Source organism: Homalodisca vitripennis, chromosome 8 (genome assembly GCF_021130785.1).
Source record: "Homalodisca vitripennis isolate AUS2020 chromosome 8, UT_GWSS_2.1, whole genome shotgun sequence".
NCBI classification, from domain to species: Eukaryota; Metazoa; Arthropoda; class Insecta; order Hemiptera; family Cicadellidae; genus Homalodisca; species Homalodisca vitripennis.
The window spans coordinates 77,263,637-77,332,879 of NC_060214.1; the positions used below are offsets into that span (position 1 = coordinate 77,263,637).

Below are 69,243 nucleotides of genomic sequence, written 5' to 3' on the forward strand. Positions count from 1 at the left end.
CTAATTTAAGACGTTGTCACGTCAAAATCTTTACATTGATCTTACGCGTACACACGATGGCACTGAGAAGATTTTAGAAAAAGTAAAATTGTAAACAAACTTTGGGTACAATCATGTGGGATTTTGTAATCGTAGTGATGTACTGCTTCACCTCCCGTAATAATAAACTTGTGACACAGGTGCTCAGACATTATACCGGGATCTACAAACACGATTGCACAATCTCACAGTCGTGTTAGGAGTACAACTACAAATATGTCAGTAATATTCTTCTTCATTTTCTTCTTTGACTCAAAGTATAAAAAAGTTAGCATGTCTTATCCATTCCATTCGATACTAGGGTACTTAAATAATTTGAGAAAAGCATTCAGGAAACAGGTACTATTCACGCAACAAATGTTCATTAAGAAATAATGTTTAATTCACTTTTGCTTCTTTTGAAAAAAGAAAGCTTAGGCAAAACATTGCTTAGGTTCTATTGTTTTTATTTAGTAACCTGTTTTGAGAAATGAAACTTATTGTAGAATTATGACAATAAAAGTATAATGTAAAAGGTACATAGTAAATTATAAAGACTAAAATTTATTAGTTAACAGGGTATTACAATGTGTTTTTATTCAAAATAATTGGTTTGGTGCTGGAGGGTACAAATTATTATCTTTAATTTTTTTGTCTGACCGCATGATATCTGGAAAATAAACCGAAATGGACATCTTAAGTTTTATCGATTTTAAAGTTTGTATACAACCTCATTTCTATTTATACAAGAGTGAGTTGTATGATAGTTCATATCCATCGATGGAAGATTGAGGGTCATTGAAGCTAATTATTTAGTAAATATTCTGTAATTTTGTCTATTTTGTCTGCGTGCGTGTCCGTCTGTCTGTCTCCTGGACATCTCATGAATGAAATTAGGTATATATTTAAAATCGTGCCTGAAGTGTCAATGATGCCTGTTACTAAACAAGTGGTGTGGTATGTTCCTACTCTTGCATTGTAAACGTCCTGTTGCTTTGTTGGATTCTAGCTAATGGTAATACATTGCTTGTTGATAAGAAAAATAGCTGAAATTATTTTATTCTTAATTAGTTTTAAAGACTGGTATATTTTAATACATTATTTATATGGTTGAGGAAGTACATGGGAATATATTCAACAATAACAATTTCGAACACTAACATATAACATGTAATGTTTCACAATACTTTAATTAAAGACTGACCTTTGTTAGCAATATATTGTCATTCTGTATACACTCTAACCAGTTGAGTTGGTTAAATATTGAGCTAGAATAGACATTACTAGAGCTGAAAAGTAGTCTTTTATTTAATATATGTAGCAGGGATTTAGTTCTACTAAAATTAAAATTCAACGGTAGGAATACTGAAGACTCTTGGAGCAATTGGAGAAGCTTATAAATACTACTAAACGTAAACAATACAACACTTTTCCAAATAATTTATTTTTTGGACGAGGCCTTTCGAAACCAAAGGTTTCATCATCAGGCGGCTCCTCAAATAAATATTTACAATTATTTTTAATACAATTAAAATACTATATGGTGTAAATATAAAAAGCTTAGAAATATTTTAGCCAGTATGAAAAATGAAATATGATTAAAGTATAACTTTAGAATAAATTGAGAAGAAAGAAGACTGGAATTTTCAATAGGGCCTTGTTCATTGTTTTGCTTTGTTTATGTTCACGTGTAGAGTTTCCCAAGCATTTCAGTCCATTGCTTCTGTCACTTATTTTATAAATTTTTGACTTTTAACTGATGTTCTTTACCCTGATTCGATGCAGTGCTTTAAACAGCTACAGCAGATTTTAAAACGCTTCCATACTTTGTGTTCGATAAATTCTATTTAAATCGACGTAAACCAATATAAATTTTGCCACAGTCATCGCATTAAATTTCATAAATTCAGGATTATTGTTTTTGATTTTCATTTGAAATTCTTTCATTAGACTTTCGCCAAATTTGGGATAGTTTGTTGCTTTTTCTGTGGGTGACAGTTTTATTTTTATCTTTCTTCATTATCTACTAATATTGAGCACACTAAATGTATGTTAGCTGGGAAACACTTTCTAAATAAAAGTCCAGAAAATTCAAAACCAAGCACTAACTTCATCGTTGCTCTCATTAAATTTATATTGCCTTGCAATTTGTTTTATATTTAAAAACATATTTTATATACAAAAGAAAGGAACAGCCAAGGGTACCCGAATGGCCCCACCACACGCAAATCTTTGTATGGCGAAATTTTAACAAGAGTTTCTAAATTATCAAACGTGTAAACCTTTTTTCTAGACTAGATACATAGACGACATTTTTATGTTATGGAAAGTGGGTAATGAAAAACCTTTACATTTCTTAAACGCATTAAAATAGTTCAAAAACAATTTAAAATAGTTTTAAGAAAATTTCAACAGAGAGTCAGTGACATTTTTGGATATTGACGTTTACATTAAGAAAGGTTTCTTGAAACAGAAAATCAATGTAAAACCTACTAAAACTTTTATATTCACTACAACAGGTTCCACCCTGTATATGGAAAAAGAGCAATACCCAAAAACCTGATTACACGAGCAAAAGAATTATGCAGCGTGTTTCTTCTTTGTTGGTTTATTTTATTCCGTTTTCGTACACCGAACAGTGTACTTTAAAAAGTTGCAATTACAACGAAATATTGTGCAGCAAATAATTTTTCTTTTCTTTTAAAAGTACTGTAAGTGAATATATAACTTATAAACAATAATTAGAGCTTGCTCAATTCATTAATAACGATAATGCTTTAAACACACGATGATAGTACTAAAAATATTTACAAGTAACCAATTTAGTTATTACAAAGTATTTAAGGTTAATTCAGTTCTAATGTACTTTATGGTTGAAATTCTAGGCAGGCTTTAACCTGAAATACTTCATAAATAATATATTATAAAATGGATGTTTAACATTTAAGTTTTCTCACGGTATATCACAGAGGGGATAGCTTCCTATGACGTCAACGGCTGTAAGTGATAGAGACACATGGCGTCATGCATGACAAATAGTCTCAACTAACAAGACGTCTGATATTGACTGATGGTCTCTTGTAAACCATATACTAGTGACAATCCCAATAGTTTAATGTGTTTAGAGCTTTAATTAAATATTTCAATCTACTTACATAATATTAAAATGATACATTCACTGATAATATGTTCTAGGAATATATTGAAATCCAACTTAAGAAAGAGATTGTACAAAATATTATTCAGAAATGCCAAATATACATAAAAACCCCTTAGAACATTACCTAAAGATTATGTCAACTTCATTTTCCCAAATTGTTTTATTAATAAATTGTAAATAGACTAAAATTTAAAAAATATACAGTATACGAGTCTTATAATGTTTTTTTTAGATGTCAAAGTCAGCTTAAGTAGTATTTAAATTAACCTGTGGTTTAAGTAGAAACATCTCAGTTTATAAAAATAATGTGAGGAGTATTAAGTAAAGATTTACAGCAAACTAATAAAAAAATACCTTAGCTCTAGTAACTAAAATTAGAGATGCAACTAGTCGTAATGTGATAAAAGTCATAGAATGGTTACGCCATCCTTGGTTAATGTATATTTTTAATACATTTATAAAATAATAATGAAAAATTTTAAGTTTTAGTAAGTAAAATGAAACATGTATTCAGTAATCATATGCTAAAAACTCCTAATATGTTTACCACATATGTTTTTATGTATTTTATAAATAAAGGTATAAAATTTAGACCAAATATTTATAATTTTTTATTTTATTTTAGTGTTAAATAAAGTACTACGAACAATAAAGTGATTTTAAAATTATTTTCTCTCAATATTACCGTGTATACAAGTGTCATTTATACCATAGTAACATCCATTCTAAAGTTCTTTGAACAATCTTAAAAAATTATCATTGGAAAATTGTTTCACTCACTCCTATTTTAGTCGGACTAATAATTATACATAATCAATTATTATGTATTCTAAAGAAGATAGTATTTAAGTTTTCATTATTTATACACTATATTTGTTATAACCAGTATACACCATGCATAATGGTTCGTGTATTTTGTATCATAGAAGTATTTTCTTTCATGTTTTCTTTTCTTTCTTAATTGGGGTAAAAAATTAAATTACTTATTTTATAAACTCTAGAAACACCATAAAACGGAATTAGACGCGTTGTAATCAAAGTAGGATTCTAAAACAAATATTTGTGTGTTTATCTTGGTCGGTGCAACCACGGATACTAGAAGTATCCGTGGGTGCAACCAACGAACTATACTACTGGAACGCACTCTGCCCATATGCCGCATATTGTGTTTTCTGGTCGCATATAACTGTGCGTTGTGGGTGTATCCATGGGTTCGCAGGCGCTTAAGGTGCGCAAGAACTCGGCGAAAACGGGATGATACGGCATCAGTTTTTTTCAAGTCGAAACACAAATCTTCGTTTAACGCGGAATTTTGTTTTGTTGGCTACTCTTCGTGTTTAGTGCTTTAAGATGTCTGTTGTGAGTAACTCAATTAGTTTTTTAAATGTTGTCTGCCTGGTTGTCAATATTGGTAATTTTTGTTACATCGTGATATGGTGAAGAGTTGCGCTACGTACAACTGCATGTCTTGATGGACTAAAGACAGCCAAACTATTTTCATAAGTAAGTACTTTTTTAAAATAAAAGTTCATAAATTTCACTATCACTGCTGATTAAAATGGTTATACTAAAACTGAGACAATTTGGCGTGAATTTTCAAAGTGACGGTACAAGCACTAACTAATCTCAGTGATTTAAAACGTTTAAGTTGTAAATTATCTGACAGGCCATTTTTTAAACTTGATACCATTAGTTATATTTGCGCTAATTTGGATCCCCCATACATTTTAAAACTTGCACGAAATGCTTTACCGGACATGAAAATTATGGAATCTGAGTCATGCAGGATTTTTAAAAGTATATATAAAGAACTTCACATGTTAAAGGAAACGTTTTATAAAAAACCGAAAAATGGATATGCAGGTTGGAGCACAGACTCTAAGCTCCAGCGTAGTGGACGCTTTATAATATTTGTGTGTAAAACTACAACCACAGTTCATAAACCGTATACCAACCGTTGAATTCGTAAGAATAATTGATAATGTTTTTGATTATTTAAATAGTAGGAAGCCATTCGGAAGAGATTAACAAGGAAAAAGATAATTAAATGTTAAATAGAGTTTAATAGAATAGAATTTTAGAATAGAATTTAGTTAATAGAATTTAAAATTTGGAAACTATCAGTGTTGGACCATGGAAGGAAAACGTTTGCTTAAGTGTTTTTATTTCATATCAAGATTACTTGTATTTTAAGATACATATTGTTAGTTTAGATGATTTGAACTATTTTTAGGCTATAATTTTAGTCAAAACCATTTAGAATAATTTTTTTCCTGTGATTAAAGTAGGGATGGAAATTTTAATATTCGAAATACTAAACAGTTCACTTGAACAGTTAGACAACAGATGTTCCGAAATATTTTTAGAGCTTCTGAGAGGGCAAACCACCTTTAACTTTATCCTAATTCACACCTTGGTATTCCTGAGTTAGGTCATGATAAGTTTGATTTGTATTTGTTTTTAGATGATAATAGTGAAATTGAGAGTGCCGTGTAAGTTATGGAAAAGTAAGAAACTTCTAATTACAAGGATTTTGTATTATGTTGTGACGTTATTGTAAGACGTATTGAAAAAGTATTAAATGTAACGACAGTAATTCTGTACTCCATGGCAATAATTCTGATCTTTGAATAAGTATTCACTGAATTAAAATCGAAGGATAAATTAAATAGATCAAGTGATGATATATTGTAAATTGAAAAATATTATTATTTCCTCAAATAATCTAAAAAAATGCGACCAATTCTGAATTGATAATAAGAGTTTGTAACCATTTTTTTGTTTTTTTTTTTAGAGAGAGAGAGGCAGGAAAAATTCAATTACGCACGCAGGTGGCCAGCCTGTAGTGTGGGACTCCCCTAAAAAAGGGGGTTACCCACTAAAAACCTCCTCTACTCTTTAGGATGATAACCTGGAATTGTTTATCACATTACTTCAGGCTAGGCCTTAAGGGGGGTCGGCATGTCCTATCTTCCCTATGTAAAATACCATATCTTTAGGTACACATATCTCAATAACTAATAAAGATATCCAGTTAATTCTTTTTTTGTTTGTGTTCCCCACACCTTAATCTTTAATTAGAGCGATTGGTTTTTTATTTCTCAAAATGTTTTCCCAAAAAAAATCTTTTTTTAATTAGTCATTAAATATTTGCGGATGTTATTTGTATATTTTTTTAATGACAAAATTTAAAAATAGGAATATCATAAAACCCATCGCTTAAAACAAAGATATAAGTGTGGGGAACACAACAAAAAAAGAATTAACTGGATATCTTTAGTAGTTTTTTGATATATGTTGTACCTAAATGTAAAAAAATCTACTTTTCGGAAAACGCCAAAAAACCAACTTTATTATGAAAAAACGGAAAAAACCTACCTTAGTGCATGCCTGCTCCATAGGAAGGGTTGTCAGGGTCTTCCATATCTTCATAAACATCTTCTAACCTCTTATTGGCAATGCTGAGCTGTTTACGGCACCGTTTTTCAATTTCTTGCATAGCTTTATCCGATTTTTTTTATCCGCACCTCGTCAAGCTCCTTCATGACACGGGATGCAGTTTGACCCAGGATTGATTCCAAGTTTGTGTAAAATTTTACACTTTATAATATTACCACGGTTGTAAGTAGCTATTGCTTCACACACTCCTAGTTCCAAGGTATTCTTCATTACAAAAACTGCTTTAGGAACCCGAGACCAGATGACACTGTTCAGGGATTCGCTAGGATTCTGCGTGCCCCCATGCAGACACTTACGCAGCAGATGCTCTTGAGAGAGATCCCTGAAAATAGGCTTTATTTCATCCATAACAATTGGAGGCAGATGGGTGTGGTCCTTATGATTGTATGGTTTTTCCTCAGCTATAGCTTTCTTGAATTTGCACCATGTATCAGGTCCATTGGGGCATAGTGCATGAGCAGGTTCAGCGTTAGATGAAACAAGAATGAAAGTAAGTCGCCCAGACTGCTGCTTTCATTTTCTGCAAACTATCTGTATTCCTCATAATTGCCAGACCATAATATGTCTGTATTTCATCTATAACAGAGTTAGTCAAGCGACCACGGCCTCCTATCTTTTTACCATCGGAAAGATCTTTTTCCCTATTTTAGTCTTTAGAGTTCGGAGCCTGGTGCCCATCGTTTTCTAACATGAGCTATACACTCTAACTTTTCTGTTACATACTCTGGGCCATAAGGGGGCTTCCTTTTGAATGGTTGGGGAATGCAGCACTGTCGCCGTCACCTAAGTAATATCTGTATTTGATACCCCTAGTAGCCTCTGATTTCCTGAACATGTCAACAACACCGGCCACCTCCATTCCACCACTTGTCCCGGCATAGTTAGCAGCACAATTACCTTCATGGTGTTGTTGATTTAGTCTGTTTTTGCACCTACAAAATCTGCTAAATACCCTAACATCTACTACTTTCCCGGTATTAGCGGCAATAGCAGTAATAATCACCGTTGTGTGAGACATGGCCGCGGCGCTGCCAGGTTCCGTCAAAAATTACCAGTTATATTCATATCGCCATCATTTTCAACCACAGCTTCTGTGGCTGCTTGTTTCATTTCTTCTTCACAAATTTTCTTTTGCTGTTGCTGCAAGGGTTTTTGTTGTATACCTTGAAAGAAGGAGGCTTTGGTAAGTTCATAACTGAAACAAAATGTCTTCGCTGCCTGCTCCCCCTTCCCAATACAGCGAAAAGCATAAACTGCTCGAACATTTACTTCTGATCTACGGTTTCCTAATTTTTCACTGTTACTAGATGATACAGAAAAATCCACACTCATTACACTTTATTTCAATTGTCACAGATAGGCCTACGCTGTTACTTGTTTGAAGTGAAAGTGAACCATTGCATTGAGAGCAAACCGCTATGTCTAAAAGCAACTTCTCAAAACTCAGCAAGTTTACAATATCATTACTACAATTGTTACTCATACATGTATTGCTCATACTCATCTAAACTACTAACTAACTTTTTCCCTGATGTGCTCTGTTTATTTAGATTACAATCATCACTTGGTCCAGGAGTAGGCGTAAGTTCAGTGACATTGGAGCTAACACTAGGCCTAGCAGAAGTATCACCACCACTTCCATTGTTTTTGTCTTCCAAGCTGGTACCCCACTGAATAAACTTTTACGTTTTTTAAATGTCTTACTAGTTACGCGAGGCATTTCGAATAAAAATATAAACTACAACCACTTTCAATAACTTTGGTAACTAAATTTCACCATTGAAGCATAAACAATCACTGTCACAACATTACAAACACAAACATAACCAACAAGGTCAGACAAACAATAAACAGAACATCTGACTGACACAACCAAAGTGTATCACTATAATAACAAAAAAAATCTTTCGTAACAGTTTTAGAATGAGTACTATATTTGAAGCCCAGTCGGCGTGGTGGAGCCACGAAAAAACTACGGTGCATACTGTAATAAAATGTCTCATAAAAAAATAAATATAATAATAATAACAGTAATTTTGGTATCAAATTAAAGCTAAAAAAGTAGAGGAATTTAGATAGCTAAAAATCTAAAAATCGATAATTTTGACGAAAATTCGTTCCGACCCCCCTAATTTTTGCTTAAGCCCGTGGGGCTCGCTCCTTATCCAGCCGCTCGGTCAAGGGAACTGGGCCACTTCGCGGTCCAGATCGGGTTTCTTTTCCAGGAGGATGCCCCGGACGAACTGTGACGAACAATCCCAGTTCCCCTCATCCTCCATAATCTTTTCGCAGACCGTGTCCACCGAAAAAAACACCGAGTTTTCTTGTGGCCTCCAGGCGGGGCCTTTCCTAACACGGACAGCGGAAGAAGGTGTGTTCCGCGTCGTCGGGAACGCCCGGGCAGTAGATGCATTCCGGTGAACCGGTCCTGCCCATCCTGTTCAGGTACGACTTGAAATAGCCGTGACCTTTCAGGAACTGCGTGAGGTAGTAGTCCACCATTTTACTGGTAGTGTCTTCAAGGCACATTTAAGTAATGACAAATTCACTGGAAGCTACGAGTTATTTTTATTAAACGGAAACAAAACTATTAAAAGAATAACCACACTGCAAAACAGACCATTTTGGAAATAACAAAATCCAACTTAGAAATAAGGCAACAGTAGACCAAAATAATTTTATTTCTCGCACGTAGATTTAGTATGTCTTGTTTGTACATTTTGTGTTGTTTACCTTGAAAGAAAATACAGTCAATAAAACGGTGTTTTTCATCTGGTACGTATTTTAATGCCACCAGTTTTCATTAACGACTTTATAAGAAGATCCAGTCAACGTCTCAGTTATTTTAATATTTCAAAAGTGTTCTGCTTTTTCAAATAAAAATAAAAAAATCCACGGTAAAATGCAGCTACTAACATTTGTAACAATAACATCAATTGTGAAAAATAAAAATATAATTAAGTCTAGAAGGCGTTTTAAAGTGCTGTTAGATCATTACTCTAATGCCTGCCTTATGGGCGGAGTGACTTCTTGCCCATTTTGAGCGGCTGCAGACACCGGACGCAACCGCTGATTCTTGCTCGTTTCTACGGCCCAGAGCGCGTTTCATTATTGTAATTCGTTGGGTGCAACAACATAAACTCAATTGTGCAATCGTACATGTATTAATGCGACAGTTAGCATATATATATATATATATATATATATACTCGTAGCCTATACACAAAACAGCGTAATTTAAATTATGAGTCAATATTGTACTGTATATTAGCAATAAAATAACTCCTAGTGTCATTTTCTAAACTCATTGACGAGTAATATTAAGAGGCAAATATAATAATCATAACACATTTAGTTAAGAAGTCGAAATCCCTCGAGCGATAAATTAATACGTTATAAGATGATTTCTTGCTATAGAGATTCAACTTGAATAATCTGGTTTACAAAATTACGTAAAACGGTCAGAAAAGTCGTAATTCAATACGCATTCAGCTTCTTCCTTGCTTAGCAAGTTTAGGTACGAGTGTTACTAGCCTATGCACTTTTAATTATAAATAATAATTCTTAAAAATAATGAAAATCTACCAAAAATAATTTTTGTTAATTATTATTGGCATTAGAAACAATAGTTTTTTTAGTACGTTTCAATTTGTCTTTGATTTAAGTTTCAACAGTTCAGAAGCTGGTCGTTATTGTTAAATGCGCTCTTTCTCTTTCTCTTCAGTGGTAAAAATATTGTTATCTAAAGCTTTAAAATTATCGTGTACGTGTTGTTTGTACTCACTACTTTAATCTATGCATAAATACTATAACACCAATTTAAATAAATTTGCCGGGCCTTTAAATTGTGTGAAAGAGACGAGTGTGATATAATAAGTGTCTGAATGGTGAATTGTCAGAACAAATGATTAGGTCAGGTAGGACGATTGTGATACAATGTGTGCATTGTCTGTTCGAAATAAAGTTTATTATTATTATTTGAATTGTATGACAAATAATCTTTACCATTTGATATACGTATCTTCAAGTTTTTAAAATGTATCTCTACTTACAACCGTCTCTGGTGTTAACCGAAATCAAGGATTAAAAATAATATCCTGGAATCATCAGAAGCTACGTATATAAAATATTTATCATAAATTATTACTTGAGGAATATCGAACAGGTACTATATTAATAATTACTGCCGTTAATAATGCCAGTTTAAAAACTATATTACACAGAACTTGTAAATAGTTATCACAGTTTTCTTTCTAGTCATGTAAGTTTTTTTTGGCTTTACCAAATGAACGACGGCAAAAGTCCGGAAAAATCCTTTTACCTTTACAATCCTTCCATCGTAAAAAATAAACTTTAAAAAAGGAGACGATAGTACAATATTATCTTCGGGCTAGGTGTACAACAAGAGTCATGATTATATATTTCCTAACTCCAAGCTCCAAGTCAGAATAAATGACTATATTTTTTATATTCCCTTTTGATATTACTTAAAGGCCCTCATCAAACCTGATGAAGTAAAAAATACCCTAGTGGGTACCACAAGCGAGCTACGTTCTCATAAATATCTTAGCAAACTAAGACCAATTCAGCATACGCTCATTGCTGTTGTGGTGAACTTTACCAATTATAAATTATACAGTTTCTAAATGCGAGGTTAGTTTTTATAGAAACTTTTAGCTTTTAAGAATTTGGTAGAACTTTAAAGCAAAAAAAAAGAATATATTTAAATTGTGTCGAAGTAATTTGTTTAAAACTGTCAGTATTGAATAATAAGTACCGTACTTACTTATATTATATACCAATGTAGCCTTTAAGATTGATATACCACTACAAGAATTAGATTATTACTAACTAAAAACGTATGTAATACGCATACAACAACACTAAAATTTAATAAATTATTTTATTCATATATTTATATTTTAAAAGTATATAATTGTTATAACAGTAAAAGTTTAATTTTTACTACAACTTAACATTATTTACTTCATGCATTGTAACCTTAAAAAAGTACCTTAATCAAGAAACATGTTAACAATTATCAGTCCCTTATTTTCCTACTAATTATTTCATATTTTTATTGTTATAAATAGTTCTACACATTAAATACAGTAGTTTATCTTCAACTAATAACAATGAAGTATCACGTCAATAGTAGTAAATGTGGTCTCTATTACATTTTAAAGCATTAATTTCATTGCCTTATTTTATAATGATATATGTTTAAGAGAAGTTTGTTAATTGTACTGTTGTTTAGTCACAACAGCGTTGAGTTTATAATTTATTAGCAAATTATAAATAAAAACTTCCATGCATTGTTTTACTTAGAGGTAACTCTAGTGGACTTGATTACTTATATCGCTATAAGTTATGAAATGTGAAAAAAATATTTATGAAACTCTTATGAAGCTATTAGTATGATTACTAAATATTGATCATATTGGAAAAACAGTATTAAAAGCGATATTATTAATAAAATTTTATAGCTACAAATCGTACGATGTTCATAACTATAGCAAAGATATAACTGGTTGCTTAAAAAAGTAAGAACCATTATCTTCAAAAGTTTATATCAGTTATACTTTAATAAAATCATACTTTTTATTTAACTTATACGTTATGTAAACATTAGACTCACTAATGATTGTATTCAACATAGACAATGGTATTTAAAAATACAAAAGTTTTATTGCTGACAGCCACATATTTGTTAAAAATCTGTCAAAACAGTTTTTAGTTATGGATAGCGTTACATGATATTACTTTTATATTGGTTTGGAAACTTCTGGTTGTTATAAACTTTCTTCGTGGACGTAATAAAGAAGAGCAAACAATGTTCTTACTTTTCGCTGACAGTTATCAATAGAGCGTTGTAAGATAAACTCACATAATTCCTAACTTTCTGTACTTTTAGTTGTTGCCGATAGAACTCTCAAAGTTTCAACTTTTCACACAGCTAATTTAGACATTGACTGAAACTCTTTTGGAACTCCGAGTTGGGAATTTTACAGTTTTTTTTTTTTTTTTTTTTTTTTTTTTTTTTTTTTTTTTTTTTTTTTTTTTTTTTTACTCTAAATTGTAGCCTATTGTATGCAATTAATGGCAGGGTTCACTTTAATAATGAAATTAAATGTATGTACATAATATATTAAGTAAAAGGTTTTTTATTATTTTTTTACCTTTCATTTACACATCCCGCAATTTTCACCTCCATCAAACTCTTTTTGAACTCTATGTTTAGAATTTCAGTGCAGTATTTTAACGTTACATTGTATTATATTCAACCGACATGTTCACTATATTAATAAAATGAATTATATGTACATATAATAATAATTTTAAAAAAAAATAAATTTTATAACCTTCCATTTACACCTTCCAAAAATTTTTCCTCCATCAAACCCAGCGTGGGCTATGTAATTTTAGAAAATTATTCTATCGAATTTAAGACATAAAATGTATGATTATTGTGTGGTTGACGTTTTTCACCAAGTAATGAGGGTTTCAGATGGATAAGTAATTTATTATCTGTTAACGATTAGTAAAGAAGGTGATTAGTAGGCTATACTCGTATTTTATATTAGAAGAGATTTTTATATTGGTAACTCATTATATTAATCCACTGAACACACTGTTTGTTTATGCAATTATAACCTATATAATGGTAGTTACACTAACAGTAAATAATATCCTCTATTACGTCTGTTTTGTCACGTACAGTGACAGGGCAATTGAATTCCATGCATTATTTCCAGTCACGCTGCTCAATATTTTGTTTTATTGAAGAGGTCTTATTAGAATTTCAAGTTTTAAAACAGGGAAAGGAAATAGATTTTCAAGTCCACAGATGAAAAACCTTTCTCAGCATACTAATATGACTGGTTTCCTATAAATAAAATATATGGTCTTTGTCAATAAATGCATTCATTGAATCATTTACTTTAACAAGCATTTACTTTCATAAGTTTAACCTCATACTAAACTAGAGGAAACAACGTTTTTAAGAGTACTTGAAGTATAAACACTGGGCGTTTTGCTATACACTGAAGGAAATAAATAAATATTCAGCTAACTTACTACTCGATAACTAACTAACACGCACATTCAGAAGCCTCTCAGACTCAACGCTAAAAATAAGAGATGTGATGGGCTTCATTACATGGGTTTTGCAACCCTAGCAATATTATGATCGATTTATATGCAAACAAAAGACAGGTTTCACCAAGGAACTTAACCAGGTATGTTCATTAAAGAGGCCATATTAGGCCGTTTTAAACTAATAATCTCACGGTTAACAAATACAATATGTACAAGAAATTGTAAATGTCCTGTTTTGAACTGTTGTAAATAATTTAGTGATTTTGAACTGAATATACCCAATATTCATTAATAAAATATGATATATAAAATTAATAAAATCATAGGTTAAGATTAATATTATTTTAAAGAATAACTTTCGTCTGATATGAATAATGAATAAAACATGTTTCTATGAAGATTTGGACATTTCTTATAAATTCATTTCAATATGTATAGTTTATTTAAAACTATACCCAACCAACAGTCGTTGCTTGCACTTTATTTAGTGAATGAAGTTCTAATTCACAAAAAATTAGGTTACATATATTTTTTTAGTCTAAAATCTATCGTTGAGAACCGTCACACATGATTTCACTCAAAGTATTTGCAAGTTAATAAAATGGTTTAGTTGATTAGTGAGATTTCCCTATGGGTTTGGTGAGACAAAATAAATATCATATCAGTATAGCTATGATGTAAGCAAGTGGCGATAGACTGGTAAGCTATTGAACCTGCAATATCAGTTAGTCAGTCACATGGGATATGTTACTTTGATCTGTGACATAAGTTTACGCATCACTGTATTAAAATGTAGACTTTTTATAATGACGTGTGGACATTTTAATGAATAAACGATGGCGTGAGGCCTTTTATAGGATCCAATTTGATTATCTATATTTATTTAAATTGTATTAGGCTATAGCGATGAATATAAATTATTTTAACTATAAAGGATTGAAGTAGGGACAATACACATTTTTCACGTTGTATTAAGTAAATAAGGAATCTTGGAAATCATAAATAATAAAAAAATATTTGTTTGTTACTTTTCAACCAAGCATGACACACAATTTTCAAAATTGAAGTTTTTTAAATACTTAGTAAAACCACTTATGATGTAATATTATGGAATACTCCGCCATTTTTAAAACGAAACGTAAGTAAACATACATCACACTCATATTCTTTAAGTGTTTATGGTTAAGAGTATCAAAATTTAAGCTAAATTGTATATAATTTTTGGCACCTATGGGATATTTTCTGGTAAAAATTAATTATAGGCCTATATAAGTGTCACTACTGAGTCTGCCTTATTACTTCCATCATAAACATATGAATACACGGGTCTTGGGAAGCGGCTAAGGTTACAAAGCGTTTTATTTTGGTCTTTATCATATATCTGCCGGTCTATGAAATATCCAGTACCATATTATAGATTGCCTTTCTGCTCCTATGAAGAAAGATAAAACCTATATAGAAAAAAAACTATACCGGTATAAATCTCTTGAAAATATACTTCGATACAAAAGCATCTACTTAAGACTTTTGTAATATTAAATTATTTGCAATGCCATTGATGAATTTCCATTGTTGTCCCGCTGAACAAATGTGCACATATGAGCATACTTGAGAACTATAAGCCTATTAGGATTTAAGGAAAATCCCATGTACTTCAAAAATAAGAGGGAAATTCCTTTTAAAAAAACGGAACTCAATAAGGTTTTGAAAATTATCATTAATAAGGTATTACGTTATAGAAGCTTTATTTTTACCTGGCTCATATCTAACTTTTTACACATTAGGGAGCATTTCTATTTCGGATTAGTTATACACTATTTCCGACGCTATAGCTGTGTTTGCCGTGTTACCCCGATCAAGAAAATACTAATATCTCAGAAAACTTTTTTTGGTTTTCAACTAAGTTTTGTCATATACTTTAAGTCTAAGAAACTTCAATAGCCATAGTTGGGTTTTCCTTCTTGTAGCGATGAATAAAACATAATACATGTATTTTATAAGAGGTTAAGATCCGAATGTGCTGGCGATAATTTTTATCTAACACGATAAAAGAATTGTTTCACAATTTTATGACCTTAATTTTAGTTGTAATATTGAATAAGATGTATCATTTAGACGATTAAGTTTAAACAAATAATTGGGCAATACAATGTTTACATATTAGAAAATGCACTTTGCGAGGAAAACTGTTTGGTTGCGTATTAGTTACTGAATTATTATTATGCTGATTAAGAAGAAATTTTTATTTATAAATACTTACTGGAGTTATAAGATATATCGTCTGATTTGTTTTCATATTTTCTTTGCAATTTCAAATATAAATAATGTTTTGTCACGGAATGCTCATTATAAATATTGTAATATAAAGTTCTATATGATAAAGAAGATTAATTATTTCCTGTTAGAGGAATATTCCCTTTTCAGGTAATAAATGAAAGCTTGCCATTCTGTGTAGCTCGTGTTCAATGTTAATCAACATACGTGGCTTAAACGGCTTTTAATGTAACACCAACACATTTAAATCCTACTGCGTGTAACTAGAATAATATTGTAACAAACCTTTGTACATAATGTCCCAATGGTCTCTTGTTATTTACTGATTTGTCTTTTATCTGTTATTTACTGTGGAAGTCTCAATTATGTGTAGATTATTATTTTTAGTCGTCCAGTTAAACTTGTAATTATTGTTGTGTATTTATGATAAATTACTTCACTAGGATTATCGTGAAAAGTTACAGAAAACGAAGAAGTGTTCTCTTATTAAGTGTATTATATAAATTTGTTTATTAACGTTATAGATCATAGAACCTTAGGAGTAATATATCACCTATTGATGGCAATATTGTATGTTTCACGATTTAAATTAGATTTGTAATACTTTATAATTATCTATGCTTACGTATAAAAGATTTTACCTTTTTTAAACGAAAATAATCAAATATACTTTTATGTATTTCATTTAGATCTCTAACGTAATTATGGCGTATTGCACTGATTCCAATAGCCTATAGCCTGCAGCAATTAAGCAACATTTAAAACAAATTGAATCACGTGTATAAATAAACGTTAAAAACTGTATTATATACTTCAATCAACAAATCATTATTTAGAGTGTAATTGGACCCTATACCAAAATGTAAAAATGCTATAAAGAAAATTTATATTCATTAGAGAGAATACCTCTCATAGGTTTTTTACATTTGTAAACCCAATTCTTTCAAACCTATATTGAACCTAAGATTAACAGTTCTCTCATGATTTCCAGAGAGAACGAATTATTAAATAGATGAACTGAAACACTCACGTGGCTCATATATTTACTCGGAATGGATAAGAGAGAGGGATGCGATCATCTCTTGGCAAAATCCCATGGCATAGGCACAAGGAGGAGAATTATTTCATACCATATCTAACACTTTGGAATAAGCTCTCTCGGCTTAATAAGTGACCGCAGACAGATAGTGCATCTCTATAATGTTTTGTCTACCTAAAACCATTATTATTACCATTACAAACATACACTCGTACGATCTCCTCCCATCTGAATCCTAAGTTACTCTATTATCACCAATATTTCGGAATTTTTAGTTAGTTGTAAACCGGTCCAGCAATTCATGGCGTAGTAGTAGAATTCTGTCCTCTAGCTGTTATAAGGAAACAAAAAGTGAACGTTTATGGGAAAACCACTGTGTAGCCAGCTGTAATATTACTGCAACAAGGAAAATTGAAATTGCTTTATTCAATGTTTATTGTTCCTTTATTTTAATCGCTTACTATGAGTAGTACAAATTAAAAGAATATTGACATTTTCTTTATGGGTTAGCATAAAAGGAGTAATTCGGAATAATTTAAATACTTTGTAAAATTTTCATTTATCTATTTACCGGTAAATAATACTAGAACTGTTATTTTACCCTCCGATGTCACGGCATGATGGCCAGACACTTGGTCGATCTGCGACACACCACGGACGTGAGAGGTGAGGCTTCTATGTAACAAGAGTAGAAAGCCAAAGATATTGACTGACAGATACAAAAATTCAAGAATAACTTCACATTTAAATTTTCAAATTGATATTTAAATTTGATATTCAGCCGTCTTTAAACTTTAAAAGCGATTCACGCACGAGACCATCACTTATTATGTTTTTTTCCGTAAGCAAGGCACACTATCCAATGAATTCTTGCTGCATTATTCCCTTTTTTCTTGCAGAAAAAGAATAAAACTCCTAATTCACATTTGTTGAGATAATTGTTAGAAACTAGTATTTTTAGCCTAGTTTACACGACGCCAGCCCTGCGCAAACTCACTATTTGAACTAGGCAGTGACCAATTTGTAACGGGGAAGATGCGTGAACGACCACTGCTCACACCGTGGACCTCTCACGTGTCTGGTAGCCATCAGAGGCAAAAAAGACCCTCGTTTAACACTATGTAGTCCTAATGTGATACACTTTCTAAAATGCCTTAGTCAACGCGATAAATATATACTGAGACCAAAATAATACATAGACTAATTCTATTTTTTATTTTTGCATTAAACGAACTAACTCACTGTGTGGTGTTTAATGTACTCATACTAAGAGATAAAAAGAGCAAATCTAGTTGCGTTGATTCTATTTAATTGTTGTGACTCTATATCAGGTGTTCAATAAATAAATCAAATACAAATGTGCCAGATAGACTCAATAGGCACTCATACAAGTAGTCACATTTAAAATCTATTGTAGAGGTAACCTTGTTTAACAAATTTCGATTATCGAATTATTTTAAATTTTTTCCGTTACATTCATGTAAAAGGTCTGTGAAAACAGGCCGAATATTATATATAAGTCTATAATCGTGATTAATTTGCTCTTCGGTCTATTGAAATATATAACGCTCTATATAACGCTGTTTCCTCTATCTCGTGTTATGCCTATTCAAAAAATTCATGTTAATAATGTTCCTGTATTCTAACTATTTATTCTCAAAATTGTTGCAAACCCTATATAATTTTACTATAAATTACGAAAAAATTTATCGAATTATCTGCGAACACAACATGTACTTACGTATTGCACTACGTATTGACACCTTTACTTTAAAATTACCTGAATAATTATATATATACATAAAATATATATTTATATACTTATTTGTTTTGTGCATGAAAAAGACATTCATAGTTTTTGTCAAACAAAAAGCTACTAGCTGTAAGAATTTAGTTTCATATTGTCATTTTTATAATCTCCACACTTTGGAAATCCGTCTGGAACTGGAGGAAACTCTTCATCTTTTCCAACTTTGAATACCACATTCATCCCCAATTCCATGTGAAAATCTATGTGACAGTGAAACAGCCAGTAACCTAAAAATTACAAAAACAGTTTAATGTTCTCTTAACTTTAAGATAAGAAATGTATTATTTTACAGCTTACAGTAATTTTAACTACTAAATCGATGCCATTTACAAATATGGTAAAACCAGTAGTACCAAGAATGTAATTGTAACATTTTCAGAAATAAGAGGTATTATGTTACTTTATTTCATCCACTTATTGCAATGATTGACTATTTTTATGATAAAACTCTCTGATTAGTCTTTTTAATATTTAATCATTAACAAGTTTTTGATTTACAATCCAAGTACTGCATTGGCTGGTCCGAATATTTCTTGGAAGATTTACTTTGTATCAGACTTTGATGTGATATAGACAGATGCAATCCATGGTAACCAGATGACAAATAGCTCTCGGTACGTTATGCTATCGGGTTTTTAGACAATGGAGCACATTTTCAATGACTGTCCTTGGGCCTTTTTAAAAAAGGTTTTCACTGCCTGTTGAAACTTTGGTCAAATTGGTTTCGTGGTATGGATTTTACTTTTTGACGGGAAAATAGTGCGGCTCATTAAGCTTATTTATAAGACACATATAGATGTTTTTTAATTAACATGTCGTGAGCAGACTTTATCAGAATGCATGCTAAGGTTCATGTTTACGAATTATATATTTTCGAGATGTCTTTTGAAAATTACGCAGGTGACAGACAAACTTACGAATATATTTACATCTTTTTAAATAAAATAGGTATTATGTGAGCCTCTGTGTAATACGCTTAAATTACGATCAGCAAAATTTTATGTTTGGACAATCACAAATTTAGATAATTCTAGTTTATTTTTACATGGAAATAAAATGTACATAAGGTTCCAAATGAAGGTGTACAGATGAAATCTTTCTTAATATATCTTACCACATCATATATTTAAATGTATTGTTCATTGACTTAGATTTTAAAGTAGCGTTGCAATAATAAAAGTTCCGGTAAGCTAGGGAGGGCATAATACAGCAATTTTGGGCTGAAATCAAGTTTATTTAATTTACTAACTTTCCACAAAAATATTATTTTAATTTTTAGTATATGAAAATGGTCTACACGTAAAATCATCAAAAGGTATTTGAGTTGGTAGACCACATGTGTTAATATGTTTCAGTTAAAAATTTATTAGTGTTGTACTCAGTTTTGCATACTATATTGTTTATTCTGTTATTGTTTAGTTTCCATCATAGTTACCCATAAGACCCATGTAAAGATATTCGCTAACTCTTACCCTAATTCCAAGGATTAAAATGCACCACAATGTAACTCAAATCTGGTTTTATAGATATCAAGATTTATGCGCAATCTCAAGTTTATACGTCAAATGGTTTTTGAAATATCGCGAAGACATATGGACGGATAGACGGTCAGACACACATACATACAGGGAGACATAAATTAACTTTTTTCACATAGAAAAACGTTGGTCAGAATTAGTTTTATACTTGTAACAGATATTTAATAGTTTTATAATAATTATAAAACAAAATTTATCGTAGTATACTTACTTTAAAAAAATATATACTCGTATATATACTTACACTTCTAAGTACCGGTAGTTAAAACAAAAACAGAAAATCCAGTGCTCATGTTTTAGTTTTTGAGTTGTCAGTACCCTTTATCAGAAACACACTAATTTAATAAAACTTCGAAACAGAACTTAACAAAGAATTAAAAACATAACCAAAGTATAATTTTAAGAAATAAATACCATAAACAACAAGATTCCAATCAGCTGTATGTGGAATGTTTGTAAATGTTTACATATAACTAAAAATTTATATATGAAGGAAAAGAGAAGCATGTAAGGTTTAACGTAACTAGTTTCCTTGATTTCTTGAATTTATCAAATTAGTATTTTTTATCGGAATTTGGCTCTAAATAGTAAATTCTTTTAGGCCGAAGCAATTTTCAAATTTATTTTGATAGTCTTGAATCGCATGAGCAGTTAATTGTTTCTCATAATATATATATATATATATATATATATATATATATATATATATATATATACTACCAACACAATTTGTTTTATACTTTAACTTGCAGACGTTCTTACTAATCCGTCTGTATACATTAAGGTAAGTTAATTCAATGTTGATTCTTACCAGGGTTGTTTGCATGAAATCTGATAATCGTGTAACCGCCATCAGGAACTGTTACAGTGTCCTTCAATGGAGGGTTCTCAAGATTCCTTACGAGCCGCCCTTCTCTGTTCAGCTTCCTCACCAACTCCTCGTCTACACTTTCTCCCAGCCGATCCATTCCTATTACACGGAAGGCATAGCCATGCAAGTGTATAGGGTGGTTGGCGTCGAAAGGTTCTCCTTCAAATTGAACGGGTATACAATTATTAGATGTTGGAGAACACAATCTATAAAATGTCGGTACATAAACTGAGCTGACAACGCATAGTATAGTCCAACGTATAGTATTAAATCCAAAACTTACGAGAGGCCAAAACTTTTCAGTAACAAATTCACATTTATTTTATGGGGCAAATTACTATTTTGAGATAAAATATTAAAGCAAAACTGGATATATAACTACGCTACATTTAAACTCTTTTAAATTGTGCCTTACATTAATTATTTGAATTAACGTTCCTTTCAATTATATTTTTTGTTATAAATTAAAGCTAATCGCAAATTGTGTTACTTAGCGCTAATCTTGAGAAGGACTTGACCATCTCGAATAATTCTTTTTGTAAAATATTGGTTGATATCCTGAGTAAGGTTTTAAAATAACAAATGTGTTTATATTAATGAACAAATAATCCCTTCTATTAAACAATACGTTTAAATAATGAGTACACTTTATTTGCCCTTAGATGTACTATCCGTGTAATTAAAAAGCATCAGAGCGAGGAAGTGTACACGTTGAGAGACTTAGTCCAGGTAAAAGAAATAAAAAAATATAAAATACACAACTCTTGAGATATTAATACACACTGGTAAAAGTAGTCAGTTGAGAAAATCTCTATTTTCTGCTATTTTGAAATTTATAAGTTTTTGCACACTCATTACAATTTTTTGTTGTGACATAAGTAGATTCCAAGAAATTTTTCAGAAACAATTAGATGTATCCCGGAAAGCAGCTAACATGAGTAAAGTTCAACTCTATTAGTCATAAGAGGCTTTTTGTTACATTAAAAAGGGGGTTCGGTATCCAAAAAATTAAATTTTTATAAATTTTCGTGTTTTAATATTTTATTTTTCTATGACTAATTCCTGACATTTTATGGCAAAAACTATTAAAATCCGATGATGGGAACTATTTTTAATTTTTATTTTGAAAAATATACTACATGCCAACAATTTAGTGTTTCCATTGCAAACTGAAGTATTTGTTATAGTAACACAGTTGTATTCTTCCAAACTATGATTTAGATTTATGGGTTGGTACACCTGCCTTGTCTACTAACAAAAAATACAGCTGTCTATAATTGTCTTCAGTTACAATAAACCAATTTTGTGTTTGTAAACAAAACAAGTTCTGTTTGGTGGATTTGTAGTTGTACTGTTATTTTGTTTGTAGAACGCATTTGATTTCTAAAATGCCTAGAGTAATAGAATTTTTAAGAAAAGAAAAAGTGAGTTTTACAAAAAGAAATTAGTTGTAGAGTGTGAAAGCAGTGGTAGTGGTGTGTGTTTTGGAAGAAACTGTGGAAGATAGGTTAGTTTAGAGTGAAACTGAGGCCTAGTCCTACGCTGAATAATGAGGACACAGATTATGTTGTTAGTGCTTCAAAAGTGAAACTAGGTAATATCAGTCAAAATTATAAAAACATAACTGATAAGGAGCCTAAATTTCCAAAAATGATATTGTTGATTTAAAAAAAAAATTATAAATGTAATTTCTCAAATAGCAGTATGCAAACAGTGTCATCAACCGATCGATTTTAAAATCAAGTATCGTGTAGGCCTTTTTTTCTCGGGGAACTTTTCATGTGAAGGTTGCAATGAAAAGACACTGGCCTCTTATGAAAACTCCTTAGTCTTGCAAAATAGACCTAATGATGATACAAAATTATATGAACATAAATGTAAGATTGGTGTATGGCATGCGTACGATTGGCAGAGGCCAGACGGCTGCCGCTACACTATGTGGCGTACTAAATCTGCCCTCTCCTCCATCACGGTTTATGAATTACACACAACTGTTAGGGTCTGTGACTGAAGATGTTTGTTTAAGATTATGAAGGAAGCAGTGATGATAAATGAAAGGTAGGAGGGATTTGACAGTAGCCATAGACGGGACATGGCAAAAGCGAGGCCATACATCACAAAATGGTATAAATCACTGCAACATCTGTGGATACCGGTAAGGTAATTGATGCAGAGATTTTATCTAAGTATTGTCGTTGTAAAGACAAATTAATTGGACAACATAGTGATAAGTGCAGTGCAAACTATCTGGGAGTAAGCGGAGGCATGGAAGTTGTCGGAGCTCGTGCGATTTTCCATCGGTCCCTACCCACTTACAATGTTCGCTACGTTGAATACTTAGGTGATGGGGATTCGAAAGGGTTTTTTAGTGTTGTGGAAAGCAAGCCCTATGGTGATGAGTGCCTGGTGAAAAAACTAGAATGCATTGGGCATGTGCAGAATCGCATGGGGACTCGCCTAAAGAATTTAAACATTAAAAGAGGGAAAAAACAAACAAACCGATGGAAAAAACAATAGGCGGTCGGAAACAGACTGACTGAAGCTGCCATATTAGCCATACAAAAATATTATGGTCTAGCAATTCGAAGAAATGCAAGCAATTTAGAAGACATGCGAAAAGCTGTTTGGGCTGAGTAATTACCATTTGCTATCCAGCAATACAAATCCTCAACACGGAATTTGCCCAATAGGGAGTGTAAAGTTGGTGCAAGTATCAAAAGGCTATGGCTTGTAATGAAACTTATGACCATTCCAAACATTTTCACCTTCCTGCTGTCAACATGAACAAGATAAAGCCTATTTTTACAGACCTAAGTGCACCTGATTTGCTTCGTAAATGTCACCACGGTAAGTCACAAAACCCAAATGAGTCCGTAAACCAAGTAATCTTGTCTCGCCTGCCAAAAACTGTCTTTGTTGGCATACACACCTTGCACTTAGGAGTGTATGATCCATAAGTTCCTTCAATAAAGGAAATATGGCAATATGTATGGTTTTACAACATCTTGGAATGACTGTTGGACATAATTTTTGTGAAGCAATGAAAAAGCTGGACATAGCTCGCTTACAAAAAGCTCAACGCATGGCTACCGAAGTCGCAAAAAAATCAAGGCAAGCTCGCCCAAGTGCCAAGAGGAAGCTGGAAGATCAGTGGGAAGAGTTGGAGGATCCTGATAACCCTAGTTATGCAGCTGGATGTCATTAATATTATAATAAAGGTCAGTGAATTCACTTATTTGATGTGTGTAGCCTTTAGCTGCGATTTCCCGAAAATTAACTTTTTTTATCACTTATGTACCTTTTTCTCAAGATACACTGATCAGGATTAACATAAAAAAATACTCATGTACTTAAGACCAGTACACACCATTTAGAGCGGAAGACATTATAAAAATCTATTTTAAATTTTTTATTAAAAAAATTATAATTATAATTATTTTACAAAAAATTAATAATTTTTTTATTTACAACAAATTAAATAAAAACTTCTTTTTTTACTTTGTTCCGCTCTAAATGTTAACAAAGGTCTAAATAGTAGTGTCCTAAAGTTTGATGATGATAGCTTTAAAGGTTTCTGAGAAAAAGGTACATAAAATTGGCCAAATTAACATGGGAAGGATAGGGCATACCGAACCCCCTTGTAGTTAATGAAGAAAAAATAAAGGAAATGTAAAGCGTTACAGTACAGATATAATATTTGATTTTAAAATATAAATTATAGAGATTAAATTTACGTACATAATAGATACGATATAGAGTAATTATATCTTTTAGTTCTTTTTTATTTATCTACTCTTGGATGAGAAGTAAATAAATGAATTTACGTGAGGATTGTAAACAAATTTCGCTTTCAGCTGAAATGTTCCACCTCTATATTATTTTGGATTATAATTATAACATCGATGAATAATACATAACATTATTGTTTGTCTATAAGAATTGTGTTATGTTTATGTCTGCAACGTAAGAAGTTTTATTCCTTTAATTATAATATTTACATTTAATATTTCATAATTACTAATTAACTATGCGTATTACATAAAACTTCCACTACTTTAATATAAAATCTAATTATTTGATAAAAAGAACATGTGTCGCAAAAGAAAAAAATTAAAAAAAATACCTGTATGGCATCGTTATCCTAAGTTACCGTCATTCAGAACTTTTCCATGAGAGAAAGAAGCTTTCAATTACGGCTCCAAATCCTAGCCGCCTTATTGGTCTTTAAACAGGATAAAGCAAAAGTTTGAGATATCTGCTTTCAGATGTTTTCCTTTAAAATCTTGCACTCTCCTGAACCTTTTAGCAACTTTTCTGCAGTATTTGTGTTAAACCAGTCTTCACACGTCTTGCCTGTATATTTTAGCACAAAATAAAAAGTTTGTTATCCTTTATCCTTAAGAACAGGTGTAGTTGACATCAACTAAAGATACTGAAATTAAAAGTTGTATTTGAGGGAAAATGAATGCACTAACTTAAAGGTATTTTTAATGAACATAATATAACAGGTTACGCTATTCTGTATAAAAAAATGTTTTATATTTATCGAGTTATAAAAATATTTAATTGCAGAAAATACAAATTTATTGACAGAAAATAAACGTAAGTAACCTGAATGACAATTATTGTGTTGTTGAATAAATTACTGTAATGTTTACCATAGTCTATCAGTTGTTCAGTTGGCGAAACACAAAATACGAGTAGTAGCAGTAGTTATCTATGAAGTAACACTACAATCTAGTCTAGACTACACTTAATGACTTCCCGTTTGAAACAGAGACTAAGTACTATAAACTGATTAGGTGGTAATCATAAAATATATATTAGAAAATAGGTTTACCTATGTCAATTAGGATAAGCTCCACATTGCTGTTAGTGGGCACTTCCATGACGTATAAACACTCGCAGAATGTTGTATTGCAGTCGGTGAGGTTGTGATTTTCACAGAAAATACTCGGGTCAACATCGCTATATTGGCTTAACAATGGAGAGTGCGGCATTTTGAACGATACGTGGTTGAATTGAGGTGTGAGTGGTTGGAAACTGGGGTCCACTGACACAGATAAAACAAAGACACAAAGTTACTTAAGACGACATGTGTTAATAAACTTCAATAACAAGTATTACCAGTATTTCTTTTTGCTATGTTCTATGAAAGGGATTTAGATATTCATTTTAAATAAACCGGTTAGAACCCATATTATATGATTTACACTACTGTTTTTCCTTATACCGCAAAAACTTTCTAAATATCAAATATAAATAAGACTCCAAAAGCTCCGGGCTCATTCCTCGCTAAATTCTATTTGGGCTCAGTGTAAAGCTTCGTGGCCTTATTGATGTGTTGGCATCGTTTTATACATTAACGCTCTAAGCACTAAATGGGTGTTTTGTAATTAACTCATTTTGTGTGTTCTTTGTTATGGTTTATTATAAGGCTTTAACTTAGCATGGAGAAACCTAGATTTGGCAATAAAATAGCTTATGGCTCACAAAAACATTAAATGTTTCTTCGTTAAATATTTAAGCTAATGAAAGGTATATTGTTTGATTGGCAGAGTCAAATATTCAGGGATTTAGAGCTGACATGACTGAATGGTTCTGATTGACTAAAAGGTTAGTAACCGAAAGTGAAATATAGGGTAAAACGCACAATGTTTTATCTTACATTGTAATAAAACGGATCGAGCACATTTATGTACATTTCCAAACAAACATTTTGGTGCTTATCTGAATACATACACCTGACAATTTTATTTCTATAGAAACAGGGTTTCTCCAGAATCATTTTGCTATACTATAAACAGTAAATTTCAAGATCTAAATCTTAACTCTTCCTCAGGTCAATAACTAATCTAATACACGTTAATTGGAGATGACATAAACCATATTTGTTGTGATTCCTTCAAATTTTCATGTCATTATGGTATTTGATGATTTTTTTATTTTAACTTACACGTTTGTTATGATAGTTTTGTAGCGGAGGAAGAGGTTAGATTTCATATCTATAAACGAAGTAATAGTGATATAATTTATAACTGAATGATTGATGTTATGTTTTCTTCATAATCCATCAAGTTTAAAATATATGTGAAGGTAAATAAAAACCATCAATATCTATTTAAGGGGTGTAATGCCTGCCTCAAATAGCATACAAGTGTGTATGTATAGCTTTGAATTATACCTGTATCATCCTGCACTTATTGTTTTACCACTTACTGCTTACTTTTACCTTAAGGCAGCATGGATAATTTTTTTATTTGATCATTAATATTCATTATGGAAAACACAACCAAACTTTACATAAGTACATCAATATAAAGAAAAATTATAATATGGCGTGAGTGGCAACAGCAATCATGAAAATTTTACCGGTAACACTTATACAGTACAAGTTTATTTTCCTTAGAAGAAAAACTTGGTTAAATTATTAGTACGGTATAAAAATCTGATAATTATGTAATGTGTGTATTTTCATACATGTAATCATGTGTGTATCAGTTTATAATATTTCTGCAGGATTAATACCCTTTGTTGGCTGAAATAAATAATAAACAATAATTTCGGAGGGAGATAGCCATTTTTTGGCACTTGGTGGATTTTCAGTTAATTAGAATAAAAGCTTTCGTTACAGTCAATGGGGATTATATTTTATGATTTTTCTATTTTGGCCAACAATAACCTCGACAAAATTTGAAATTAAATATAAATGTAATACCCCAGGTAATATTTTGTGTAGGTTAGGTTTTGTTACATTCAAACTATGCCTTGCTATCTTTAAATTATAAATCATAATTACTAATCCTAAAATTATATCTCAAAGAAAAATTTTTTTAAATTATATCTCTAAGACAAATTTTAAATGTATAATAAAATATCTCAATCTATTCAATAAATCTAAGATACTACTTTTAAAAACGATTCAACAGTTAGAATGCAATATCCAATTGTTTTTTTATCTTACCTTGATTGGATCCATAAAGGTAATGTTTAGCATACATCGTATGAATAGCTCTGTTGAAGTCGTAGGACAATATCACCGACATATCTGGGTCATGAAGTAGTACGGGGTCTTGTGTCCTAGTGCTTGCTATTAGCGCAGGAACGCTTAAAGTACCCGTTTGGTTTAGAGCGACGTTCGGAGGATTCAATTGCTGAAAGAAATGAAAATTTAAAGCACTTTAGTGTGAGGAGTGGCCAGGTTGTAAAAGTACACTGACACAAGACATATTTTTAACATCATGAAAATTTTTATGCATTAGTATTTATGTTTGTTGTTATATTACACCCTTTACACTTTGATCATAATGAAAAATTATGAAAATTATAACAACATGGTTTTAATAAAAGAAGTTGTTGATATAAATTATATTGGAACAATATCTGAGAAAATCTAAAAAAAAAAATTATGTCTTATGTATAATTTCCAAAAAATCTAATTGTTATTCTTAAGTTCAATTATTGCAGAACAAACTGTTGATAATTTCCAATTATGATTATGACTCACACCGTAATCTGTTTTTGCTATGACAGTTTTAAAAGACTCGTTCTCCAGTATATATTAGTAATACTGTAAATGAAATATCTGTAATGCACCTTTTTGTCAGATCCAGAAGGAAGAAATTGCACGAAAAAGATTTGGTTAGATGTAGCTGAGTAATTATTTTACTATCCTTAATGTGCTTATTTTATTCGAGATATAATTCGTGCAAAATGATATTAGCAAGTAAAGTATAACTGATTTCGGTAGAATGAACGTGCTTGTGGATTGGTAAAAAATGGTAAAGGGTAGCTCTTTTTATAAGTTATCAAAATGTAAATTTACTGAATATTACGTTAATCCAACATCTTTTGAGCCCATACAGGAGTTTTAGAACCTCTGGATAACTGGCCACCAAATTTTAGCTCCGGTTTCAATATACGATATTTCACAGATAATTTAGTTCATAGTTTGTATACATGGTTGTGTCCTAGGAAAATCCAATATGCACGGAAAGGATGGTTACGACATTGATGCCCAGAATTATCAAACATATTTAGCCTCGAGAAGCGTCGATCGAGTTATTTGTGGATATAACAGGAAAGAAAGTAAGGATGACGTCATTCCTATTTAAATCTTACCAATTTGGCCTTAGAGTGAATGTTGTATCCAACAGGATCTTTAGGTTCCCGCTCTGGCACACCTTTGTAGTGAAGAACAGCGACTTGATGAACCTTTGCGAAGTCCTCAGCGCAGTCCTGAAGTCCGGTGAACCGCATCCAGTAATTGTTTAAAGGACTTGTAGCTTCCAGGACAAAGTCCCAACGTTCACCGGCATAAGACACCAGGGAGTCAACTAAAAATGTTCATAAATCTAAAGTATGTATTCCTCTAAAACACTTTTATATTGGTGACTGAATTTCCAAAATATTATTTATGAAGTTTTTTCCAATTCATTTATTTTCAGAAAAGCATTGATTACATTGCAGTATAGGATGTAATATATCTAACACTCTAACCCTGTAGGATTACTAACCGGGTGAATAAGTTTGATTAAAAATATAATTTTTTAATTATATTAAACATAATTTACATGCATATTGTTTTACATAAATACGTCTACATTAATGTTAATTATAGTAATTCAGAAAATAATAATTCTTATAATAATAAACAACTTAAAATGATTTATGGATATTAAACATATACGTTGGCATACGTTATATACAGGGTGAGTCAGAAATATGGTAAAACATTTTAAGACGTGATTGCAGAGCTAAAAATAAGAAAAAAATTATATATAAAGTTAGGTCCGGAAATGGTCCATTAGTGAGTAATGGCTGGCGAAAGATTTTGCTTTGTTTTCAGTTCACCTGGTGACATTAAGTGATTCTGAAATATGTTCTTACTCTTTAACTCAAATAAGGTGGATTTATATGTTAAATCACCTGAAAAATCAAATGAAACCACTCCAGAAGTTGTAGTGTGAACAGTTTTTTAAAAAAAGTATGAAATTTGCCAAAAATCTAATAACAAAAATACCGTCTTAAATGTTTTATGTCGAATAACATTGTTAAATGACCATTAAACAAATTGTTTTCCCTAATACAGCTTGTAGAGAATTTAATTCTGAAAACAACCATAGTAAGAAAATTTAATTTAACTTGTAAAAAGTTAAGAAATTAACTCCTCACGTATTACACTACACAGCAAACTTTTTCTGTTTTATAATAAGGAATGAGTATCTGATTGGTAACAGCTGGTATTAATTAATCATTTAAGCTGTTTAAACATATTTAAATAATAAATAATCAGCTGGGCATTTATTATGATATGAAATAATATGTCACCTCATTGTTGAACAAAACAAAAAACTGTAAAGATAGTGTGTGTGTGTTAAGTATTTTAACCAGTTATTTTCATCCATTTTATTGGTGATTTTCAGTTTTGTGTTTAATTTATTAAAAATGGAAGGTAATACTCATGTGTATTCAAACTCTGGATTAGCAGACTTGCATTTAATGTATGTATTGGGACGCTGCAATAATACTGCAACAAGATATCTGTATCAAGAGAACTTTCCTAACCGCAGGTGTCCAAACGCAAAATTTTTGCCACTATTTATCAACGCCTATCTGAAACAGGTTCTTTGAAGTCTTTGGAGCATAGTAATGCAGGCTTCGCACGATCATGTAGGACTGTTGAATTAGAATAGTTGGTTCTTAATGAAATTTCTGATTATCCTGAAAAGAGCACTAGAGAATTGTCACTACAGTTCAATGTCAGCCAATCTAGTATTCGGAGAATACTACACAAGTACCAGTTACAACCATACCACTTCCAGCATGTCCAAACTCTTTTTACACAAGACTACGCTCCCCGTGTTGCCTTTTGTCGATGGCTTCTGGGAAAATGTGCTGATCCAAACTTTTTAAGTACAATTTTGTTTACCGATGAGGCTCACTTTACAAGAACATCTATCATTAACTTCCATAACAACCACACTTGGGCAAACAGAAATCCTCATTCTACCAAACCTAATCACTCACAACATAAGTTTTCAGTAAATTTTTGGGCTAGAAACTTAGTAAATCATTTAATCGTATTCGTGCTTCCTCCCAGGCTTAATGGCGTGGTGTACTTGATCTTTTTAAGAGACGAGCTACCTATCCTGCTTGATGTCCTATGCATTTGCGCCAAAACATATGGTTTATGCATGCCGGGGCACCTGCGCGTCCCTCTCAGGCTGTTCGTGGACACCTAAATGAGAGTTTCACAAATCAATGGATAGGCCGAGGTGGACCAGTTTCATAGCCAGCAAGATCACCGGACTTAAATCCTTTGGACTTTTACCTTTGGGGATATTTAAAAAAATTAGTTACGCTTCCCCAATAGATACCATTCAATAACTCCGATTAAAAATTTCTAATGGAATAGAAACCATTAAGCAGACACCTGGAGTTTTTAAACTCGATGAGAAGACGTCTGAACGCGTGCATTTTGAACAACGGAGGTAATTTTGACCATCATCTTTAATCTTCCGGTGTGACTTAAATCGATTGTAAATATTATTGTATTTAAAAATACAATTTTGAACTAAAAATATGTTTGTTTTTCACCAGCTGTTAGCAATCAGATAATCATTCCTTACTATAAAACAGCAAAAGTTTGCTGTGTAGTTTAATATGTGAGGAGTCAATTTCATAACATTTTTACACATTTGTTTAACTTTGCTTGTTATGGTTGTTTTCGGAATTAAATTCTCTACAATCTGTATTAGGAAAAACAATTTGTTTATTGGTTATTTAACAATGTTATTCGACATCAAACATTTAAGACGGTACTTTTGTTATTAGATTTTTGGCAAATTTCATACTTTTTCTCAAAAAATGTTCACACTACAACCTCTAGAGTGGTTTCATTTGATTTTTCAGGTAAATTAACAAATAGATTTACCTTATTTGAGTTAAAGAGTAAGAACATAACATTTCAGAATCACTTAATGTCACCTGTGAACTGAAAACAAAGCAAAATCTTTCGCCAGCCATTATTCAATAATGGACCGTTTCCGGACCTACCTTTATATAACATTTTTTTCTTATTTTTAGCTCTAAAATCACGTCTTAAAATATTTTACCATATTTCTGTCCCACCCTGTATATTAAAGATAATACATGAGCCAACGAGTTATTTTATTATGGTATTAAAAAAAAAATTGCATGGATTTCGGGGAGTTCAATAGTATAAAGTCCTTAAAAAGTTTGTATGACGTATTTTATTGTATTTGGTCACAGACGTACTATTGTTATGCTAATTAAGGGAAAAACTATCATAATCTAGAAATTACTGGTTGTAAGATAGATTTTAATTATACTGCTTTCTCATAATAGTGAATTCATTAATATCCATAATTAAAATCGATAAGTAGTGTGTTAATATGCCTTATCAGTTCGGAAGCTTATGCACATGGAATATTAAAAAAAAAATTTAATGAACTAAATTTAAGTTATAAAAATTAATTTTTTAATAGGTTATTTTTGCTTTTAAAGCCAATTTCTACGTATTTGTAAGTAGAATTCTACCTAACCGTATTTTATGTCTATGAAATTTAAAACTAAACTGTGTATTTCCATGTAAATTTTACTCGTCTATGTCTAATCAGAAGCTTTGTGTCGTTAATGAAGTATTATGTTAATGAAGTCTTGAAGTATTACATATGGTATATTTCATTAATATATATCTAATCAATTAACAAGCTGTTGATATGATTCATTCTAGGCTATTGTATTGTTACATAAGACATGAACTAATTGTTCCAAGAGAAAAGAAGAAATTAAAAGTTATCAATGCTTGGATTAACAATGGAAGTCAAAAAGGTCTCCACAGACCGATTTCATATCTCATACAAAAACTCCTTTTAACGTTACCATGAAGAAAGCTGTCTTTCTGTTACCATCTTGCTTCTATTAGACTGTTTAATACATTATATTTCTGTCACAATTTGAGCCTAACTATACTCATAAAAAGGATCCGTTAATATACCTGCACCAATTATGATTATCAGTTTCTATATTTTAAGATCATTTTAATTTATATGAAGTTAATTTGATTTATTTCTTTAGCGATTTATACTGAAGTAATTTTAATTTCACTATTACATTCTAAATAACATGTTGAGTAGGTGGTGAGGATAAAGGTTTATTAGGTTATTAGGTGGCTGTATTATTATTACATATATATTGTTTTTATTCTTAGGTAGGTTGAAGATTCCGCAGGAAAAAGTTTTATTTTTGGCCAAATTTGCGACTTCTTTCTTTTAAAAAGGAAGTTCTCTTAAAAATTACACACATCTGGGAAGCGGACACCGAACTAAAAGTAAAGACATATATTTGTATTCCAAATATGTAAACCTTTTGTTATTGTAAACTTTTGAGATATTATTTCCGAAAACATTTCAAACCAAATTAACATAATAGAATTTTTAAACACTATTAGTACCCGTAAAGCTACTGTTATGGTTTTTTTTAAGTAATTTAAAGTTCAGAACGGCTTTTTGCAATAAATTGTAATTTTATATACAATCTAATGTCTTAAAAGCGTAATTACATAAAAACAATTTTAATTATTTTAATGGCTTGTAATTATTCGTAAAAGCTTGTAACATAAATATGTTTAAATCATCAAATAATAATATAGGGACTGTAACGACATTTTGATTAATCAGTTAAATTACAAAATCCACGATGATAAGTTTCAGAAAATACGGTAATAAATAAGGAAGATCACTTTCTTTCATAAAGCTAAATGCTATGCCAGTTGCTGTTATATGACAGCACTACTATTGAGACAAATAATTAGATGGTTTAATTTAAATTTCTTTACTCTATTTATTTTAACACTACACGTTAGATTGTGGCCTATCCTCATATATTGCAGGATCTAGGATATTTTTGGTAAAAATCTTGTCTAAATAGAAAATATGTCTAAACTAAAATATAACGTCAGTAACTTAGGAATTCTAATAAGTTGTGCATGCAAATCATATCAACAAAGAGTATAAAATAATAGTGTTTTATTTAAAAGTACAACTTCTGTCGTTGAAAACAGTATCATCAAGGGGCGTTTGATAGTCCTACCACAAATGTGACTAAACATTTAGAACTATGCCACTAAAGTTAGCTTTATATTTCCATATTTTATTCATTATTCTCTTTCAATATAAAAACTTGGATTGCATTTATTAGTAATCTTATGTAAAATAACATGAAAATGTTTTGTTTGCACTTACTTTCATTCATATTTAATTATTCTGTTACTTAAGTAAATCTAAATCCTAAAAAAGTATGGATATTATGATCACATTCCAACAAAATCAATGCAATCAGATGATCAAATTAAAATAACAGATCTTTGTAGCTCATTAACATTGCTGTTCTGTTGTTAACATAATTATAACTGTCTAGCTCTAGTATCTCCCTTCTGTATAAACTGATTTACTTATACTTGGTATTAATTTATTTAAATATTTTTTTCAAATGAACTGTGAACTAATATTTATTTTTTAATTACCCATTGATATATTGATTTTAAAATATTAACCTTTAGTCATTTTGAGAACGCACCCTTTAAATAACAAAGATTTAAAATATTTTATTTCATTAAGTATTTAAGGAATAAAGCTTTATACCGAAATGTAAATTGATTATGAGAAGAAGGTTTTAAATTAAAATTACTTAAATGAAATTTACATGATAGTGGTTGTACGGGTAATTATGAAGTTTTCACAAGTTTAAATGTGATATTTTGGTTTGTAGTTTGTTCGGAAATAGCAATTAAAAAGTTAGTAATAGAGTTCTGGAACATTCTGTATATGACAACTCCCTATACTTTATTCTATACAATCCAAAAATGTAAAAAAAAATTCAAATCTGGTTAGAGTGTGTGGTTGGGGTAAAGGAACCGCTTGGACGTAAGGCATTTGAAATGATCGATAACAATTTACTAAGTTTTATGATATTGAGTTGGATTTAGTTTCGAGGCTCTGAATAGCGGAGAGTGTGTATAATATACATATAAAAATTTGTGACGTAGGGAATAAACATGAAAGTAAACTTTTTGAGGCAACCTTTAGCTCTTCGCCATCTCATGGTGATGGCTCGTTAAGATTCAGCGTAAAATCTTAAATGTAAGCATATGTCGATGTGTAAAATACCATTTTTAAAATCTAGTCAAGCAAAGACGTATGTCGCAAAACCGCACTACAAATGTTCTTTCCGTTACAACGTTTATAATGATTCAACGATTTTAGAAGTAAACTCTAAATCTAGCAGAATATTTAGCAAGGTACTTTAATTATTTTCATTTCACAACAAGAATTTTTAGTGGTTTGTATCCATAGCACGACAACGTATTGTATAAGAAGCTGTGCGTATTCCATTTTATATAACAAACAACGCGTTTACAGGGTTTTATCATTGGATGGGATATTTCCAAGAAGTGCAGGGAAAAATTATTGTAACACCTCCTTTGATAATTTACTTACATAACTCAGTGCTGTATATTTACCTATGCTAATAATAAAAATTTTTTACTAACTCCTCATGGACCATTCCCATAGAAGAAAAGCGAGCCACTGAATACCCTTTACAGTAAGTGTTTGTGTACATTTATCATTGTGAGGTTTTGTAACTTCATCTAATATGGTTACAATAAAATTAAACTATTATTGAACTTGCATTTAATATCAGTATTTACATTTTAGATAACAGCCTTTCCGTTTAGGTTGTTGAGATCTAATTTGCGGCATGATATTTTACTATTTAAAAATTTAAAATATTATTAACATTGCTATGGTGTGCACCTACGCTTACATTTAGGATTTTCTACCGACTCCTTATGTAGCTCCTAAGGTCGTGAAGAGCTTCTGATTGTATCAAAAAGTTTAGTTTTCTGCCCTATGTTATTGTACAAAGTTTTATGTTTATACGTTCCCGAGTACATGACATATTTGACTGTTTGTAGACCTTTTAAAACTCCTGTTTAATACCGTTTTTAAATATAAAGATTAGACGAGATATATAAGTTTGTAACATAACATTTTTCCATTAAATTTGTTTTTTGTTTGGACAGATTCACAGTTTTATTATCACGTAATAACGTTGGAAATCGGTTGTATGTGACGTATCTCTTGTAACTTGATAAGTAAGTGTACGTGGTAACCTATAATTGCATAGTAATCTTTTTATTGGAAAAGAGAACCTTTTAAGATAATACTACAATCTATTTAATAACTGTAACCTTCTCCGAGTGATTATGTGGTTAATTATGCAGTAAAATCAAGTAAACCTATTAAGTTTAGATGTCATTGAGGTTATTGTATAATTATTTTTATAATAATGGACAGAAAATATTAAATTGTACTAAATGTTATTAAAGGAATACTTAAATAATATAGTTTATGTTTTGGACGAGGCCTTTCAAAACCAAAGGTTTTATCGTCAGGTAGCTCCACAAATAAATATTGACATCATTTTTATTACAATTATCATAAAAATACAAAAAAGACACCGGAAAAAAAACTATATTAGAAGTATTGTTTTAATAACATTTATCACTATTTTTAATTTTTTTTAATTACTCCAATAGTCTTCACGGAAGATCTTATAAAGGAACTGAAGAAGACTGGAAATTACAGAATGAAGGATTATCAGGAACGGCAAAGGATTCTTAAATTTATTATTTATTGATAGATAAAACCGAATTTTTAATAAATTTCGATAAAAATATTATTCCTTTTAGGTTTAATGTATTTCCCCTTCAATACGTCATTTTGTTCAGTAAATTGTATATAGTGATATATCATCATTTAACGTGACTGGTTTAATTACTTATATCATATTTTCATTTTCAAATACTATTAAATTATTAAAATTTAAATCAAGTAATTTTTTTTCACGATTCCTATCATAATATTCAACTAGAATTAATGCAAAACCTTTTCATAAAACTGAGTAACAAGAGTCTTTAAAATTATTAGATATATTGCTTAAAAAAATTCCCACTTAAAGGACTCGAAAAATATTGGCTGAGGGTCAGCAAAGCCTTTTACTCCAGGGGTTGAAACATCCTTCTTGTATAATTTACATACAAATTCCTGCAAAGTCCCATAAGTAGGTCAATTCATTACGTACACACATCATAGAAACATAAAATAACTTACAAAGTCCACACAGTACTAGCATTAAGGAGAAAATTAAATTATCGTCACTATGCATACATCAAGGTTTAGTCATTTCATTCTCGAACGCAACTCTCTTAAATTATTTACGTTACTTATAACATATTATAATTATATTATTCAACTTGTTCCACATATCTTTTAAACTCCAAAATTTGAAGAATATTTTCCAGATAGCACTAAATTTAGGACAAGGGTTTTATTCTCCAACTTTAAACTAACTATTTATTTATTTCAGTGCAATAAATTTCATATTTATATATTTACTAACGATTGTATACCGTTTGATAGTATTATAAGGCACATTATTATAACAAACTTTAGAAAATCTTAAATCTAAAGTGCTGAACAAGATTAGCACAGTGTAATCAAAACCATTATATAACGTATTAAATTACAAAAACTTCAAAACCGATAGCAAAAAATAGGATGTTAAAACAATAAATAAAGCGATTTACAACGGTAAAAAATACATAAAAATGTTAACAAAATAGTATGCAGATGAAGACATCAGATTATATGTACTTAAGGGAAGAGCGTTAACTGTAATAAGCAATGCCTTCTTAATTATTATTAATAAATAATGCATAATCATACACTAAACCATGAATCAAAACCCGGAATAAATTTAAATACGTTTTCATGAATCAATACACGGAATATACATGGATAAAATGTGTAACTAAAAAGATATAATGACTTTTTTTCAGAATCTATTCAGATATTCAACAAAATCTCAAACTCACTAGTTAGAGCTATTCTAATGACTTTTTAGGTTTACATATGTTTGTTTGGATTTAGTACAACTGCTTTGATACAAACCTGTAACAGGTTCTATGTCAGAACCGTCACTTGCAATAGCAGTGATGGGATGGCCGTCAATGTTTAAATCCACAGGGCAATCGTGGGCGCCAGAGTTGATTAACCGGAACCTGTAACGGAATCCCTGGAAAAGAAGACTGCATAGCTATTTAATGTGTCCTGTAATAAAATGGTAGTTTTATGTTTTTTATCAATAATCTTAATATATCATTTATGTGAAATAAAACATTCCATCAAGCAAGTTATGTTATGTTAGGGCGGAGAGTTGGTTCCTCTGTGTAAGCCCGCAGGTTGCAATGGCATGTTTATTCAATATTTTATGTTTTCGGTATTTGAATACTGAAGATTACTAATAGTTCTAGGTTGCAGATCCTTTGAGTATAAACTACTGTTTTACTCTTTTTGTAAGTATAGTTTGCTTCTTTTAGAACGTAATTTGAGAATCACTTGATACCACTAACACAATAATTTATATTTAGGGGGAAATAGATTACTATAATAAATGTTTAAAATGTCAAATATGTTTTATATTACTTACCACCTAATATTTTATTTTATTTATATCGTTTGAAGTGACTCAATGAGAGAGTGTGTGATCATATTGTTTGACCTATGTTTATCGATTATGACTGTTTAAAAACATCCTATTAAAGAGAAGAGACTAGTTCAATGTTAACAGTACAAATAATAGGTATTTAGGGTAAAACAATAATACGAAAGGATATCCTTGGTTTGGGGACAAAGACCTTTCAGTAACTGATGTTGAAAGAGAACGTGACCAATTTGTCAGTCGTGGAAGTACTCTTACACAAGGGCGGGACTTATATGTCATATAATTCCAAAAAACTTAGCAAACTAGGAGACTTGGTTACAATGATAATTACTTTTACCAAAATAGTAACCTTAGATATGAAATTCTTTAAAATGAAAATCAGTAACTTCTGAATGAAAACAAGCGGCTCATTAACTACTTTTAGTAACTTTGTATTGAAATATTAGATGCAAAATTAGCCAAACCTGTTATAAGACACCTGGTATGTAGTAATCTTACAAGCGGGAATGATATGTAAACATTCATTGTGACAGCTAGTTATTTAACAGTTCTTGAAGATGAGCTTGAAGACTATACACGTTTCCATATGGTACTTAGTTAGTTAAAATCCGATTATCAGGTAATTTATGTCATTAATTGATATGGTACGCTATATTAAAGAAATATTTCTAATTATAAAATCTTTAACCTTTACTTGTTTTATGTACATTTTATTCATTGTATTATAATCTAAAAAACTAATACTTTCGGTAAATGTTTAAAAACTCTTCACTATTTCCTTGTTCCAAACGAATGAAGACGTAAACGTAATCTTAGCAGCGGCTAATTTCTTACCTTTTGCACTGTAAAGACAGCGAGAGGAGTATGGGTAAGCGGGATAGAGTCATTGAAGTAGCGTCCCATTCCATTGACGAAAATTGCTTCAGGACTTTTGTTTCCATTGCTCTGTACGAAGAACTGAAACTTGTCCATGTCTGTTACACGAGTCCAGTCGTTAATGATTATGGTGTGCTCTGACAGGTCAAAGTCGTAAAGGAGAGAGTCTTCAGCACTCGGAGCAGATCTGACTACGAGAGGTCCAAATACGCCGCTGCTCTTTTGCCAACCTAGATTTCCAAATTTAGTTAGTTGAATTAAACAAGTACGATAAATTGTTACAGGTTAACTAGAATGGACCACGTAATTATAAAAAAACTGTTTATAGTGCATTCTAACCTTCAGGCCTGGTACTATTATGACATGACTGGTAATAAAGGATACCTACTTACTTAAAATATGTCGACCTTTAGTTTGACTTATTTACTATGAAGTATAGAGTTTAGTTTATTTGCGATTTTCATAATCCGAAAACATCGCAACAGGGAATATAAAAGTTTGCAGAAACCATAAGATGTATTTAATGTATGAACAATAAATATTCATAAGTATAAATAATTTTAAAAAATGAATAATCAATTTAATTTATATTTGATTTGATGAGTAATATGATTTATAAGGGGAAATATAATTAACAATTAGGAAATAAATATAAAATTGTATTCGTCCTAAATTTTTGTTTAGTTTAGATATGCTAATATTTATTTAATTCTGTGCGTATAATAAGGAATAAAAAACTATTTCTAAAATGTTTTAAAATTGTAAACAAATATTTCAGACGGTGTGAAGTAATCATGAAATGTCAAATATAAATTAGGAGTAAAGGAAAATATTGTTGACAAATGTTCTATTCAAGAGCGCCAGTTTTTATAACTGATCATTTGTTATCATCTCGTCCTAGAGAACCACTGGCAGTCCTGTCATTAAATTTAAAAGAACAATTATCTAATCACTAACTCATTTGCTAACTGACTTAAAAGCTATTATCCTTAGCTGAAATACAACTTCATGAAGTTCATGGTATTCTTACCCACCTGTGTGGCCGTAACAGAAATGTGTACTAAAAGGTTAGTGGCCACCATTGAATACTAGATTTTGAAGACAAGCATACTGAGTAATGTAGTAATATTCTATTAACCATTGTGCCGTAGCAGAAATGATTACTACGATTAGAGGCCACCATAGTATACTGGATTTTAAAGACAAGGATAATGAGTAATGTAGGAATCGATATTCTACTAACTATGTGGCTATGCCAGAAATGTGTAATACGATTAGTGGCCACCGTGGTATAATGGATTTTAAGACAAAGATACTGATTAATGTAGGAAATTATATTCGACTAACCTTTGTGGCCATGCGAGAAATGTGTAATACGTTTAGTGGCCACCATGGTATAATGAGTTGTAAGGACAAGGATACGGAGTAATGTATACATTGATATTCTACTGTCCTTTGTGGCCAAGCCAGAAACGTGTAATACAATTGGTGGCTACCATGTTTTAATGGATTTTTAAGACAAAGATACTGAGTAATTTATAATATACAATATTTTAAGTGATATTCAACTAAGCCTTGTAGCCAAGCCAGAAATGTGTAACACGATTTGTGACCACCATGGTATAATGGATTTTTAAGACAAGGATACTGAGTAATGTAAGAAGTGATAATCTACTAACCTTTGTGGCCATGCCCGAAATGTGTAATACAATTGGTGGCTACACTGGTATAATGGATTTTTAAGACAAGGATACTGAGTAATGTAAGAATTGATATTCTACCCAACTTTGTGGGCAAGCCAGAAATGTGTAATACGTTAAGTGACCACCATGGTTTCATGGATTTTGAAGACAAGAATACTGATTAATGTAGGAAGTGATATTCGACTAACCTTTGTGGCCATGCCCGAAATGTGTAATACGATTAGTGGCCACGATGGTATAATGGGTTGTTAAGACAATGATACTGAGTAATGTATTAATTGATATTCTACTCACCCTTGTGGCCAAGCCAGAAACGTGTAATACAATTGGTGGCTACCATGGTATAATGGACTTTTAAGACAAGGATACTGAGTGATGTATAAATTGATATTCTAATGACCTTTGTGGCCAAGCCAGAAATGTGTAATACAATTGGTGGCTACCATGGTATAATGGATTTTTCACACAAGGATACTGAGTAATATATGACGTGATATTCTACTAACTGTGTGGCTGTGGAAAAATTGTGTAATACAATTATTAACTACCATAGTATAATGGATTTTATATTCTACTAACCTTGGTAGATATACCAGAAATGTTTACTACGATTATAGGCCACCGCGGTATAATGCAGTTTTAAGATAAGGATACTGAGTAATGTATAAAGTGATATTCTACTAACCTTTTTTGCCATGCCAGAAATGTGTAATACGATTAGTGACGACCATGGTATAATGGAATTTTAAGACAAGAATACCGAGTAATGTATAACGTGATATTCGACTAACCTTTGTATCCAAGCCAGAAATGTGTAATATGATTAGCGGCCACCATGTTATAATGGGTTTTAGGACAATTATACTGAGTAATGCATAAGGCGATATTTTACTAACCTTTGCAGCCATGCCAGAAATGTGTAGTACGATTAGTGGCCACCATCGTGTAATGGATTTTTAAGACAAGGATACTGAGAAATGTAGAAAGTGATATTCTACTAAGTGTATGGTCGTGCCAGAAGTTTGTACCAAGTTAGATGGACACTATGGTTTTTTTTTTTTGATTTGGAGGGTAAGGAGATTGCTGAGTAATGTAAGTAGTTGTATTCTTTCCAACCTGTGTGGCCGTGCCAGAAGTGTGTGCCAGGATTGGTGACCTGCATGGTGTATCGGAACACAGAATTAGGCGATATGGGACACTGGGTGATGAAGGGCACCCCGTCCATGTAGGGCGTCTTGACCTGGTGATGACCATGCCAGTGTATGGAAGTTGTCTGGTCGTCCATCATGTTTTCTACCTCCACCTCCAATTTATCTCCATGACAAACCTAGTGGTTCAGTTGATCCTTGAAATATATGTTATTACATATTTTTATTCCAAGGTTCTATAATATTTTTATGTTTTCTTTATCTTTAAAATCTTTCAATTATAAGATTTTGATTTTCTTAGATCTGTAAATTTACATGTACTACTAATTTTTTAATTTGTATTAATTAATTAATTAATTAATTGTATTACTTAAAGTAGACTAAACGTAAAAACCTTCAAATTACGTACATTTTGGAACTTTTGATAAGCTAGGAATAACATTATCACTAGTAATGATTTAATACAATAATTATAACTCCGAACCAACGTCATTTGACAATCTTTTATTACGTCTCAAGTAATAAATAACGACACAGAGGGTTAGCACAAATAAATGTTACAAAAACGTGTATTTTCACGGTAGAACAATCTATCAAACAGTGAATAAAGTTCCTGTGTTATAGCGTAGGTGTTTTATCTATTTTTACTGTGTAGAATCTATGACCATAATCCCTGTTACATAGAATCTAACAACTGTTTCAAAGGTCTCCATTATTGACTGAGGGGAACAGACATTATAATTAAATTTATTCCTCCTGAAACGAGTATTAGATATATAGGTTAACAGACTGTTTTATAACTTTATAATTGAAATTTATAAAACGATTGTGACATCATATAAAGTACTGTTTATGTTATACTAACAATTTTAGTATTTTTTACTGCTACGTTATAACATACTTTATAATAGTACTTAGAGGTTAGTGTCCATCGGTTTGAACACTTATGCATGATGGTTTTAAATTAAATTATAAGGAATTCAAACCTCAATACTAGGGCCAGGCATTTGTCTGTTGACAACAGTGATGAACCTTTCGACACCGCCAGCAAGGACACAATCCTTTCTGTAGCAGTCAGAAAGAGTGTGAGGACAGTCATAGCAGGCTTTGCTAAAGGCCCAGTACCACTCAATGGAGAACCTGTAGTAGCAGGTCCTCACATCTCCGGGAAGACAAGGACGCTGACAGGGGTGTGACTGGGCCTCTTGATAATACCAATCGCTTCCACCATCGATACATGTGGCTGGGGTAACAAGAAGAAGTTAATTTGTATGCTTTTGTTAATGCTGGTAGTCCACCAAATATCATAAAGATATGACTGAAATAATGATTTTTATATTATGCAAACAAGATGAGTGTTGTAGTCTTCAATAGGTACCCTTTGGATGTCAACAAATTTAACAAATAACAAATGATGGCAAGCGATGAAAATGATGGCAAGAATAAAAATTTACACTTTTTGTGTTCGTGAATTTTTTAACGCAAAATTTAATAACTATCAATAACTTACTATTTTTAAAATATTAAACATTGTGGATAATTATTCACTTTTGAATGTTAAAAAACTCTCCAAGAAAATGTTTCATCATACTTTATGTATAACCTTTGCCAACATATGTATAGTTTTCTTAGTAATACACAACTGTTACTATTAAAACTAAAAAGAGATGTTTAACTGCTTTACCAATAGGATCTTGCTATAAGCGTGATTACAAAACTTAAATGTGTTACAATGCATCATATTTCTATAGGTGTTTTTATTTATTATTATCTGTCATTTTCCTTTGCATTCGACTATAATTTTTCCACAGAAAATTATATATCTTAGGATAATTTTGGTCCAAAAAAGTTATTTTAAGGCTATGTTATTTTTATATAATACCTATCATATATAAGTGCAGAAGATATACTTGAGATATGAGTCATACATCTCACCGACAGATTTAATAGATATAGTTCTCTCGTATTGAAGGTTCAATTATGTTTTAGATTTTTTTTTATTGGTGTAATTTTTCAAAATATCAGACAATTTCCTTGTTATTACATGATGCCCTACAGTGTTGTTGGATGGAAAACGTCATTTTAGAGCTACGTAAATTATGACTTGTTGGTCATAATGCTAAATGTAAATGAGATACAGGAAGTCCTATTTTCAAAACATTTTAAAATTCAGGCGAAGATGTATCTTAAAATGCCCAACTGCTACTTGCAGTCAGTGGTAATTAAGTATCACCTGAACTATTAAAAATATACATGTAAAATAAAATGAATTTTATAGTTATCTTACCTCTTTGAAAGAAGAACAGACAAGCAAGTAGCAGTTGCAGGTATATGCTGTATATCATTTTAACTTGAACAGAGTAAAACATTGAAAAACACATAATATACCCACAAGGAGCATTAGTACTAACATATTCATTATTTAAACTATTTTTTTATCCTTAACAAGCAATTCCGAGGTTCCTTCTTTCGTGTTTGATTGCAAAAAAAGAGGAAAATAATACGCTACTTATTTTTTTAGCCATTTTTTAAGCGTACGTTTATCTGTAATTTTCCTTTACATTCGACTATAATTTTTCCACAGAAAATTATATATCTTAGGATAATTTTGGTCCAAAAAAGTTATTTAAGGCTATGTTATTTTTATATAATACTTATCATATATAAGTGCAGAAGATATACTTGAGATATGAGTCATACATCTCACCGACAGATTTAATAGATATAGTTCTCTCGTATTGAAGGTTCAATTATGTTTTAGATTTTTTTTTATTGGTGTAATTTTTCAAAATATCAGACAATTTCCTTGTTATTACATGATGCCCTACAGTGTTGTTGGATGGAAAACGTCATTTTAGAGCTACGTAAATTATGACTTGTTGGTCATAATGCTACATATAAATGAGATACAGGAAGTCCTATTTTCAAAACATTTTAAAATTCAGGCGAAGATGTATCTTAAAATGCCCAACTGCTACTTGCAGTCAGTGATAATTAAGTATCACCTGAACTATTAAAAATATACATGTAAAATAAAATGAATTTTATAGTTATCTTACCTTATCTTAAACACACAACGGCATTGGCATGAATTATAAATGATCCGCCAATTGAAAGTGACGTGACATCGTATAAGTTTTATTTATAATTATTGACTAATACAGAACAAAAAATTTTCTGTAAAATGTTCGTGATAACAACTGAAAGATCCATTAAACTGATTTTCATCAATAATCTTCTCTCTTCAATAATTATTTGGTTTACATTTACTTATATTTAAATTGTATAGCATCTTTTTATATTATAAGAATGCTGAGGAACACAGTTAGGAACTGTTTGTTTGACACACTCTTAAATTTGGTTGTATTAAAATAGTTTCTTTAGTAAATGCTATAGTATATTTCTTTCCTTACTAAGACAATTAAAATATATACAATTTCCACAGTTAATGAACCGTCTGCACTGAAACGACCTTCGGTTTTAACCTGTAAGGAAAATGTTAGAAACTCAGTTTTACTACATAAGAACTATGTTAGATCATCGGTTTAACCCCATAACAGTTATACCTTTGGTGTTACCCCATAATGACAAAGTTAGACCCCATAAGAACAATGTTAGAACGACGGTTTTACCCCATAAAAACAAAGTTAGACTTTCGGTTTTATCCTATAAGAACAGAGTTAAACCTTTGTGTTTTACCCAATAGGAACAAATGTTTAAAAAATATATACTTTATTCATATAATTATAGGGAATGTTTCATGTCTAGTTACATAGTAAAACCCTTATTATAATTTAATATTTTCGATCTATTAAGGTATATTTTCCAATTAAATAGTTACATTAAACATATTTAAAACAAACAAAATAAATACTCACTAACTAGAATCTCAGTATTGATTTTCACACAGTCAGTTACTCAACTGAAGGAATCAAGAACTATAGTGACTGGGGATATATTATTGCAATTATATCACTAACCCGCTAATCTTTAAAGGATAAAACAAAGGAAAACAGTTAATGATAACAGAGAGAAAATTGTTATGCCATTAATTATAGAGCTACTAACTTAGATTGTGATAAATTATACAGTTTCGAAAATAAGTTTGTTTTGCTGTTTCAAAAACCGAAAAAACATTTTTTCTTTTCGTCCGTTTCTATTATTTTATGTATATAGGCTTATTGTATTGTTCTTTATATTTCAAAATTTTAAGTTTGGTCTATTAAAATTTTGATACTGTGTTTAGTTTCTATGTTAATTTTTAAATATTTTCAATCTAATATATAATCTTAATATTTTCGTATAAATATAAGTATAGTATTAAAATAATCTAAATAATTACATATTGATTAAAATTAATTACAAAGATGAAGCAAAGAACAAAAGGCATTCAACTATACGGATTTGGACTTTCTTTATGATGAGAACCATTAACCCTTAAAGGTCGGCCGGGACATTGTCTGTCCCACTCGTGATGAGTGGCCTAGTAGTGCGTGAGACAGCGTCTGACCCGGCATGACCCAGTTCGAAATTGAAAACAGCTTCATTCTAGGTTTTATTTTACCACAAACCACGCTTAAAATCTAATGAAACACATGTTTTTCAAACTAAATTAATGTAAAACACATATATTAACTGTCGGAGAATACGTAAGATTAAGTCAAAATAAAGGTAAATTAGTATTACAAAATAAAAACTTTACTTTGAACCAATTGAATAAAAAATAAGTAAGTTAGAGGCAAATAACTATAACGATGCGCGGGACGTAAGATTTGAGTGAAATCCCGTCGCCCAGCGAGGGCAGGCAGGTCTCGGGCGCACCGTTACACAGGCACAGCGCACATCAAAAAGCGCCGGCGTCAAAGGGTTAATCTTTGCCATTTCGAGGCTCCATTGGTATGGACTGTAATGCGTCACATAATAGTTTTGTTTTTTAATAATGTTAACTTGCACAAGTGGTGTTGAAAACAACGGATTCATTTTTGGACTTGAATGTATATTGCTCATATTAAAATTACTATACATATGAACTTAGGTATCCTCTCACCATATTATCTGTCAAAGTCAAAGTCAAAAATCTTTTATTAAAAAAATTACAAATCTGACAATGTTTCCTACACCCAAGCACCCAAAAGGGCGCGCGAGGGTTAGGGCAATATGAATATACAAATACTATATCTATCTAATCTTCGTGGCAGCTAGCTATTTGTATCGTATTTAGATTACTACTAGAAATTTAAAATTTTACAAATATGCCAAAACTCAACTACACAACCAACATACAAATATCACCTTATACAACAATCATAAATAAACACACGTCTTCAAACTTACACCAACAACGTGCTATAGAACATTTTTGCCTATAAAGTTAAATAGTACTAAATAACAAGGAAATAAAATTTAACAATATACAACAATATAAAATTAAACAATTATTTATAGGTTATATAATTTATACCCCCATAACCGCGCCAACATCCTGTTCTAGACCATGCACTAGGAGTATGCTCCAACACTCTCTTAAAAATAATTTTTTTTAAACACAATCTGTAGACTTTATATTAATTAACAGGGATATATTCTATAATGTGATAACATGGACGTAAGCTATAGTAATAAGATCAGTTAGACTATGTAATAAATAACAAGGAATGTAATATAACAATATAACAAGACATAAACTATAAAGTGATAACAACAGAATGATAGACTATTATAATGAATAATAAGACATAAACTATAAAGTGATAACAACAGATAGACTACATAATGAATAACAGGACATAAACTATAAAGTTATAACAACAAATAGACTACAGCGATATAACATATACAATACTATAAAATGATAACTGATGAAACAGTTAACAGAGAAAACTTACAGTACAACAGATTGTGGTTAATTAAGTCTGCCAGTCTGTTATATATTGGATTATTTTCATTTTGAATTTAGGTTTACCTACAAATACTATTTCATTGCCAAAATGTTCTACAACTGCATTATACAGTTTTGGACCCAAGTAACAGAACTGGTGTTTACTAGTTTCTTTGTTCCACCTTTTAACCTGTAGCGTAATATACTGTGCAGCTCTAGTTGATCTTTGATATTGTTTTAAGGGATAGTTATTAAAATGTTTGTGCACATATTGCAAACAACAAAACTTGTGGATCTGAAAAAATTTAAAATATTTGTGTTCATTAAATATATAACTCATTCTTTCCCGACGGAAGATTCCAAAAATTATCCTCAAGGCCTGTCTCTGACACATTATTACAGGACGCAATACCGTAGGGTAAGCCCCACCATAATGAATTATTGCATATCGCATCGTACTCTCGAACCATGACAGATACAATTGTCTCAAATGTTGGCTATACAAGCAGTTTTTCATGTGGTATAGTGAGTAATTTATTCTTCTTAATTTTTTGACAACATAATCAACATGTTGGTCCCACTTCAAGTGCTGATCTATATACAAACCAAGATATTTAACCGAAGCTACAATTTCAATACTAGAACATGTGCATTCATAATTGCATCTATGTCTATGACAGTAAAATTCAAAATCCTGCTCCAATTTATCTTTCTGCTGATTATAGTAAAAAAACATTAAATATTTTGATTTTTTTGCGTTTATTAGTAATTTATTATTAATAAGCCATGTCGAAATCCTCTCAAGGTCGCTACGAACTCTAACCTTGAGAGCTTCTCTATTGTAGGCAGAACAGACTAGTGCCGTATCGTCGGCATACGCGAATATATTAGCGTTTAACTGTAAACTTAATAGATCATTAATGTAGATCAAAAATAGCATTGGCCCAAGGACACCACCCTGTGCTGTGCCATACTTCAGCTCAACCATCTCACTATGTACATTGTTGATTTTAACAATTTTATTTCTTCCTCTACAAAACGATTCCAACCAAGATAGAGCCCTGCCACCTATTCCGTATTTTTTTAAATTTAATAACAAGTAGGTCTATATCAAGGACATCAAACGCTTTTTTAAAATCAAGATAGATAGCCAATGTGTATTTATGATCATCCAAGCTGCCAACAATCGTGCTAATGTGATCATTCAACGCCATGTCTATACTTCTCCCGGGCAAAAAGCCAAACTGGCTAGTGGAAAAAATTGATCTAGTAGTAAAATAATGCATTAACTTATCTTTTACAATGTGCTCAAAAACCTTAGCCACTGTACTAATCAACGAGATCGGCCTGTATGAGGACAAATCTTTGGTATCCCCAGTTTTGTAAACTGGGATGACAGTTGCTAACTTGAAGCTTTTTGGTACTATCCCATCCTTTAGTGATTTTTTAAAAATTGAAAAAAGCACCGGTGCAAGCACATCTACATTTTCTTTAATGACATTAACACTGATACCGTCAAACCCAGAACTATGCTTATTTTGCATGTTTTTAATTGTGATTACAACATCAGCTAGGTTAATATCGATACCGTGTAAGAAAACTTCATGCTCAGTGTTGTCCTCATAAAACAAGTCCTCTCCAAACTCCTCATACCTTAAATTGGATACAATGCCACTGTAGTATTCATTAAAAGCATTTGCAACCACTAATTCATTGTTATTCACACTCACTGTAACACTGTTAACTGTAATTTTATCTAAACCCTTCTTTTTACTCTTAATTAACTTCCTAACAACATTCCAGTACTTTTTCGAGTCACCCTTGCATTCTTGAATTAAACTTGAATAATAATTTATTTTAGCATATTTGATTTGCCTGCACACAATCTTAGATATATTTCTATATTCAATTCTTAAAGCTAAGTTATTCCTATCTCGGGCATAAGCCTTATATACGTTATTCTTGTACCTTATTAACTCAACAAGATAATCTGAAACCCATTCACTTCTTTTCCTATTTATACTGTTAACTTTTTTCAAAGTGCATGATGCAAGGTGACATGCATTATAAATATCATAGAACCTTTTTACAGCCTCATCTACATCAATACTGTCCATAACTAGACTCCAGTCGGCCTGAAGTAACTGTCTCTTCAGAAGACCATTATTCAGAATTTTACAGAACTTAATTTCATTTTTATTCTCCCTGAGATCGTCAATTTGAATATCCAAGGGAAAATGATCAGTCAAATCCAATTCCAAAACGCTACACATAAATTTAAACCCCTTAGTATTTCTTACCAGTGCATGATCTAGGCAGGACGCTGACTCGTTAACTATTCTAGTTGGCGTATTTACTAAATTCTCAAAACCATAAGAAAAAAGTGTACTTAGATATTCAATGCCAGACCCTTTATTTTTTAATGTGCAAATATTCATGTCTCCCACTATTAATGCAGGATCATTTTTTAACCTTAAAATATTTACAAATTCGTTTTTAAATTGATTATAAGTAAATCTACAATTCCTATAAATTGCAAAGAGCGAAAACTCAAGACTATTATTCAAATGGGGGAGGAGGAGTGTGACGTGGATCAGCTCGGCAGTGGGCAGTAGGATGGGCTCGTGAGTGTACACGAGAGCAGAGTCCAGGTAGACGATAACGCCACCGGCTTGATTGTCAGGTCTCGGCTGGAACAGCATGCTGTAACCTGCGATGTTGTAATTGACCTCCTCTCCGCTCTTGATCCATACTTCAGTTAAGATAATAATTTTATAAATATAGTTCAGTGAGTTTAAATAAACTATGAGTTCATTGTAGTGTTTCCTTATACTTCTAACATTCAAACAAAATATTTTAAAGTCATTAAATACATTACTGTGGGCCATGACCAATACACAATTACAACGATGTCTGACTGTCTGTTAGCCTTATCCACATCACACCTCAGGTACCCTCGTCACCAACCCATCAATTTTCAACCCCAATTTAGCCAAATCGTCCATTGTTGATATTCTGGTCTTCTTATCATCGTCCGATTTTTTCACCCATATTTTTCCCTCAACCACCCATACATATTTAAAACCGATTTCTTTGAGTTTTTTTGCATTGAAAAGCAGGTGTTTATTATACGGTGTTAAGTGTTCATTGATATAAACGTTGGTCATGGGCACTCCCTGAACGAAATCAGAAGACTTAATGCCTCTGTTCTTTGATGCAATTTTGCTTTTTTTTCAAAACTGTATCTCTCTTTTGCCGGTTAGAGAACTGCACAATGATAGGCCTTGGTCCTCTGAGATTTTTTACAGGTATTCTATGTATGGCTTGAATATCGTTATCAAATTCAATAGACTCCCCCACCAGACCAGCAACCTTCTGAACAATGGAAGTCATCTGTTCACCATCTACCTCTGGGATCCCCTCAATTTGCAGGTTCCTATTACGGTTGTACTGCTGCAGCTCTTCAAATTGAATTTTAATTGTAGCCAATTCTCTCTTAAAATTTAAATTTTGAGTCTCAATAGACAAATTTGATGTTTCCATAGATTTAACTGTAAACTTGAGTTCTTTCACCACACTGTCATAATCATCAATCTTATTTGAAAAATATTTTAAAGAGGTTTGAAAGTCATCAAGTCTTGTTTTATAACGGGCTTCAAATTCTGAAAATTGTTTTTTGATTGTATCCTCCATTTTTTTGAGGAATTCATTCTGCATTTTTGTAATAATATCCTGTGAAACGGTTTCTTTCGATTTGCTCGACTTACTTGCACCAATACAGCCCTTGCACTTCCATCCACCTCGTCTGGTATCACCCATGTGGTTCCAGTTTTTCTCAAGAATATCAGCACATTCCAGGTGTAGTCTAATGTCACACGAGGAACATACAGCAAACGAAAGCGGTTCACTAGGCAAGGGATCACTACACGACGCGCAATCACTCATTTCGAAGCGACAGAAGACGGAGCAACAAGGAAAGACGTCTGTACCGTTCGGCTGCCACGACACAACTCTGTATATCTCAGGTTATTAACTTGTATATACCAACCAACCGTACAGAATAATTTAATAGTAACTGATTGTGTTTTACATAGTTTTTCTAGATTTTCTATCTAGATACACACTAGTTATAAGTAAACCCTTTAGGAGAATAGGATACTTCACCTTGATGATCCAAGAAGAATCAGTGTACCATTTTTAGCACATAAGGGTTAAGGAACTTGTCCATACCATCAGTTAATTTACGAGTTTTAAGAAATATTGTAAAACCACTTCATATTTACAATGAATTAAAACCATAAAATACAATAATGGGCAATTCCAGTGTATTCACCTAGTAAATACACCACAGAGAATTCACATTTAACTTTATACACAACAAATTTTCAATATCTTAACTTGATAAGAAGTTTGGTTGAATAATATTTGCATATTGAAAAATATGGACGATGCACAATAGATTTTATACTTAGTTAATACGAATAAAATCAAAATATTTAATGCTTTATGAATTAGTTTCAAAATAAATAAGTAATACGTTACCATTTTATGGAACAATGGAAACAGAACTTTCCTCCTTTAGTAACATTTATCTGTATTAAGTGAAAAAAGATTTATTTAACAAATACATTACAAATATAGATAAATTCTTCAAAACTGATTATTTAAAACTGTTAAGTACTTTTATTGAACAATAATTATGTATATATTTTTTGGGCAATTTATACTCTATATTTTCCTTTATTTTACTAAACTGTATATACTGCATTAACTCTATATCTCTTTCTGCGGCCTAGTGCCTACAATACCATTCCTTACTGGATTAAAATATTCACGTACAGCGACAGACCAATGAACCATTGTTTCACGAATCAGCTGTTTACTGTACACTCACCAACCAATCACAACGGTTGACTTATCAATTGCCCACCTTGCAAGCGTAGGCACGCTTGCTCGTTATACTCTCGGTCCCGCCTGGGGCACTTGTGTACACTCTAGCCACTGCTTACCATACTTACTCTCTCCCCCATGTGTTACTCTCTCACTTAAAATATTAGTATATCTCTATTTGTTGTACATTTACATTAACATTAAAGTAAGTGGTCTGGATTGGAAATCTCTACCAGAACGTCTCTGCTCCTGGACACCCGCGTCTACCGTGCTCTACAGGACTGGCCACAGTGTTATAAACTATTCGTTTGCGGTCGTATTGTGCGTGAGTGAATCCGTGAAGGACATCTTCCGTCTTCACGCCTGCCGACAAGACAGCAGCCTATTTCCACACTTACTGATCACAACCTGGCCCTCAACAACAGCAGACTACGGTTAGGTACCTCTCATGAAAACAAAGGTAACTGTTTATTTTCTGTACTTTATTTGAATATGCACTGTTCATAAACTCATTATGTTTAACCTAGTGAACTCTTGTTAAAATCAGTGTGTTCGGCGTCTTCACTGCCTAGTGTGAAGTGGTCCTTCTTAATCGAGCCTCTAAAATATTATCTCACGGTTCTCATAACCAAAATTCATTCTTTTCATGGTCCTTAGCGAGCCGGATAATAAGAACTTTAGTCCATTGGTGAATATCAGTGCAATATCAACTCTTATAAGCTCTATACAGTGCATATTTCATAGCGTGGTTTCAGGTTCTTTCACGATTGCAAAGTGAATATCACGTGCATATCGATTTTACAGTCCCCTATCCACTCATATCAGCTGTGACGTCGTGATCATATCAGCTGTTGTCCTCTGCTTTGTCGAATGCATTGTTTTGATGACAAACAAGCTTTCAGACTGTCACAGCACAGGTGAAATAATTACTTTTTAATGGTTACCGCTTCTCAATACTTGTTGGTTATCAGCCCTACTTGTAATACGCATTATTCTAAGCAGGTTACGCTTCTTAATATAAACAATCTTGGTTATTGACACTTTACCTTGAGCAGGACTTGCACCCTTATTGCAAAATTAAATGTTTATTTTGTCAACACTATATTCTAGTGTCAGCTTAAAAAGAAAAAAAAGCTACTTACTGCTCACAATTGTTTATTATAATTTCTATTTGAACATAGCTCACGCATATGTATGCATGGTTTATAGTTACTGTCACAACACTACCATACTGACAGTTTACATGTAGTACGTGCGCATACTGTTTCCAGAGCCTCTGTTACATTATAGCTGAATTTAGCTCAACAGTAACCTTAATTGTTGTTTATTATTTAATAAAAACTTGTCTTGTTTACGTTTTGCCATAATAACAGTGTATTTTATTTTCTCAAAACAAAACTATACTATAGGCCTATACGAGCCTACTCTACTTATTGCATTATTATTGAGTTTTTACCTCAAACAACTAAACAATTGGTACCTGTTTAGATTTGGTACCTTCAATGATTTCGAAATGTACATAGTAACAAAATAAAAGTTTACAAAAAGTGTTAAAAGGTTTATTTATATTGTATCATAAATATGTTTTAAATTGTTTTTCATTGTATTATATTGTTTAGATACTTCTTATTTCTTGGGGAAATACTTCACAGGAAAATGATTTAGTTTCTATTTTTATCACTGTCTCAATTCAAGAGGACAATATTTTGTTTAATTTTCACCTTTGAAGTTTTACTCAAATTGATTAATTTTCTACAAACACTTTCAACATGGCGATGTCTCTTAAAGTGGCCAATGCAAAGTGAGACCACCTCTTTTCTCAGATACAAAGTATCTATGATTTAACTAAGAAGACTTCCGATCCAAATATACTTCAGCAGTCGCTTGTCAGAGCTAAATCTATTCAGAGTCTTAGACAGGAATTTTCAGCAATATTAGACTTGTGCCACGAGTTAGAATTAAAAGTAGATGCCGACTATACACCTAAATATTCCGCATTAGCGAGCGTGGACGAGTTCGTTGATTACGTTTCTGCTAACGTGCTTAAGATTAAGACGAAGAGACAAGCTAAAGCTAATAAAAGCGAAACTATTCCGCCTGCCTCCCCTCAAGTCAGCGTCCGGCTACCGAAATTGGAATTAAAAACTTTTGACGGAGCTGCCTTAGACTTCTGTACGTTCATCAACGTTTAATGAACAAGCCGTACACAACAATGCGCACTTAAGCGATGTAATGAAATTTCAATATCTCTTGAGCGTGCTTTCAGGCGAACCACTCTCTCTGATAAAGTCGCTAAATATAACTGAGAAAAATTATGCAATCGCTTATCAGCTGCTGAAGGATCGCTACCACAATACTAGGCGTCTACCCACAATACACTTAAATCAAATACTAGACCTTCCTGTCATCTCCAGCACATCTGTGAAGAATATCCGTGCTTTCCTTAATCTTTTCACGAACATACGCAATCACTTAAAGCATTAAACAATGACATCACTAGTAACAACCCACTTCTCTCAGCCTTGTTATTACGCAAGATTGATAATCGGATGGTCACCCGGCTAGAACAGTTTCGAAAAAAGGAAGAGCTTCATACTTTGCCCTCGGTTGAACAAATAATTGGGTTTCTCAACCAGGAATGCTGCCACATTGAGGACAGTAGTCTACATGACAATATTGTGGACCCCAAGAACGCTTCAAGTTCTTATTTTGGGTCAAAACCCGGATTTGATAAGCCCAAATCGTCTCTTAAAAACGTGAGCTTGTTATCGGCTTCCTCTCCAACCTCCTCGGCCTATAAACAAGGCCCATCATGTTTTTATTGCCATCAGAGCGGTCATAAAATTTATAGCTGTCCCAGCTTCGGCCAAAAGAGGCCTCAAGAACGGCACGGGATTATTAAACAGCACAACCGCTGTTCTTCTTGTTTGGGGACGCACAGATTAAGTGAATGTCAGTCTAAATTCACGTGTCGAACATGTCGTGGTCGTCATCATACCTTGCTACCCTTCACTGATCGGCCAACACGGTCCAGTGTTAGTACATCGGACCGCGTTCGCCCCGTTGTGGAGAACGGCCGTGACGGCGGCCGGCCTGCACAGAGCAGTGCAACACCTACACCTGCTGTCCGCCCTCCGCCTGCGACCACAGCGCTCTCACATCCTAGCCCGGCCGAACACACCACACTACACGCTCATGGCACACTGCATCGAGACCTCGCCCCTAGTACCACGGTTCTTCTGGGTACTTCTCTTGTCAAGCTCACCGCCTCTAACGGACAAGCTTATGTCTTTCGCGCCTTAATTGATTCAGGAAGCATGCTAAATTTTATTAGCGAGAAAGCCTCCCAACTGTTGGGTACACAGCGCCGTCCGGCCACTATTAATGTCGCCGGCCTTTCTCAAACCTCTGCTCACACACGCGGATTTTTAATTCTGGGCGTGGAAACTCTTGCTGGCCACCCAGTTGCCGCCCCGCACTCGTTCCACATATTGCCACAAATCACTGTAGACCTCTTACGAGTGCAAATATCTCAGGAGGTCATGAATAAGGTTAAAAACATTAAACTGGCTGATCCAAACTTCCACCTCGCTGGTGGCATTGACGTGCTTATTGGTGGAGCGCTATTTCCACATATTCTTACTCACGAGACCTACTCTCTTGGTCTCAATTTACCTCACGCCCTGGGCACCTGTTTTGGTTTCGTGCTGATGGGGACGGCTCCCTGCACACCACTGACGCAGTCTGTCTCTACTATTGCTGTCTCTCTTTTCTCGACTGCTGAGGTGGACCTTCACGCCTCTCTACAGCGTTTCTGGACACAAGAGGAACTGCCTGCTCCCATTAAAAGGTCTGCAGAGGAAACTCAGTGCGATGAATATTTTTCTACCACGCACTCCAGGGACCGTGAGGGTCGATAGATGGTCCGCCTCCCTTTCAAGGACACCAGTACTCATCTGGGAAGTTCCAAAGTTCATGCTGAAAGTAGAATCTATTCACTCGAGCGCAAGCTCCACGCTCCCACTAATGTGGAGTATTATAATTTATATTCTGATTTTATACATAAATATCTCTCTCTAGGTCATATGCAGGGCTGCCCTACTCCTGACTTAAGCCCTCCCCACTACTTTCTGCCACACCACGGTGGTTTTAAGGCACAAAGTAGCACCACAAAACTACGCGTCGTTTTTGACGCCAGTGCCAAAACCAGTTCCGGACTCTCTCTCAACGACACTCTGTTGACTGGACCTAAACTGCAAAATAATATTTGTGACATTCTTCTGCGCTTCCGCCTTCAGAACGTAGTGTTCTCTTGTGACATCAGACAGATGTACCGCCAAATCAAGGTGAATCCTGACGATCAACATTTCCAACTAATCTTATGGCGTGATCACCCCACCGACTTGATGTCCACGTTCAAGCTCACGACAGTTACCTACGGCCTGAACTGTTCCCCGTACTTGGTCATCAAAACGCTACTTCAATTGGCAGAAGACGAAGGTCACCGCTACCCCCATGCTGCTGAGATTCTCAAGCACCAGAGCTACGTCGACGACCTGATCTGCGGAGCTGAGACTGAAGAACTCGCCGCTGAACTTCAAGATCAACTCATCAAACTCCTTCGGCTCGGTGGCTTTGAGCTCCGGAAGTGGGTCTCGAACTCTCCGAGACTTTTGCAACACCTTCCTGAAGATCATCGGGAAATCCCAGTTTTTCTGCAACCCTCTCAGGAGCCTCATTTCTCTATATTGGGCCTTAAATGGACCCCTCTGACTGACACTTTTACGTTTAATTTTAATTTTTCTTGTGAAAACCCCACTAAGCGTAAAGTTTTAAGTCTCATTTCTCAAGTCTATGACCCCTGTGGTTTTTTGGCGCATTGTATAATGCTCGGAAAAACTATCATGCAACTCGTATGGATTTCTGGCATAGATTGGGATGATCCGCTCCCTCCAGAAATATACCAAACATGGCACGCCTTTTTATTTGAACTTAAGCACGTTGCTACTATTACAATTCCTCGTGCTATCCCCTACTCTGCTGCTACTCACTGGGATTTGCACGGTTTCTCTGACACCTCAGAACTAGGCTATGCTGCTGTAGTCTACATCCGCTCTACCTCCAATGACACGGTGCACGTAAGCCAAGTTATGGCTAAAACTCGCGTCGCTCCTCTCAAAAGAGTGACGCTGCCCCGACTGGGGCTATGCGCAGCTCATCTCCTGGCCTAACTTGTGAAATATTGTGTTACTAAATTAGCTCCCACCCGCAAGTTTGGTTCTATTGTTTGCTGGTGCGACTCTAAAGTGACCCTCGCGTGGATCAAAACACCTTCTTATCGCCTCAAAACCTATGTGGCTAATCGTGTTGCGCAAACTCAAGAACTTGTCGCTGTGGATTGCTGGCGCTACATACCCAGTGCTTCCAATCCTGCTGAATGCGCCTCCCGTGGGATCCTTCCCTCTCAATTGGTGGATCATCCCCTTTGGTGGCATGGACCCGACTGGTTGCGTCTACCCTCCTCGGCCTGGCCAGATCCTGATTCCAGCCTGGACTCGGTCTCTCTGGAGGAGCTAGGGGAGCTGAAGCATTCCACTCCTGTCATTGCCTTGGCCACAGCACCGCCTACGTGGGACCTCCTCATCCAGTACTCTTCCTGGAGGAAATTGTTGCACGTATTGGCCTACGTCTTGCGTTTTATCCACAACTGTCGTTCACGAAACTGCCACTTCGGACCTCTCTCCAAGACAGAACGGGACTCCGCCCAGCTGCGAATTTTCCAAACCGTGCAAGAGGAAAGCTTTCACTGAAGATCTAGCTCTGCTGCGGGACCGAAAGACGTGTTCTACCAGACTTCAACGCCTTGCCCCATTCCAGGGTCCGGATGGACTTCTCCGCGTCGGCGGCAGACTTTGCCACGCTGACCTCCCGCCGAACATGTCTCACCCGTGCATCCTGCCCAAGAAGCACCCTGTCGTGGACCTCCTCATTGACCATGCCCATGTCAAACATCTCCACTCTGGCGCGCAGCTTACTCTCTCTCTCTGCTCTCCCAGCAAGTCTGGATCCTCTCTGCACGCAGTGTGGTGAGATCTCGCATTTTTAGATATCTCACATGTTTTAAGAATCGGCCTAAAAAAATAACTTCTCTCCACCGGCATGGACTATGGTGGCCCCTTTTTGCTCAAGGTCCATAATTTACGCTCTGTCCGCATTATTAAGGCCTATATTTGTATTTTTTGTTTGTATGGTTACGAAGGCCGTTCACATTGAGGTGGTGACGGACCTGTCCACCGAAGCTTTCCTTGGTGCTCTCACTCGCTTCGTTTCTCGTCGTGGCCTGTGCACAGACCTTTATAGTGACTGTGGCACAAACTTCGTAGGTGCTAAAAATGCCCTACACAAAATCCTCACGGCTGACCAGCGCAAAGTCCAAGACTTTGCTGCTGACCGTTCAATTCGATTCCACTTCAACCCTCCTGCTGCTCCCCATCAAGGTGGAATTTGGGAAAGTGCCATCAAGAGTGTTAAACACCATTTAAAACGGGTCATGGGACTCCACATACTAACTTTGTCTCAATTCATGACGCTCACAAGTCAGGTTGAAGCGATGCTCAACTCCCGCCCGCTCACCGCTCTCTCCAGTGATCCCAACGACCTTCTCCCACTGACGCCTGGACACTTCTTGATCGGCTCTCCTCTGGTTTCCGTGCCTGAAGAGAACTTGCTGGACGTACCCACGAACCGCCTTTCTCACTGGCAGCTGGTTCAAGCACTGCACCAACGTATCTGGAAGCGTTGGCAGCGAGAATATGTCCAGACTCTTCAGCAGCGCCTCAAGTGGAGCACTCCTTCCCGCAACCTCCAACCTGGAGACCTCGTCCTGGTGCATCAGGATATTCCCGCTCTCTCTTGGCCCCTTGCACGGGTCACTGATGTCACTCCAGGACAAGATGGTACAGTTCGAGTGGTACATCTCAAGACCTCAAGTGGAACTCTCACTCGTCCAGCAGTGAAGGTGTTTCTCTTACCTCACCTCTACAATTAATTAACTGTCTCTCTACCACCGCCTATAACCTTTGTAATTTGAGCCTATGTTGCCTTTCTCTCATTGAATCCCAAGGTGATTCAAGGCGGCCGGTATGTTAAGTATTTATTGCGTTAAATAACTTGTTTTTTATTGCCTAATATGAAAAGGCTCATTTATTGAACAATAATTATGTATATATTTTTTGGGCAATTTATACTCTATATTTGCCTTTATTTTACTAAACTGTATATACTGCATTAACTCTATATCTCTTTCTGCGGCCTAGTGCCTACAATACCATTCCTTACTGGATTAAAATATTCACGTACAGCGACAGACCAATGAACCATTGTTTCACGAATCAGCTGTTTACTGTACACTCACCAACCAATCACAACGGTTGACTTATCAATTGCCCACCTTGCAAGCGTAGGCACGCTTGCTCGTTATACTCTCGGTCCCGCCTGGGGCACTTGTGTACACTCTAGCCACTGCTTACCATACTTACTCTCTCCCCCATGTGTTACTTTCTCACTTAAAATATTAGTATATCTCTATTTGTTGTACATTTACATTAACATTAAAGTAAGTGGTCTGGATTGGTAATCTCCACCAGAACGTCTCTGCTCCTGGACACCCGCGTCTACCGTGCTCTACAGGACTGGCCACAGTGTTATAAACTATTCGTTTGCGGTCGTATTGTGCGTGAGTGAATCCGTGAAGGACATCTTCCTTCTTCGCGCCTGCCGACAAGACAGCAGCCTATTTCCACACTTACTGATCACAACCTGGCCCTCAACAACAGCAGACTACAATTAGGTACCTCTCATGAAAACAAAGGTAACTGTTTATTTTCTGTACTTTATTTGAATATGCACTGTTCATAAACTCATTATGTGTAACCTAGTGAACTCTTGTTAAAATCAGTGTGTTCGGCGTCTTCACTGCCTAGTGTGAAGTGGTCCTTCTTAATCGAGCCTCTGAAATATTATCTCACGGTTCTCATAACCAAAATTCATTCTTTTCAAAAACGTTAATCTGCTAGGTACACTAAATAAATCACTGCAGTTCTTGCACACGTTGATTGTTATTTTAAAATGCAATTTTCTCTAATCAAACTACTTATATTTTACTTCTTTTAGTTATTATATAATTAGTAGTAATATTTTACATGGTTTAAGCCTTGATATCTGTAAAAACATAAAATGTTACGATGCGTTCACACATTCTCATGGTAAAAGTTTTCGTAACGGTGTAGAATGAGCAAGTAGAAAACCGTGCTAAAGAATTATTAAATTGTTTTTCGAGATATAATTATAAACTAAAACAACAGAATACTGAAACAGCCGACAAAACGGAGAATTTATCAACAGACAGACGGAGCAAATGCTCTATAACGTTTGAATATATAATCGTCAACAACGTTCATTTTGGTAGCACAATAAACGTTTTACCTATTAAGAGTTATCACAGAGACAGATAGGTGGACAGACGGAATGAATGCTTTGCGACATTTAAATATATAATGGTCAATAACTTGCATTTTGGTAGCAAAAGAAACGTTTTGCATATCAAGAGTTATCACAGAGACAGATAGGTGGACAGACGGAATGAATGCTTTGTGACATTTAAATATATAATGGTCAATAACTTGCATTTTGGTAGCAAAAGAAACGTTTTGCCTATCAAGAGTTATCACAGAGACAGATAGGTGGACAGACGGAATGAATGCTTTGCGACATTTAAATATATAATGGTCAATAACTTGCATTTTGGTAGCAAAAGAAACGTTTTGCCTATCAAGAGTTATCACAGAGACAGATAGGTGGACAGACGGAATGAATGCTTTGTGACATTTAAATATATAATGGTCAATAACTAGCATTTTGGTAGCAAAAGAAACGTTTTGCCTATCAAGAGTTATCACAGAGACAGATAGGTGGACAGACGGAATGAATGCTTTGTGACATTTAAATATATAATGGTCAATAACTTGCATTTTGGTAGCTATAGAAACTTATATACTAATTGCTACTTTCTTCTATCAAGAGTTACCTCAGTGACAGATAGGCGGACAGACGGAAGGAATGCTCTGTGACATTCAAATCTATGATAGTCAATAATTTATATCTTTTCCTTGAATATTAATATCTAATAATTATTCTATAAATATATCAAGAGTTATTACACAGACGGACGTACTGCTCTGTCACGTTCAATTCTTTACTGTGAATAGTAAATCCAGTATATAAGTAGTTTTATTAGAGAAAATGGCATTTTCATCGGTGTCTGGGCGGATGTGCGTATTCACTTACATCCGGAGGATGTTTGTATCGAATTGTAATACAAGACTTCCTTTCCAGCAAATATCTGTACATTGATTCTATGAATTTTGTTATACTAATAATTACATATGTCTTACATACTTTAGTTAAATTGATAACAGAAACCTCATATATCTGTATATGGTAGGCCTATAGTAAAACCATTAGTTAATTCCTACATAAAAAATATGATAAGTTGTATAATGTAAACTTTTTCCGGTATTTTCTTTGTAAAAACACTTAATACGTTTTATGGTAAAGGTTTTGATGTTGGCAATACCTTTTCTTTGATCTATTTCTACCATAATGTAGTTCACGAATACCTATGTTTTGATGGTGGCTTTTTACCAAGTCCTGTACAATTTAAGATACTTTTTGTGGCTTATTACTATCAGATGCCTTTTTTTCGTTTAATAAAATTAGAACTTTTTATTCGTAATAACTAACTGGGAAATATCTAGTAAATATTCTGCACATACGGTTTTAGCAACTTCGCGCAATATTTATACAACTAATCTCTTTTTCTTTAGTCATCTACCACATGGGAAATAAGGGGCCTAAGTCCGTAGTGTTCTAAAAAGAAGTTTCTTATTTGGGTCTTTGAGGCTGACCTACAAAAGGAACCATATAGGGTTTCTTGCTTACTTAGGCTGATAAATTTGCAACAATCTTGTATACACACTGTGTTGTATAACAGAAACTGTGTTACTAGCAGTAGTATGCTTACTATCAGTTAAAGCATGTTTTTCACCAGAGTATTTATACATTTTGTTGTTTTCTCTACCATTTCTTGAAGTTTATTTCTTTTCATATATTTGATTGGAAGAACAATATAATTATTGTCATTGGCAACATTTAACTCACTCATTGTAACCTAATTTTCATTTAAAATATATATTTGAGTTTTATCTGACCTTACTTCTGCTTTGGTGTAGTCAGCTGTTATATTGACAATATCTTATTTTTAATTAGCCAAAAATAAAAACATACTGATACATGAATAAAGATTTGCAGGAAAAATAATAACAATATAGACATGCTATAAGTGTAATCTCTCAAAAAAGCGAATATCGACATCTGCCTCTTTTACATCGATCTCCTCAATTATTTTCCTACATTAAAAATACTCCAGGAATCATTTTTTTTTTTCTATTCATTAAAACCAAAATTCACAACTATAATCCTCTTATTATATAAATTTAAATAACTAAGGTATGGATTGATATTGACATGATAATGTTTTATATCAATACATACTTCACTTAGTATTGAGATTTTAAGTAACATAACAGATTGTAAAATATAAGTATAAAATATTGGAAATATTGTCCTACCATACATTCCACCAATAATGTATCATAAGTCAGATTTTAATTAGCATTTTTATTTTAAAACTACTACAAAGTGCTAGTAAATATTCCATTCAGTTCTAACCAGACGCTTTTCATTGAGTATACAATTGGAAACTTTTCTTAACTATAGGCCATAAAGATAAATTTAATCTGAACTAGTGAAAGTACACTTAATAAGTTTAATTGTTTGAAAAACGTTAAAAATATATTTATACTTTTTATTTGTATGCTTAGGTCAGGAATATAGTTGACAGTAAATTCGGGACATATAAAGTGAGAATTAAGAGATACAGTTGAATTGAATTAGATAAAAAAATAACATTGCTTGAAATTGTTATTACAGTTATGATATAAATGATTACAATAGAAAAAAACGAACAGAGCACAAGTTCATATATAAGCACTCAATTTTGAAGTAAATTTAAATAAGCACTATGGCAGGTATTTAAATGTTAATCATAAATCCATATTCAAACTCCAGTTTTAATACGGTATTTTCACAATAAGAAATAATAGTCATAAAATGGACTAACGTAGGGCGGTAAAGGGCTTTGATGTAGGGTGTCCAATATTTTATAAAAAAGATTATTTACATAAGTTTTTAAAAGGTCAGTTATAAGACTATAAAACACATTTTGTAAAAAAATTTTTCTTGCTAAGATATGTGTTTATAAATTATAAGATTATTTTCAAAAACTTCGAGCACCTACAGGAAAATTAATACTCCTAAACTATCGACATTAAACTAGAATATTTTATGATAACCTTATAATAATTTTGCCCATTTCTTGAAAAAGTGTTTGGTTTTAAAATCATTATGACAGGAGCTAACTTTTAAGTAAATATATTAACTTTTTATTGATTTTAAAACATTTTATGCATCTTTTAGAATAAAGTATGGCACTCTCTATTATAACTAAGCACCCATAATATATACCAAACTGTGTAAGCATAGAAAGTTTAAAAATCTCTTCACAATAATTATTAAACGTGTGTTTTTAAATTATTTTTGGGGGAAAATGTACCTGTTGTATTTCGTAAGCCACCTATAAAGAAATATGTTATTTTTTCCGGAATCATTGGATATTAGTTTCAGTTAAACCATTAATTACAATAAATTAAATATAGTAGACCTTAAAAACGACATAAAAAACGTTAAAATATAAATTATTGCTATGTAATTTTGTTAGATGTATGTCCACAAACCTTTTTCCTAAAAGTCACCGGATTTTGATGAAAAAATTTTCGAACAAAAGAGTACAGACTCTGATTGGATCCACTGTATATAATTTTAGTACTGGACAAAAGTGTTACCTCATCAATAAACCAATTTGAAAGTTGACATATACAAGTATACGGAGTATCTAAAGAAAACAATTAGTGAGTATTCATTTTTTTTTTTAATTTCTAAACGTTCTTATAAAAATCCCCAGAAATGTAAATATTTGTTTTGTGGCTTTAGAATGATGTCACTATTTGAACACGATTACAAAAATTATTGTTAAAGGATCGACACAAGATTTATTGCAGAAGTTGGAATTTCCAACTTAAAAAAAAACTCCAAAATGTTTCGTAAGTTTCCCAGAACATATCATAGTTACTTGTTTGTTACTTCAGATCTTTGCAACATGATGTGAAGATTTATAACTGTAATGTATGTTTTATTTGTAATAAAATTTAGATAAATATTTATTTTTGTAGCCACCTGATGAGGAAACCTTCAGTTTCGAAAGGCCTGGTACGAAAAATAAATACATTTGAAATGTTATGTATTTTTTACATTTAGTAATATTTATGAAGTGAAGACTTCAATAGTAGTGGAATGTATCAAAGAAATGTAAAAACCATCTAAAACTAATAATTATTTCAGTGTGAGTAACACTAACCTTCGTTTGGACTGGAAGTGGCGGAACGTGCAACCTTTCCTAATAGTTGAAGACTAAAAATACTCGCGATGTAATCAATACAAATAATATGTTTTACGTTCAATATAAAAATTAAAAAAAAGTATTACTGATATTAGTAAAAATAAAGTATTACTGAGACTGTATTACGTATGTGATCGGTAAGTAAGCGCGGTAATGTATCCTATGTATATGGATAGCGTATCGTGCATCGCCGATTTGAGTAGATAAGCAGGTAAAGGCGCCTCTTTTTGATTTGTAGAAAACTATTGTTGTTTAACTATGGCAATATATAGTGTGATCAGTAATAATTGGTAGGCATTAGTTTGGCCGCATTTGTGTAGATTTATTTCAAATGTACGGTATAATTTGGGTAGATTTGTTAAGAAATACTTTATCTTAACAATAAGAATTATACAAAAATAATTCTGATAAATGACATATATTGCCCCCTTTGAAGCACTTGCTTAAAGAAAAATGATAGAAAGGAAAAATATACGCCTTAGAATAATAATTAACAAATAAAAACAAAGGTTTTTGGTGGTATGCTGAGCTGGGTTTTAGCTGAGAGGTAAGCGAAAAACTTTGATAGAAGGTCTGCAAAGAAATCCCAATGCAGCTTTCGGCTAGATTACGCAAACTACGCCGTCAGCTACTGGAACTACTCCGATGATGCGGCCAAGTTTTCAGGTGAGAGGTGGCGATTTGGAGTCATGGATGACGACGAGGTCTCCTGTCTTGCGATTTTCCTGGGAAGTACTCTACTTGGATCTGAACTGAAGCATCTGGACATATTCTGGTTTTTATCTGCTCCAGATGTGCTGGGTGAAAGACTAAACTAGCTGCCATATATTAGAATGTGTAGAGAGAAAATAAGAAGCCATGATGGATCTGAGGGGTCCTCCAACTAAGAAGAGTACAGTGGTGAGAGGCTCCTGGTCGTTCCGGTTCAGCGAAGACCATTGCCTCAATGCTGGAACGCAGAGCTATAAATCCTTCATAAGTTAGAGCGTGATTTCCAACCATACAATGTAGGTGACATTTATCACTTTTAACTGCTCTTTCCCTTAATATTCCTTAATGTGGGGAATGTAGAGTTATGATGAATAAAAATGTATCAGGTTTTTTTTCTGAAATAATTCCAGTTTTTTTATTTACAGAGTTCTTTTAATGCCTGTTGAATTTAGCAGTAGCATGATTTCCAACCATACAATGTAGGTGACATTTATCACTTTTAACTGCTCTTTCCCTTAATATTCCTTAATGTGGGGAATGTAGAGTTATGATGAATAAAAATGTATCAGGTTTTTTTCTGAAATAATTCCAGTTTTTTTTATTTACAGAGTTCTTTTAATGCCTGTTGAATTTAGCAGTAGCATGTACAAAGTTTGTTTCACAGTCACTATATAAATTGCTGTTCAAGCTGCATTTAGTAATGAAGCGGGTAAGTGAAGCGATGTAAAAAGTACTAACTCTAAGTGTCCATTCTTCATTGTGGAACTATTAAATATGCAAATGTACGCATTAATATCCTGCGTTCTTTTTATAAGTTTACTTTTACTTGCAACGGCGCTACATAGTCAACACCAGTGATGGTAGAACAACGAGTAGGTACTACACGGCCCGACTGTTCTCCTTTGAGAGGGGCAGTGATTTCATACGGTTTCATACGAAAACATCTAATGCATTTAAATATTCTCGTGCGTATTATACTGCTTGTGGATGTTATCCAGAAGTGTTGAGACAACGTAGATTGAAGGGGTAGAGTCCCAGCATGAAGATTTCGTGCATGAAAATAATCAATTTGGATGTATATCACACTATTACGCTTAGGTAAGAAGACTGGGTGCTTAGCGGCGGTGTGAAGAAATTTTGAAATTCACCTCCGACTCGAATTATTACCTTCTCGTGTAGAAAGGGAATGAGTCGCTGAATGTGTGTTGTATGCGATTTTCTATTTTCATGAGTTTTAATTCTTCAGAAACATGTTCATGTTCCTTTTGTACTAGCCAGCAAATTCTATGCGTTGCATTACTAACATTTACAAATACAGTTGACCATTAAGACTTCCATTAATAAAAATGGTCCTAAAATGTGATTCCCAAAACTCCCGTCCCAAAAATTTACTTTTTCTGGGTACTGGGTGCGAGATTCACGGAAGACATGGGAATTTTCTGTGTCCCAGTACTTTCAGTTGTGTTTGTTCACATCTCCATTGACAAAAAAACTACATTCATCACTAAACACAACGTTTCGAACAAACAATGGATGAGCAGAAAATAGTTCTTCCATTTCTTCACAAAATTGTGGACGACAGTCTGGATCGTCTTCGTTTAACTCATTGATAAGCTTAATTTTATTAGCGTGAAATTAATTTTTTTCAGTAAATTTACCACAGACATTTGGGAAACATCACAAAGATTTGCTACTAATCTGGTGGACTGCTGCGGATCTTCAACAAATTGTGCAACAATTTGAAACTGTTTGTCACCGCCTAAAGGAGGCCGACCTGAGCGTGGGACATCTTTGATGGAACCAAATTCTCGGAACTTATTTACTAAAGTTCTTAAGTTTATCCTTGTCACAGGTCTATCAGGATGTGCCAAATTAAACCGCCTTTCTGCCTCATGATAATTTTCATTCGAAGCCCCGAAAGTAAATATAATTTCTACTTTATCTTCGTGACTACTTGCCATTTTTACTCGTAATCAGTATTAATTAGATAATATTATTTAAAACATACAATGCGAAAGAGCACCTAAATAAATTATTGTAATAACCCTAAAACACATAAAAACTTCACAAAATACTTCACGGAACAGTAACCACACAATTCAACTGGATAATAATGATCTACTAAAATAATAACTACTGTCAAAGTATAACCTGTTCTCACAAGAGTGAAACAAAGAAATGGACTAGTTTGTACTAACTGTACTTCGAACCGGGAAAGCCCAGTCACTCATTGACAATAAACTCCTTATCAGTGTACTTTCTAATATTGGATTCTTCGTCCATTGCATGCCTCACTCATTGAGAACACGAACAACCAATAAACCTGTTTCCACGCAGACGTTAACTGTACCCAAACAAAATAAATTTAGTTGTAAAGACTTAATTACAATTTTTATTTGCTATGTTGTTGGAAAATAGATAGCGATCTCTGGTTTTCACCACTATTTAAGTTTTTTCATGCTCTTTAAAATGAGGCGTCACTTGATAGTGGTTTACATTTGAAATTTTTGGGTTGCCCCCAAAATACTATACATATTGTTGTAT

General features: G+C 32.9%; 1 protein-coding gene across 2 annotated transcripts; it reads right to left on the reverse strand.

Moving 5' to 3' along the window:
* Positions 1-11,543: 11,543 nt before the first annotated feature.
* LOC124367711 (laccase-1-like) lies at positions 11,544-46,514 on the reverse strand. 2 transcript variants are annotated; one of them, XM_046824786.1, is made up of 11 exons: positions 46,465-46,514; positions 44,874-44,936; positions 43,573-43,829; positions 42,555-42,765; positions 39,694-39,965; positions 38,307-38,430; positions 29,389-29,603; positions 28,232-28,421; positions 26,108-26,320; positions 21,208-21,426; positions 11,544-19,085 (listed from the first exon to the last, which is right to left on the reverse strand). In XM_046824786.1, exons 2-11 carry the CDS (start codon positions 44,929-44,931, stop codon positions 18,925-18,927), a joined length of 1,920 nt encoding a protein of 639 aa, XP_046680742.1. In that variant the 5' UTR covers positions 44,932-44,936; positions 46,465-46,514; the 3' UTR covers positions 11,544-18,924. The 2 variants fall into 2 exon arrangements, with proteins under 2 accessions (XP_046680742.1, XP_046680740.1); XM_046824784.1 differs by lacking the exon at positions 46,465-46,514 and having other exon boundaries at positions 44,874-45,019.
* Between the last annotated feature and the right edge of the window lie 22,729 nt (positions 46,515-69,243).

What these genes read in the sequence shown, in the direction of transcription:
- LOC124367711 (XM_046824784.1), bottom strand. Translation starts at nt 44,967, where the DNA reads ATGTGTTTTTCAATGTTTTACTCTGTTCAAGTTAAAATGATATACAGC. An exon ending in TCTGTTCTTCTTTCAAAGAG is followed by an intron (nt 43,830 to 44,873) that starts GTAAGATAACTA and finishes TTGTTACCCCAG; the next exon opens with CCACATGTATCGATGGTGGA. An exon ending in CCTTTATGGATCCAATCAAG is followed by an intron (nt 26,321 to 28,231) that starts GTAAGATAAAAA and finishes TATCTGTGTCAG; the next exon opens with TGGACCCCAGTTTCCAACCA.